The sequence below is a fragment of the Coccinella septempunctata genome, chromosome 6 (genome assembly GCF_907165205.1).
Source record: "Coccinella septempunctata chromosome 6, icCocSept1.1, whole genome shotgun sequence".
In the NCBI taxonomy this organism is placed as follows: domain Eukaryota; kingdom Metazoa; phylum Arthropoda; class Insecta; order Coleoptera; family Coccinellidae; genus Coccinella; species Coccinella septempunctata.
Genome location: NC_058194.1, coordinates 1,688,814 through 1,749,761, shown reverse-complemented (window position 1 = coordinate 1,749,761; position 60,948 = coordinate 1,688,814). Strand labels below are relative to the sequence as shown.

The 60,948-nt window shown below is 35.8% G+C and overlaps 5 protein-coding genes and 2 long non-coding RNA genes across 8 annotated transcripts in view; 3 read left to right on the top strand and 4 right to left on the bottom strand.

Annotated features, from left to right (window-relative positions):
* The first annotated feature begins 1,883 nt into the window (after positions 1-1,883).
* On the top strand, positions 1,884-2,650 carry LOC123315730. The gene has a single exon (XM_044901559.1). It carries the CDS (start codon positions 2,124-2,126, stop codon positions 2,616-2,618), a length of 495 nt encoding a protein of 164 aa, XP_044757494.1. The 5' UTR covers positions 1,884-2,123; the 3' UTR covers positions 2,619-2,650.
* Positions 2,651-15,906: 13,256 nt separating this feature from the next.
* On the bottom strand, positions 15,907-19,603 carry LOC123315702. Of its 2 annotated transcripts, none has more exons than XM_044901531.1 (2): positions 18,967-19,603; positions 15,907-18,933 (listed from the first exon to the last, which is right to left on the bottom strand). In XM_044901531.1, exon 2 carries the CDS (start codon positions 18,929-18,931, stop codon positions 16,547-16,549), a length of 2,385 nt encoding a protein of 794 aa, XP_044757466.1. In that variant the 5' UTR covers positions 18,932-18,933; positions 18,967-19,603; the 3' UTR covers positions 15,907-16,546. The 2 variants fall into 2 exon arrangements, with proteins under 2 accessions (XP_044757466.1, XP_044757464.1); XM_044901529.1 differs by having other exon boundaries at positions 15,907-19,011; positions 19,120-19,603.
* Positions 19,604-19,610: 7 nt separating this feature from the next.
* On the bottom strand, positions 19,611-20,239 carry LOC123315701. Its single transcript, XR_006537979.1, has 3 exons — positions 20,007-20,239; positions 19,749-19,924; positions 19,611-19,666 (listed from the first exon to the last, which is right to left on the bottom strand). It is a non-coding gene; the product is annotated as an uncharacterized LOC123315701 (long non-coding RNA).
* Positions 20,240-27,908: 7,669 nt separating this feature from the next.
* Positions 27,909-29,147, bottom strand: LOC123315482. The gene is made up of 2 exons (XM_044901183.1): positions 28,053-29,147; positions 27,909-27,990 (listed from the first exon to the last, which is right to left on the bottom strand). Exon 1 carries the CDS (start codon positions 29,144-29,146, stop codon positions 28,271-28,273), a length of 876 nt encoding a protein of 291 aa, XP_044757118.1. The 5' UTR covers position 29,147; the 3' UTR covers positions 27,909-27,990; positions 28,053-28,270.
* A 5,258-nt stretch (positions 29,148-34,405) lies between these two features.
* On the top strand, positions 34,406-35,863 carry LOC123315370. Its single transcript, XM_044901036.1, has one exon. The coding sequence runs from the start codon at positions 34,406-34,408 to the stop codon at positions 35,861-35,863; it is 1,458 nt and encodes a 485-aa protein (XP_044756971.1).
* A 1,301-nt stretch (positions 35,864-37,164) lies between these two features.
* Positions 37,165-37,499, top strand: LOC123316153. The gene is made up of 2 exons (XR_006538022.1): positions 37,165-37,355; positions 37,418-37,499. It is a non-coding gene; the product is annotated as an uncharacterized LOC123316153 (long non-coding RNA).
* Positions 37,500-60,752: 23,253 nt separating this feature from the next.
* The window catches only part of LOC123315369, a 1,884-nt gene continuing 1,688 nt past the window's right edge, over positions 60,753-60,948 (bottom strand). The window contains exon 1 of the mRNA XM_044901035.1: positions 60,753-60,948. This exon is cut by the window's right edge and continues 1,688 nt beyond it. Coding sequence (XP_044756970.1) covers positions 60,753-60,948 — 196 coding nt within the window.

Below are 60,948 nucleotides of genomic sequence, written 5' to 3'. Positions count from 1 at the left end.
TGTATGATGAGGGTAGCAACTACTCCAGAGCATCTCAGGTTGTTTTGAACGATATTTATGTCGATGACATTATCACAGGGGCGTTTGACTTGGACAAAGCAAAGGAATTGCGAGGTAAACTTCAGGAGTTGTTAAAGCAAGGATGCTTCTCATTGAAAAAGTGGTCTAGCAACCGCTCGGAGGTTTTAACGGGGTTGCCTGTCGACCATATTGAATCTCAGGTTAGTTTCAATGACGATTCCGTGGGAAACAAAATTTTAGGATTGGGGTGGACACCCAAAACTGACTCATTTTTCTTCAGTGTTGATAAATTTGGTGATACGTCCACCAAAAGATCGGTTCTGTCTTATATAGCCCGCATTTTTGATCCGGTTGGTTTTTTGGCTCCCGTTGTAGTTTCTATGAAACTTGTGATGCAAAAAATGTGGATGGAAAAACTAGGTTGGGATGAATCTATGTCCATTACTTGTAGTGGTGAGTGGTCGAGAATAGTGGATAGCATTCACTTATTGTCGAATCTAACAATTCCTCGTTGCATTATTTCCTCAGCTCATTGTAAAGTAGTTTTAGCTGGTTTTTGCCATGCATCAGAGAAAGCTTACGCAGCCACTGTGTATCTTTCAGTATTTATAGATGGTTGCATCTCATCACACTTATGGGCTGCTAAAACTAAGGTAGCTCCACTGAAAACGATGTCCGTTCCTCGCTTGGAATTGGCAAGTGCAGTTTTATTGTCGAAACTGGTCAAAAATATTTTGTTTCACAAATTTCCCGTCGAAATCACTGAGGTTCGGTTATTTTCCGATTCACGGGTTGTTCTTTCATGGATATCCACGCCTTCACATCAACTTAAAACTTTTGTCGCGAATCGTGTTGTCACGGTAAACGATTCTGTTCCTAATGCTTCCTGGTGCCATATTCCAACAAAGTCAAATCCTGCTGATTTACCTTCACGGGGTCTAACACCTCAACAATTTTCAGTCCGTGAAAGAATTTTGGATGAATGGTCCTGAATTCCTGAGTACCCCTCTTACTAATTGGCCTGCTTCCTTTTCTAATTTTAACAAAATTACGCCCCTACCCGAACTTAAATCTCATATTAACATTACAACAATAAAACAACAAACTAAAAATCCTTTATTGGAGTTAATAGAAGGTTTTTCCAGTTTGACCAAAATGAAACAAGTATTTGCTCATTTTCAGAGATTCATTTTCAATTGTCGTTCCAAATTTAAATCGCGGTTGCGTTTATCTGGTCCCATTTCACAGGATGAATTAACCAATGCTCTTCACGCAATCACACTAATCACTCAAAATCATTACTTTTCAGAGTTGCGCAAAAACTTGAAAAACCATGGCTCTATCGAAAAGGGTTTGAGAACTTTAAATCCTTTGTTGATAACCTAGGATTAATCAGGGTGGGCGGGAGACTACAGTTTTCTTCTTTGCCGCAATCAGCTAAGCATCCAATTTTACTGCCGAAAAAAGCTCATCTATCTCGATTAATTTGTAGTCACTTTCATTTGGTTGCACTTCATTCTGGGCCCAACACCACAATGAGTTTAATCCGGCAAAGCTTCTGGATACTTTCTCTCAGAAGTTTGGTTAGGGCAAATATTAGAAAATGTCTAACCTGTATCAGATTTAGAGGTAGAACATTTCAGCCTCTGATGGCGCCGATGCCTGCTTCCAGGGTGAATATTTCACGTCCTTTCAGTAAAGTAGGCGTGGACTTTGCAGGGCCATTTTTATATCGTTCCAATAACTCTCGGAAACCGACAATTTTGAAAGCATACCTTGCATTGTTCATTTGCCTGGCCACCAAAGCAGTACACTTGGAAGTAGTTTCCTCTCTTACCGTTCAGGCTTTTATATCAACCTTAGAACGCTTTATTTCTAGAAGAGGTCTGCCAAAGGAAATTTGGTCAGACAATGGCCGTAACTTTGTCGGTGCTGCACGATATCTCACTGAGGTTTCTCAATTTTTGGAGAAAAATAATCATGAAATCTACCAAACTTTATCGAACAAACTCATTACATGGAAATTTATTCCCCCATATTCACCACATTTCGGAGGCATATGGGAAGCAGGCGTTAAATCTGCTAAACGATTACTCAACAAAATGTTGTGCTCGACCGCTTGCACTTTCGAGGAGCTTTCCACTCTTTTTGCTCGAATTGAGGCAGTATTGAACAGCCGACCCATGTGCCCACTATCTTCAGATCCCTCTGAATCCGTGGACTGTCTAACACAAGGACATTTTTTGATAGGTGCACCTCTAATATCTATACCGGAAATTGTATATGGGGATGAGAAAACACATCTTAAACGGTGGGAGCATCATCGCAGAATGTTCCAACAATTTTGGACAAGGTGGTCCAGAGAATATTTACATACTCTCATGCAACGTGGAAAATGGCAAAATGACAAGCCATGTCCGACAGTGGGAGATGTAGTCTTAATAAAAGATTTGAATTCAAACCCTGCCACTTGGCCTATCGGGCGAATTGATAAATTATTTCCCGGACCTGATGGTATTGTTCGAGTTGCTTCCGTCAGGACTTCAACAGGTCAATATACCAGATCATTAACAAAGTTGGTGCCTCTCAACGATTAATATGATCAAATTTTAGATTTTAAGGTTTAGTCTTAAGCGTTTATAGTTAGATTTCCATAAAATTACATTAATTTTAGGTGGGCGGTTTTGTTCATGCCAAGTGAACACGAGAGAAATCTAAATTAAATTTCTACAATTTTTAGTCAATTATTTTAAAATCTCAAATTTATTTCAGTTGAATAGCAATCGAATAAATATTGGTAACAGCTGTGATACTTGTTACCCCCCTTGCCTCTCCTAATGAAGATTAAAACCGCACGCATGTTTTAATTTCGATATAAATCAGTATCAATCTTTGCGTAAAGAACGAAAGATATCTGTTTCCATTATCGATTACTTTTACGAAATCGTCAATTCCTCGACTTCGAAAAATTTGCTTTTTGCTTCCATTCGCAATTCCATTTCAAAGTGAAATTGAATTAGTCAAAGAACATTAGTTTAATTTGTTATTAAACATTGAACTTGAGTCAACCATTCTGTGGAGTTTTTTTTTTTTCGCCTTCGTCAGTGACGTGAAGGGTGAATACCACAAGGACAATTGAAGTTTCATTAACTAGTTGCAGCATCATTTCAACCGAAGGATCTTGCACCTCCGTTCAGTTTGTTGAGCTCGATAAATCTGCTTCTGGAGCGTGAGTACAGTTAAAGGTCCATTTCTTCAAGTTCATCCACCTAAAGGTGAGAAAATCATTATAGTTAATGATAATCTCATTTGTCCTTTATTCGTGAAATGTTGGGATTCTTTTGTTTCTTTTAAGTTTAGAATACAGTCCATTATTTCCACTAATTTGAAAGAAAATCGTAACAGTAGTTTTTCAATAAGGTTGAACCACTTCAGTTCTTCCAACTGAATTTTCCCCAACATAAATAATAAGATAGTGAAACATATTCCTCTGGGTTTCAAAGATTTAATGCGAGAGGTCGATGAATGGAAGGAAGTATGTAGTGCCAAAATATGATAGGTTGCGCCTTTTAAAAAGATACCACGATGAAATGGCGACAGGTGGCCACTTTGGAGTACAGAAAACCTACAATCGTCTAATTCGGAATTTTACCTGACCACGTATGAAAGCTGATGTATACTGTTATGTGAAGCGTTGTCCTGTATGTTGTGGTCAAAAAAACTCTACAGAAAACCCCAGCGTGAATGATGGGAAAACGGCCAGAAATCGAACAACCCTGGCAACTTATATATCATCAGATATTTTTGGACCATTAGCGTCCAGTAATGGCTACAAATATATTCTGGTAACAACTAATTATCACACGAAATTTAGTATATTCACTCCCCTTCGTAGAGCAACAGCGCAAAACGTCATTAAAAGCATAGAGCACCATGTATTTTTAGTATATGGCTTTCCTGAATATATAATTGTGGACAATGCGACACGGTTCGGTACTCGGTTCGGTAGAAGTCGTGAATTTTATCAGTTTTTAGAGAAGTATGGTGTAAGACCATTGTACAATAACAATGCAAATTATCACGCCCAGAATAACCCAACGGAAAGAGTAAATAGAGTTCTTAAAACTTTATTAAGTTCATATATCGATGAACATCAGTCAAACTGGAGCAATAATCTTCCACATTTAGCTTGCTCTTTAAGGACTGCAAACACGAAACAACAAAGTTTACACCATACTTCGCAAATTTTGGTCGTGAAATGATTTTGAATGGGTCACAATTCGAAACTATGAGACAAAAGCCCGGCGAGATATTAAAAATTGACGAAAACCAGAGGAGTAAAGCTTTGATCAAATAAAATAAACAAATAAAAGAAAATATTATATCAAAAAGGCATCAGATGAATCTGAACGTAGATATGAATTGCGAAGAAGGCCCATTTCGTTTAATATTGGAGATTATGTTTGGAAAAGAAACTTTGCCCTTTCAGATGCTCCGAGACATTTTTCGGCCAAGTTAGATAAGAAATTCACTGGACCCCACAGAATAAGGAAAAAATGTGGTTCCAATGTTTACGAATTAGAAGATATCAATGGTAAATCCATAGGGAATTACCACGTTAAGGATCTCAAACCGGACACAACATAATGTAAATAAATGAAACATCATAAGCTATAGGTAGGCAGGGAATGGGGCATTTCATTCTTCAATTGTGGGGTAAAACAAAACACAGAATAACAGTATTGACGGAAGTGAAGTTGAAGTTGAAAATGTCTATTAAGGGAATATTCCGAGAACGTTAGGTATATAAATTACTGAACCAATTTGAGGGTTACCAATAGAGAGAAATGTGGTGAGATAAGTTTAAATTGAAGATAGAAAATGAAGGTAGAGTAAACGAGGATCTAACAGTGCTGTTTCGTTATTTCGCAATGCTCACGACCAACTAGTTGCCAAAAAAAAAAAAATAGAATCTTATGATATAGAAGTTCCCATTATTTAAGTTCGGTTCGGTAATCTTATATCAACTATAATAAAAAAAATATTTTATGGGGTATTTATGATTCCTTTTTTGCGCTTCCAAGTCTTGAATTTGTATGCTCAATGTAAAATTTCGTGTATTGTAATTTTTTTTCTTTCTTAAATTGATTGTGGCTGAGAAGGGACGTGGAAAGGATTCAACCGTCGACGTCGAGCAGGCGATGAGAGGCACTATGCAGCCTTTCTGAAAATACCAGGTATTTTCAACTTTTGGAGGGATGGTGTGATGGTAATATTTTCCCGATTGTTTTATGGTCTATGCCTTATCACTTGTTGGACGTCGTCGTTATTTTAGATTTTAACGCAGGGACTCCGTTGGTGTCCGTGAAGATAGCACCCACTTTTTCGAAAATGAAAGAAATTTTGTTTGCATTCGTTAGTAATTCGGTAGTAACTTTTGTAACACCAAAAATTTTGTTTGTACCTCAAAGGTACTAGTAGAAAAACACCGCATTCCGCTGGGTGCTAACTTCACGGGCACCCACTGTTTCGCGAAAAATAATGTACAGTTGGAAAGTTCATCGTTAGTAACTATTTGTAACACAAAAATTTTTGTTTGTAACCTTATCTACGATGGAAAAATAACACCCCCAAAATGCGAAGTTAACACCCACTTTTTCGAAAATGAAGATAATTTTTTTTGCATTCGTGCGTAACTCGTTAGTAACTATTTGTAACACAAACATTTTCGTTAGTACCTCAAAGATAGTGCTAGAAAAACAACGCATTCCGCTGGATGCTGACTTCACGGGCACCCACTGTTCGATTTTTCGCGAAAAAATAGTACAGTTGAAAAGTCCAAGGTTAGTAACTATTCGTAACACAATTTTTTTTTCTTGCTACCTAACCTTTAATGGGAAAATGACACTCACACAAAGCAAAATCAGCACCCACACTTCTATTCTACATTTTCTTGCTATGCGAAGTGAGCACCGACTTTTTCGAAAATGAAGATTTTTTTTCTTTCCGTTAGTTACTCGGTAGTAGCTTTTGGTGAAACTAAAATTTTCGTTTGTATTCCAAAAGTAATGAAAGAAAATTGCAGTATTACGCTGGGTGCTAACTCACCGGGAACCCAAAAATGAATAAAATTCAGTTGTAGAGTCCATCGTTAGTAACTATTTGAACCACAAAAATTGTTGCTCGTAGCCTAACATATAATGGGAAAATGCCATCCCGAAAATGCTGAGATAACACACTCATCTTCAAAAATTCTATATTTTTTTTATTTACCAATAGAACTTCGTTACTAACTATTTGGAGACAAAATTTTTTTCCACCCAATCACTAATGGAAAAATTGTACCCTGAAATAGTGAAGGGTGTGACTAAGAACCAATATGTCGGAAACTTCTAGATTTCGCTTTTGCTTTCGATAGTACCCTGTTACTTAATGTTCGACACACAAAATTTTTCGTAAGTAACCAATTCTGCAATTGACAAAATAGCACCACATAAAGTGCAAAATTAGCATATATGTATAAACATTTTGAAGAATTCTGAATCAGTTTAGCTTCCGTGAAATAAGAACTCCATCTGTAACTACATATTTGTGACACGAATTTCTGTTTCGTTTCAAGTTTTTTTCCATGGAAGTTTTCGTCTGGGACCCGATGTTTGTGCTCGGAGTATCTTCGTATTTGTATCGACACATATTCCACATCCAATTTATATTGACTAAAGTACTTCGTTCAATATGGAAAATCCAGTATTTCCAAGATGAATTATATTTTATATTCGATTGATCTTCGATTTTGAGCTAGCACCCAGCGAAATGCTAACTGCTAACAAATAGTTACTAGAATAGAATAGAATAGAATACATTTATTGATCCTTCCAGACATTAATAAAAATGTATAAGACACGTCAGGACAATTTCTGAAAAAAATTAACATAGTAAAGAACAAAAACACAAGAAAAAGAAATTTTTGATCTTAACATAACTTATCTTCTAAAAATTCTTCAACACTATAATAGCACTTGTTGATCAAAAGTAATTTGATCTGACTTTTAAATTGCTTGTCAGTCATACTCTTAAATTTTTTATTTAAGTGATTATAGAGCTTGGTGCCAATGAACATTGGTGATGAAGTGAACTTTGTGGTTCTGTGCATTGGAATGCATAGTACATGATCATTTCTAGTATTATATGCATGAAAATCAGTATACCTGTTCAAAAGGTGGATACTTTGTCGGATATAAATCAAAGTATTCAAAATGAAAATAGATGGCAAAGTCAAAATCTTGTACTGTTTGAAAATCGGCTTACAGGAATCTTGGGGTTTCAATTTGAAAATCATTCGTAGGATTTTTTTCTGGGTGATAAACACACGACCACTGACCGTTGACGACCCCCACAAATCCACATTATAGCAAAGATGGCTATAAACCATACCATAGTAAATTCGAAGCAGGGCATCTGTCTGAAAAGTGTTCTTGAGTCGGGATATTGCATAATAGGACTTGTTAAGTTTTTTACAAAGATGGTCTATGTGATGTTCCCATCTCAGATTACTATCAGAAATTTAACACAGTCTGTAGACTGTAATTCCTTGATAGTTTAAGGTGAGTGGTACTTCATTATGGCGAATTTGGAATCTGATAATTTCAGTCTTAGCCATGTTGGGAATGAGTGTATTTTTACGACACCAATTCGTGAATGCTTGAACAATGTACTCGCAGATTTCACGAAGCTCGTCAGCACTGCAAGCCTTAACAGCAACGGAAATATCATCCGCAAATAAGATCAATATATAAGCAACAATATATTCTGGTAAATCATTAATGAATAGTAAAAAAAGAAGTGGTCCCAGGACTGAGCCCTGAGGGACGCCAAGATCAGTGACATATTCCCGTGACACGCAATCATCTATTCGTACAAAAATCCTACGTTTCGACAGGTAGGACCTTATCCAATCAAGGAACACACCCCTAAAACCCATTTGGTACATTTTATCAATTATGAATTGATGCTGGAGACAATCGAAAGCACGGGAAATATCGAAGAATATCCCAGCAACGAGGGTTCCATTGTCCAAGCACTTGTAAATAGACTCCACAAATTCGCAGCAGGCAGTCTGAGTGGACTTCCCGATTCTAAAACCATGGTGCTTGCTTGTCAGTATAGAAAACTTTACCAAGTAGTCATACATTCTATTGAATATAATCCTCTCGAATATCTTGGATAACGGACTTAGAATGGAGATGGGCCGGTAGTTTGCAATATCTGTAATATCATCCTTTTTATGAATGGGTGTAACCCTTGCTAATTTTAAGACAGAAGGAAAGTGTCCTAAGGAAACCGATTCGTTAATTAGATAAGCCATATGCTCAGCTATGTAAGGAGCAATGGATTTAAGTATTTTCGTTGAAATAATGTCAGGACCGGTGCCACAACTATTTTTTAAGGTGGTTATAGCTGATGTGATTTCATCCGGTAGCACGGAAAAAAGAAAAAAAATTATGATGCATTAATCGGTGTGTAGTACACTGAGTGGACAAGGAATTCCCATAGTGATCTTGCAATGTTAATTTGTTAATCTCCGCAAAATATCTACCGAAAGTCTCCGCGACCCTAAGTGGGCAAGAAACTAGAGCATCATCAATATTAAGTTGAATGTGTTTCAGGTTACAGACATTCATCCCTATTTCATTTCTAACCAATTTCCAAACTGTTTGATTGATATTGTTCGATTTTTGGAGGAGATAACTATTATAGCCTTTCTTGGACTTTCTGATTAATTGGTTGTAGGACTTTCTGGCATTTTTGTACTGATCAACCGCCTCTTGAGTTTTCAAGTTCTTTACCAGCCAGTGGAAATTTCTGAGGCGATCTCGAGCATCGACCACGGCCGAAGTAATCCACCGTGGTTGTTCAGTAGAACAAGGTTTCACAGCTCTAAGAGGACAGGTGCGGTCAACCGAGGAACTCAAAATTTCAATGAATATTTGAAACTTATCCTCTATTGAAGAGATAAGGTAGACCTGATCGAAACTGGTACCAGAAACATGTGAAGAAAGATTGGACAAATTATTTTGTGATAAATTTCTTTTATATCTTACATAAGGGATATCATTCACATCAGCATCGAGAAAGTGATACTCGTGAACCACTGTTCGAATACGGTAACTCCGAAGTCGGTCTTATTACAGTTAACTAACGAAGTGCTATTGGAAGCAAAAAATAAATGGAGATTTGCCAAAAAGGTGATTGCTGACTTCGCATTTTGAGGGTGTCATTTTTCCATTATAGGTTAGGTTACATGAAAATAATTTTGTTACAAATAGTTACTAACCTTGGACTTTCCAACTGTACTTTTTTTTCGCGAAAAATCGAAGAGTGGGTGAGCGTGAAGTTAGCGCCCAGCGGAATGCGGTGTTTTTCTAGCACTTTCTTTGAGGTACAAACGAAAATTTCTGTGTTACAAACAGTTACTAACGAGTTACGAACGAATGCAAAAAAAATTATCTTCTTTTCCGAAAATGTGGGTGCTAACTTCGCATTTTGGAGGTGTCATTTTCCCATCATAGGTAAGGTTAAAAAGGAAAATTCTTGTGTTACAAATAATTACCAACGAGTTACGAACGAGTGCAAAAAAAATTGTCTTCATTTCCGAAAATGTGGGTGCTAACTTCGCATTTTGAGGGTGTCATTTTTCCATTATAGGTTAGGTTACATGAAAATAATTTTGTTACAAATAGTTACTAACCTTGGACTTTCCAACTGTACTTTTTTTTCGCGAAAAATCGAAGAGTGGGTGAGCGTGAAGTTAGCGCCCAGCGGAATGCGGTGTTTTTCTAGCACTTTCTTTGAGGTACAAACGAAAATTTCTGTGTTACAAACAGTTACTAACGAGTTACGAACGAATGCAAAAAAAATTATCTTCTTTTCCGAAAATGTGGGTGCTAACTTCGCATTTTGGAGGTGTCATTTTCCCATCATAGGTAAGGTTAAAAAGGAAAATTCTTGTGTTACAAATAATTACCAACGAGTTACGAACGAGTGCAAAAAAAATTGTCTTCATTTCCGAAAATGTGGGTGCTAACTTCGCATTTTGAGGGTGTCATTTTCCCATTATAGGTCAGGTTACAAACAAAAATTTTTGTGTTACAAATAGTTAATAACGATGAACATTCCAACTGTACTTTATTCTTCGCGAAAAATCGAACAGTGGGTGCCAGTGAAGTTAGCACCCAGAGGAATGCGGTGTTTTTCTACTAAAACCTTTGAGGTACAAACGAAAATCTTGGTGTTACAAATAGTTTATAACGACTTACTAACGAATGCAAACAACATCTTTTTCATTTTCGAAAAAGTGGGTGATAACTTCACGGACACACCCTGTTGCGCATGTTGGAGAGCTGCACCTGTCCGATCGGATTTTGGATCAGATAGATTGATTGACTGTCACATTGAGACGAAGAAATTCTCGAGATTGTGGAAACCATTATATAAATATATCGTTGTCGGTAAACCCGGATAATTGTTGGTTTCGCAATCAGAATAAATTTGCTTCGATTGTTGTAATTCTTAATCGAAATAAGTCACTCTTTGTTGCGGATAAGTTAGAGATCGAAAGGTAAGATTTTTATCGTTTCACAATGGCGTCTGCTCTCTCCGATATGCCAACTAAATTTATTATTTATAGCTCAGGGAGTTGTGCTGATAGTATAATTTTGTGCTGGACATTCATCCCATCCCGAAATTTCCACGATTTGGAGCCCCTTCAAAGGACGTCGCCTCAACCACCACCGCCACTACAAGGGTGAAAACCTGCACTTTACTTGTACAGATAGATAGAAAATATCCAAGAAAAGGGTATTGTCGACAGAGGAAATTGTAATAAAGTTTTAATTAGTACCATCTTGATTTTCATTTAATGAATGCATCGAATAAGTACTGGTGAATCACAAGGAAAAAAAAAGAATCGAACAGTCGGACTGTTCGTAACATGGTTTAATAATTTATGTATTGTTTCAAGTAACGCACTACTTTTTTATTCCGTATAATCCTACTTCGCGCACTAATAAAAATGGTTTACTTATCCAAAGCTCTTTTTTCTCTTCTGAATCAACTTCTTCAGAAAATCTATCAACAAAATCGATGATCGTCCGTCATGGCGGGCGGTTCAACATCCGATGCTACTGACAAGAAGTGTCGATTCTGTTCTAAATTTACTGGTTCGAATGATATAAAGTGTAAAACTCAAGACTGCGAAGTTGTTGTGCATGATAAGTGCTTGAATGCTATTGGAAAAATAATTTATGTGGACAAAAACAATTTTCGCTGTCGAAGTTGTTCCGAGTTGTCGGATAATCGTGGCTCATGTGTGAATACGGAATGCATTGTTCTGCAGAAGGAGACTGAATGCTTGACCCGTGAGAAAATTCTATTAGAAAAGTATGTATCCGAACTAGAATTCACAAATAGTATTCTGAAAACTTCCAAAGGTATCCACGTTGAAAATATTTCAAGGTCACGCAGTGATCAGTTGCCCGTAAATCCATATGAGTCACAGCAATCGTCTTATGCATCAGCTGTTAAAAAGAATGATCGGGATTCCCATGTGTTATTGGTGAAAACAAATGATAAAAGTGTAAACAATGCTGCGATCGAATACGAAATAAAAACGAAAGTGAATCCATCCTCCGCTCAGGCCTTGGTTTTGGGGACTAAAAAAATTAAGGATGGAATGCTGATATCCTGTGGCGACAATAATTCGCTAGAGAAACTAAAATCCCTTATAAGTGAAGAAACGAAGGGTGTATACAATGTGACCACCCCGAAAAGGTTGAAACCTCGTATTATGGTTTATGGTGTCGATTCATATGCAGTAGGTGAACCAAATTTCCTGGAAAAATTGATTTGTAGTAACAATTTGAATTGCTCTGTTGATGATATCAAAGTTATCACTAAATTCAAGTTCAAAGACAGATTTAATGTCGTTCTTGAAGTGGCTCCATTCCTGTTAAATGACATCATTAAGGGGGAATTTCTTTATTTGGGTTGGTCTAAATGTTATGTTAAAGAGCATTTTAGCTTAATAAGGTGTTTCAAATGCTGGAAGTTCGGTCATTACCGGCGTGAATGTAAAAGCGACAGTGACGTATGTCCAAAATGCTCAGGTTCTCATGACATAAAAAGCTGCGAATCGAGTGATCTTTGCTGTGTAAATTGCAAGTTTCTTAATTCAAAGTTCAAAACAGCATACGATATAGGTCACAGCGCTAATAGCTCTGTTTGTAACTATTTTCTGTCGCAGTTAGGTAAACTTAAGTCTAGAATCGATTATGCAGAGTAGAACAAGTGCATATTTGAAATTGGCACATTTTAATGTTCGTTCCCTCTTCGCTAAATTCGATAAATTTTGTGATGTTATTGCTGCTGAAAATGTTGATGTGGTTTTTTTAACTGAAACCTGGCTGAGCCAAAGTATTCCCGATGAGAGCGTCATCATTTCTGGTTTTCACGTCTTGCGTGATGACCGTGTTGGACGGGTTGGGGGTGGAGTTGCTTTCTATGTCAGGGACACACTTTCATCGAGAAGGGTGTTGGTTGATTTTGTTCCGCCTGATGGGGTTGAGCATATTTGGATTGAGCTTAGGTTGGGTAGGGAGGCTCTTCTGCTGGGATCCGTTTATCGAACATCCGATTGTAATACATCAAATTTTATCCGCTATTTGGATGATTTTTTGTCGGTGGTTTCTTCCAGATATGGACATATAATTATCGCGGGGGACATAAACGAAGATCAGCTTGTTGAGACAAATTTTACTGATTGCGTGGTATCTTATGGTCTTGAACAGTTTATTAATGAGCCAACACGTATAACGGCCACATCTCAGACACTGCTGGATGTGATTTGTTCTAGCAGACCTGACCTGGTAATTGATTCTGGGGTCATTGATCATTCGATGTCTGACCACAGGGGAGTTTTCTGTAGGATCAACTTGAAAAGAAAAATTAATTCCCCAAAGATGATACGTTATCGTGATTTTCGTAGTTTTGACCTTCAGAACTTTTTGTCAGACCTTTCCAGTTCATCTATAGATGATGTTCTCTATGCAGATGATGTTGATACAAAGATATCCATTTTTTGTCGTTGTCTGACCGAAGTATTCGACAAACATGCACCTTACGTTGAATCTAGAGTTTCTAAACCGTTTGCCCCTTGGATAACTCCCACTGTGAGAGAAATGATGAGGTTGAGAGATAGGGCCCTGTCAAGATATAAGCTGACAAAGAACTTAGCGGATTATAGGTACTATACTAGTCTGCGCAACACTGTAACGTCGGCTGTGCGAAGTGAAAAATTTAGTTTCATGTCCCGGGCCCGATCCCAGGGTTCGAAGTTTTTTTGGAAATCTTTTAGATCATTGCACACTAATTCTGTGGTAACTGTGCCAGAATGTTTTGTTGACCCTCAGGAATTCAATGATTATTTTCGCTCAGTCTTCAGCTCTCCGAATGTTTGCCCTGATGCAACTAACTATTATGGTTCTTCTAGGTTTGATCCAGATACAGAATTTTCGTTCAGACTTGCGACTGTGGAGGAGATTCGATCTGTTGTGCTCAATCTTCGTTCGAACGCATTGGGTGTTGATGGTTTGTCTGCCAGAATGCTTAAATTGTCTCTCAGTATTACTTTGCCCTTCATAACGCATATCATCAATGTTTGCATTGAGTCTGGGTATTATCCGGATGTTTGGAAGTGCTCTATTGTGAATCCTCTGCCTAAGGTTGCTGATCCTAAGGATCTTTCCGATTTTCGTCCGATTAGTGTGTTGCCAGCTATGTCGAAGGTTCTCGAGAGGGTATTGTTTGTTCAGATTTATGACTATGTCACCCGTGGCAAAATTCTTACTGAGCATCAGTCTGGTTTTCGAAGGGGTTTCAGCACTACCACTCTTCTTTTAAATATTGCTGATGACATTCTGAGATCTCTGGATGGGGGGTATGCTTCAGTTCTGGCCCTGTTAGATTTCGCAAAAGCGTTTGATACCCTGGACCATGAGTTGCTCTGTGCTAAGTTGGGTTTCTATGGTTTTGATGAATCTGCTTTGAGATTTTTTAGGTCTTATCTTTTTGGTAGATATCAGTGCGTTAAGCTGCGTGATGCGTTTTCGGAGTTCTGCCCAATAACTTCAGGTGTGCCTCAGGGTTCCATTCTTGGCCCTCTGCTATTTCTAGTATACATAGCAGATATGTACAAAGTCGTAAAATTTGTTGTCATCTATTTTTATTGCGATGATACTCAGGTTCGTCTCTCCTTCCTTCCATCCTCTATTTCTGCAGCTGTTGAGCAGTTCAATGAAGATTTATCTGCAATGATGCAATATTGCAGGAGAAATGGCCTGAGGGTCAACGTGAAGAAATCTTTTTTTATACCTTTCTTTCCGAAAACGCTGAATGCGGAGTTTGACATTAAAATGGGTGATGATAAAATTCCATCCTCCACCTGCTGCAGAAACCTTGGGATCATTTTCGATTGCCGGCTGAGGTTCAGGGAGCATGTCTCGTTTCTGTTGAGGAGTTCTTTCCTGGCTCTTCGATATCTATATCATCAAAGACATTTTCTGGACCTCCAATCGAGAAAATATCTCTGCGAAACCTTAGTGCTGTCTAAGCTTAGTTATGGATTGACCGTTTTTTATCCATGCCTGGATTCCATTGAAAAGTATAGGTTGCAGAAATTGCAGAATTCATGCTGTCGCTATGTTCTTGGTCTGAGAAAGTATGATAGGGGTATTAGTAGGGGTATTAATAGGTTGGAATGGCTCAGGGTCGAGAATATTTTTAGGCTGCATATGGCGACTTTGATATATCGGGTTTTGGAGACGGGTGTTCCTCCCTATTTGAGACGAAAGCTTGTCTTCAGGCGGGATGTACATGATGTGGCTGTGAGACATGGGGGGAGGCTTATGTTGCCTCGATTTGGTTCGGCTAGGTTTCAGCGCTCTTTTACCTTCAATGCAGTAAAGCTGCACAATGAATTTTTAGTTGATTTTGAGAGAGTAACTATCGGGTCATTGAAGAGGGAACTGAGGTTGAAGCTGTTTGTGAATCAGTCCTTGCAATATAGTTAATATTTTTTTATTTTGTTTTTTTTTTCTACATACTCAATTTCAGTTCGCTCTATTTTTGTACACTTTTTTTTCTTTTTTGTGATATTTATCTTTCTTTTCATATAATTTTTCGTTTTCCTCTGTACTTTGTCGGGGGTTGAGTGGAGTAGCAGATGCTAGACTTCGCCTCAAATATGTTTTTTTCTGGTTTTTTTTTTTCTTTTTTGAATAAAGGCACTATTATTATTATTATTATTATAATTTCTTCCCAACATTTTTTCGAATACGATTGAAATATTCGGGTGCTTCCATATCCCACAACAGAATTCCCCTTTCAACTTCATCGATAAAAAGTTCAATATCGTTATCGAGTTCCATTTTGAAATTTCACTTAATCCGTCCTCACGCAGCAACCAACGCATGTGTACTGGACGCCACAGAACACTAATATCAAGAAGTGAAATGTCAGTAGTAATCGTCAAAAACACGAATGACATTTGGCCGACCGCCATTTCGGGTAGGGGCGTGGCCTCCGATAGCGGGAATTTCAAAACTGTGAACAAAGCTAATGCTAGTATCGGTTCTACTCTCAGTTCAATTCAATTCAAGCTCAAACTAGGTTCAAGCTTGAATTTCATTTGAACTGAGGCTGCACAAACGAGTTACCTTTAATGAATTTTTAATTTTATCCAGTTGTCTTTGATTAGACAGTTTTAATGAAGAGCTATTCAAACCTAAGATGAAATTATCGATTTTTTAATTTTAAGGAAATTAAGCACAGTTGAAAAAATTGATTTATTGAATATAAGTAATCTCAAAATATGAAGAACATACGAGTTATTGTTATACATATTCAGAATATCTCAATATTTTTCAGGTAATAACGAAAAAATAAATTAATATCATATAAAGAAAAACAGAACATTGATAAAAATTTTCTATTAAAAAATATATATATATATTTCTTGAACAAAAAACAAAAGCAAATATAATCCTCACAAAAAAATTGTCAATATATACAATTTATATACAGTCACAGTCAGGTACAGGTGTCTATGCTAATTAGAAGTAGTGAAAAAAAACTTAAATAATATTCTTAGAAACTGAACACAATTTCACTAATCAAAATAACATATCACAGTATTATATAATATTTTGGTTTGAATGGTGCAGAGAATAGCCTGCTGCAACACATTCGGAGTCACAATCGGTTAGGTTAGGTGTCAAAAATAGTGTCCATGATAATAATAAGAAAACGAAAGAAAATACAAATTGCACTAATCAATATCACATTAATATCACAGGTAGTGTCACAATTGGTAGTAAAGGTGTAAGACTAGGCTGCTGCATCACAGTTACTTTGGTTGGTCTCGATATGTTCCAATGCATGAAAAAAAAAAAAACGAGCAGTATCATCCTAATTATGGAACTCTACTTGAAGAAAAAATTTTAATTTTTTTGGAATGGCCAGAACTAATCAATTTGTTTTTGATATTCCTTTCTCTTAAATATTTATAAATTGTTAATTTAAAATTGATTTTAAGGATATCTCTCGAAATTTTGTGAACGCTACAAAAACTAAACTTTTCACATTCTTCACTGAATGATTCAAAAAATTTATTTTCTAAATTGTTACAAAAACCGTGCTGATCTAAAAACTTATATAATTTTGAATGAATATCGTCTAAAAATTGAATCAACCGCTCGCTTGCATAATTTAATCTCTGCTTTTCGTCATACTCTTTAAAACTAACGAATAAATGAACATTTAATGAAGGCTCTGAAAATAAGTTAGCCCTACATTCAGGACAATCTAATTTCAATTTCTTCAAGATGTAGCCTGCTACATTAGAAGTGGCGTAATTCTGCTCAGCAAAATTATCTAATTCATCGTCATCATCTGCATCATCTGTGATGATATTACTGGAAAGATCAATATCATCTTCACCTGCTACTTCGTTTCTAGTGAATTTTTTTATAAAATCTCCAAAATTACCCAACGCTTCACAGAAATCATCTTCGCAATTATAAGTCTTTGAAACAGGTGTGCTCAAATTATTAACAATAACCGTTTTAAGGGCTGCAACAAATTGTGAACATGTTGGGTTAGTGTTCGAACAACCATGTTGCCTTATTTGACCGAAAAGATTTTCTATGGGATCTTGATTAAGATTTCTAAGATTTAGAAATAGCAGCCCTTCCGCACGCAAATTTTGCCAAAGAGCCATCACCGACCTTATAGTTGTTTGCCAACCCTCAATGAATTTAAAATTATTTTTGTATATCCCATTTTCCAAAACTTTCCAGTTACTGATTTGTGGCAAAATTTCAGACCAAAACTTTAAATGAGGTGAATTTACAGATAATGCAGACCTAAACTTCTTTCCTTCAAAATTATTGAATTGAGAACTATTAAGAGAATCAAATAAATTATCAATAATGTGGCAAAATTCTGCAGTTCCCAATGCATCAGGCTTCAACTCCCCACACGCATGAAAAGTCTCAATGGCTGCTGCCATTGTGTGGCTTAGTTGTCGGGCAGCCACATTCACCTTCATTTTCATGTATGTATCGTTAAAATTGAAATGATTATCATTTAATTTATTCAATAATTTATACGTCCGGCTCATCTTGTCTGAAAGGAAAGCTTGCTTGATGTGTTCCATACTCGCAAACTTTCCTTGTCGAAATTCTATTTTGCACTTGATGAGTGCATTCCTAGTATTTTTTAAAAGATGGGGAACATCAAAAATTGTAAAGATAGTTTGCCCATTCACAACAAAATGATAGGGCGAAGGTTTCTTATTTGTGCAGTCTGCAACCAAGGAACTTAGGGCACCTCTATTGGTACTGCCTTGATCACAAACTGTGGCACAAATCTTTATCCCCACCATTTGCAATTTTTCTATTACTAATATTATCAAGTTCTTCAAATCTGTCGATTTTACAGTATCCTTGACAAAATAGTAAGCTACTGGTATTTTGAAATTTTTTTTGATTCCCCGTATCATGAAGACTAGAGCATGATTTGCTTGGTTTGATGTTCTACCTAACTGACCCAAATCTTCAAAACCAGAAATCCTCTGTTTATGGCTCTCATAAGAGAAGCCACTACTGAGAGATATTTCATCAAAGATTAGGGCGCAGTTACGTTCTAGCTCCGTCATTTCTTCAGTTTGAAGTTTTAAGTACTCTAAAACAGGAACCAAAACTCCACATTCAAAAGGAATATGCGACAGGAGGGTTTGAAGGGTACGAGGGGATGGTAACTGAAAAAAAGCGCGTAGGTATCTATATAGCCTGGGGCTTCTTTTGAATATCGAGAGAGCAAAAGCTTTACCCTTTACTGTCCACCTGCGACCAGTAGGGGGTATATTAACATTTTGGAGTTGACTGTTTAAGAAACTTTTGGTGAAATCATTCAAATTTTCCTCAATGAATTTAAATCTACCCTGATTATATAAATCTTTCAAAGAATTTAATTGAGCACGTTCATTTTTCAATAAATTTTGCAGGCGACATAATTTTGATTGAATATTTCTATGGCTTCTATAAAGACTATCCTGTTGAGGTGTTAATTCTGATCTACTCAGCCCAGACTTACTCAAAATTCCTGTTTTATTTTCCGTCAAAAATGAATATTTATCTGTGTAATCGGTAGCTGTTTCAGAATAACTAGAACTTCCTACTGAATCTGATACGGGGTTCTCCAAATCGGTACTTGGAAACACGTTAGGTTCTACAGTAGTGTCATATCCAGTAAAATCAGACAAAAGATGATTGACAGAAATGGAGGGGCATAACATAGATTCCATTGGGAAATCATTTGAATATTGGTCAGATGTAGGAATACTTGTAGGACAGTTGGAAGAAGCAATATCAGAAGGAACAACTTCATCCTGAAGTTTGTTGGCATAGCAGTGCTCATCATGAGTATCATATTGGTCAGATGTAGGAATACTTGTAAGACAGTTGGAAGAAGCAATATCAGAAGGAACAACTTCATCCTGAAGTTTGTTGGCATAGCAGTGCTCATCATGAGTATCAGCTACGCTGGTGACCGAGGAACAGCTTTCCAATTTAATCGGCGGGGATCTTTAGGGTTATTAAAATCAGACAATAAAAAATGATCTTCGCAGATCCGAAAATGCAAACAATTTATGCTTGGGCTTAATTTACAAATTTTTTTCCAGAGTTTCAATCTGCAGTTATCTTTGGGAAATCGAAAAAATTTTTTCTGGATATATCCTGCTGGCACATGGGAATAAAAAGCATTTCGACAAGATGGATATTTGCAGGAATATGTTCTATTTCCGGGATATGACACTACAGTAGTTCCCGACATGTTCAGATTGTCGACAATTGATGGAAGGAAAATAAAATAAGCTCTTTCTTACCCAAATACAATCTCCCTTGGGGCTCAAATCCTATCCTCGATAATTAAGCTACTCGCCTTTCATCAAATATATCCAGAGACTCCTCGGCTACCTGGAGCTTAAATCCAATTTTTTGTTTATTTCAGCCTTTCATCAAACAGGGACCTGACAAAATTAGGGAATTTTAATAATAATAAAACTACATATGTAGAACAATTATGCTCTTTCATGAGACATCAAAACTCACCTGAAAAAGCAATTCATCTAGGTAATAAAGTTTTAATTTCTAACATTCAAAACGAAATTTGTAATTTACCATGAATAAGCTCTGTTTCTTACTCAAATAAATTCTCCTCGGTTACCTGGGGCTTGAATCCTAAATCCAATTTTTTGTTTGTTTTCAGCCTTTCATCAAACAGGGACCTGACAAAATTAGGGAATTTTAATAATAATAAAACTACATATGTAGAACAATTATGCTCTGTCATGAGACATCAAAACTTACCTGAAAAAGCAATTCATCTAGGTAATAAAGTTTTAATTTCAAACATTCAAAACGAAATTTGTAATTTACCATCATAATTGTATTATCCGTCAAACACATACCACTAATGTCAAAATTGTCAAATTCGTTTTGGACTGAATCGGTTTTTACGGATCCATTCGGGTAATTTCGGCAGGCAGCCATATTGGGTAGGTCACGTGATCCCTACTCAAAATTCAAGGAAGTTTCATACCCCTGCTGGACGCTATCATTAGGACCCTAGTATCCCGACACGCGCGTAGAACGCGCGAGTCGAAATCCCTGCGATTGCTCGCGTCGAACTTGCGATTTTATTGCACGCGCGTGTGCATGTGGACGGGATCTACTGTGCTCTAGTATCTCGACACGCGCGTTTCGAAACGCGCGATCGGCTACGCTCGTAGTATTTCATGTTGCGTCCACATGTAGCGTTTGTGTACGCGTCAATACGCGAGTTTCCAGTGCAGTATTTAATATTATTATCTTCGGTGTTGCTGTTCATTCGACAAAATGAAGTGCAGCCAAGCGGTTGTGTTATGGCACGGCGTAAACAAAGAGAAAATAGACGATATAGAGTTCACCCAATCCTACTTGACACAATTGGCGAATCCAAAAATCTAAACGCCGCCTAGCGGCCAAATCACTAACCTAGAAAGTGAGTAATAACTTGAGTTTAACTTCTTTGGGTTAGATATTTTCATTACATATTCGGTTACCAGTGAACTATATTCACAAAATTTTTGGATGTCTGACTAGAAAAATAGGTATTAAAATAATTTAGTGAGTATTTATATCAGTGTCATTCAGTTGAGAAACCAATTTTCACTATAATTTTAGGTTAGGAGATATCTTTGTTCTAGATGAATTTTCTAGAGTTAAACGATTAAGAAAGGCAATGCGAATTTTCATTTCCATGATTTCAATAGTGCCGAGAAACCTGAGCAGAAGAAAGTATATGAGATTAAATTTCTGACATAACTGAAGTTGTACATGCATTACTGGACTTGCAATCTTCAAGAGATGATATGTTGGGAACATTTCAAATGAAAAGTAGTGATTTGACTTGGAATTTTGCAAGCAGTTGAAAGTGATCAATAATTAAACCGTTCGACAAGAATTTCAAATTTCGTTAATGAAATTACAACTGTAGAATTAATTTTCAGGCGGTCTTGTTGAGTTGGTTGTAATTGCTGGAAAATAATTTCTGTGTTGGCATTTTGAACTGCATAATATGTTTTCATCCAAATGAATTATCTCAAATATTTACATTCATTTATTTCCACAAATTACATAATTCATGTGAGTGTGATGATAGAATGAAATCTTCTGGATATAAGTTCTTGTAAAATCAAACGACACCACATGTTCAGGAAAGTTCTGGAGGAACCCGAGCACAATCAATAATCCCATAATTATTCACTACCTTTACAAATATCTCTATAATCGAATAAAATCTACGATAACATTGCTTTCAAAATAGAGTTTTCACGATGATTACTCATTTTCCGCCATGTTTGTTGACAAGTCGCAGCGCCCTCATCGGTAGTTGGATTCGCCAATGACTCAGAGTGTGTTTATGACATTATATCCGAATCTCACAGAGCACAATGAAAAGTTCTTCAATCTTTTGACGATTTTCTGGAATTTATAAAAGAAGATTTAAGTCCAAGTCAAAATTATGTTGTACGAGATGTTGTTTCCGCAGAAGAAAAGCTGGTGATCACTCTTAGGTAAGTAATATTTTTTTTTAGAATTTTCTATTTTTCCAATATAAATATAATTTTTCCATTCCGGCAGTAGGTAGGTAAATCATATGGAACTGATAACTTCACCAATAGATAATTTATATTCAACAAAACATATACAATTCCAAAACAAAACTGAACAATTATCCAATAAAACTAGAACGTGATTAATAATGGAAAAAAAATCATACGTGATAATCAAACTAACAATACATTCTAAATCTCGTTTTGAAATAGCTCCATAGATGGAGATTCTTGCATCTCTATGGAATATACTGGAGATGAAGTTATTGGTGTCAACGTTTCATTTTCGTTATGCCTCATTCTCCCAGAATTAATAATTTTTGAAAATGACGACATTGGAGGGGATGGAGATCCATACTGGGAACAAGGAGGAATAAACCTTGTTTGAGAATATTCCCCCTGTTCCCGATGTGTGGTTTTGCCCGGTCGTTGGGAATATGAATGTTAGTACGATATTGGCTGCTGAGCAATATTCGTTGTACCTACGTGTAAATGACATTTGATGAGGTGACACTATTGGAACCTGCTGTCCGAGCTGCTGACCTCTAGTCTAGTCTAGTCTATTGACTTCAGGCACCTTCAATAGCTCTTTATGTAATGACAAACAGAAAAGTTTGTCATCATCTTGCTCCGTCATGCTGGGATGCTGGATAGTTTGATGTTCATTTAAATTTTTTCGGATTATGTCCAAAAATTCTGCATCAGTAGCACTCATTTTTTTTTCTTTTTCTTGTATGACTTTTCATTGATGGTCTGGCTATATCTTCGCAGTCCCCTGAACCGTCTTGGTCATAATCGGTAGATGTTTGTGAATTATTGAAGTTACTTTCGGTAAACTTATCACGTACAGATCTTTCTAAGAACATCAATCTTTGGAAGTAAATATAGGATGTAGGATATAGGATGCTCCGGAACTTGATGGCGCATTCTTCTTTCTCTTCATTTCTCTCACAAAACTGTCGCGTAGCCCTTTCCATTTTTTTTTGAAGTGAAATTCCTGGAACCATTAACATATACAGGGTGTCTCGTAAAGACCACGTCAAACGAAAACGGAAAGTAGATCAGAATGTGCCTCTACCTGATGTGAAAAAATCGTTCATATGAAAGTCTCACACTTTTCGAGATATTTGATGTTTTATGAAAATGTTGAATTTTTTCACTTAAAATGCTTTCTCTCTTGCGGAAGCTACAATTAAATACTTTTCGAATCAGTTTTTTTCCGTAAATTTGGTTGAATGATTACTCCAATTCGTGCAATGAAAAATACCACAGAATATTATACAGGGATTCTGAAAAAAAAATTAAAATTCATGTTCTGAAGGAAGTGTTTTTTTGTGCTGAATTATATCGGATGTGGTATAAAAAAAAGACACTAGACCTTTTCTGCATATTACGTTGACAAGTTGCCCATTTTGTGAGGATTCCGAAAAGGTAAAATACAGGTGATATCCTTCTTCACGAAAAGAGATATTTGAATGTTTATCGAAAATGGAGCATTTCTGTGAAAAACTGATTTTGTCACCTTTTCCACAAATTCTTTCATTTTGCAGATTCTGCTGTAACATATTGAATAATTCTCTTGAAAAATGTCAGTTAGTCTTTAAATTACTTATAAAATGAAATTATTGATTAATTGCAATGATATAATGTAATAACGCACAGGACCTTCAACATCAACAAATCTATTGTGGAGAAACTTTATAAAAATATCAATAATAAAAATTCAGGATTCTTATCAGAGCAAATGCTCAAAATGACCACCCCCTTCGCTAATACATGCCCTGCATCTATTGAGAAATGACCTTTTCAAACCATACAAACTTCTCCCCGCCATTTTGGCTGCTGAAATACGAATGCGATCCCTAAGTTGTACTTCATCTCTTATAGGATTCGAATAAATTTCATTTTTTAAAAAACCCCAGTAAAAAACTCCAGAGGATTTAAGTCTGGTGAATCATTGAATCGCATCACATCATATTGATGTTCGAGAGTTCTTTAGGCAAAGAAAAATAAATAAAAAAACTCAGTCAGTGAATTAGCATCTTAATAACATTTTATCGATTTGTTGATTGATTATTTTCAGCAGGAAGTGCAAAATGAAAGTATTTATGGAAAAGGTGACAAAATCAGTTTTTCACAGAAATGCTCCATTTTCGATAACATTCAAATATCTTCTTTCGTGAAGAAGGTTATCACCTGTATTTTACCTTTTCGGAATCCTCACAAAATGGGCAACTTTTCAACGTAATATGCAGAAAAGGTCTAGTGTCTTTTTTTTATACCACGTCAGATATAATTCAGCACAAAAAAACACTTCCTTCAGAACATGAATTTCAATTTTTTTTTTCAGAATCCCTGTATAATATTTTGTGGTATTTTTCATTGCATGAATTGAAGTAATCATTCAACAAAATTTACGGAAAAAACCGATTCGAAAAGTATTTAATTGTAGCTTCCGCAAGAGAGAAAGCATTTGAAGTGAAAAAATTCAACATTTTCATAAAACATCAGATATCTCGAAAACTGTGAGACTTTCATATGAAAGAGTTTTTCACATCAGGTAGAGCACATTCTGATCTACTTTCCGTTTTCGTTTGACGTGGTCTTTACGGGACACCCTGTATAAAGTATTTGTAACGACTGAAAATTACTTTAATCTGTTTTTTAGAAGAATTAATTACGATTTATTTTTCGTTCCAGATATTTGGCTACCGGATGTTATTTTGCAGACCTTCATTATGCCTATAGATTGGGAAAAACGACAATAATCGGAATCGTACAGAAAACGTGTGTTGTCATTTGGAAGAAATTGAAGAATATAGTGATAGAACCCACAGAAAAAAAATGGAAAGAAATTGCAGAAGGGTTTAAAAAATTCACCAATTTTCCGAATTGTATCGGCGTCATAGATGGAAAGCATATCAGAATTATAAAACCTGTCGAATCTGGCTCACTTTTCTACAACTATAAAAATTTTCATTCGACTGTATTATTGGCTATATGCGATGCAAACTATTGTTTCATCTCAGTAGATATTGGAGCATATGGAAAGAGTAATGACTGCAGCATTTTCAAAAACTCCAGGTTCTATGAAAGTTTTATGAATAATGAACTGAGCATTCCTCCAGATCCAAAACCGCTATCGGAAAGAGATCAGACTCCTTTACCTCATGTCATTATAGGAGATGAGGCCTTTGCTCTAATGAAAAATGTTATGCGGCCTCTTATTGTGGTAAATCGCTAACACATAAAAAAAGAATATTTAACTACCGATTATCAAGAGACGACGTTATATCGAATGCTGTTTCGGTATCTTGGTGAACAAATGGAGAATATTTCACAGACCACTCAACGTGAATATAGAATTTGCAGAAGACATAATCAAAGCCTGCTGTGTTCTCCATAACTATGTCAGATTAAGGGATGGTTATAGATTCGATCACATATTATACAATACATCATTGAATAGTGTGCAAGGTGATACCGCGATCCAATTGTAAGTTCACGTCAGAAAATACAAATTTTTCAAATTTCATTTTGGAAAAATTCTTCCAGAGAGTAGGTATATGGTATTTTTGAGTAGCATATTTTTCAAATTGTTTTTGAATTTCTTTCCGTTAAGCTGCTTTATGGCATCAGGTTGTTTATTGTAAATGTTTGGGCCCCAGTAATCGACTCCTTGTTGGACGAATTTTCTCTGATGATAAGGGATGGTAAGTTTATCTCTACTCCTTGCGTCAAACCGATGGAACAAACCATTGGCAGGAAAGTTGTCCAAATTCTTGTGAACATATGTGGCGCATTCCAAAATATATATTGCTGGTATGGTAAGTATTTTGAGGATTTTGAAAGGTTCTCTACAGCTGTCTGTATGTTTTAGGTTCAAGATTGTTCTTACTGCCCTTTTCTGGAGGATCAGGAGATCCCTCCCATGAACTGATGTACCCCACAGGAGAATTCCAATTGAATGGAAATTGGCGATGTAGGTAATGAGAGCTGCCTGTTCATAAGAAAATCTACTCATTATTGCAATGGAGTATAGGGCTACTGTGAGTTTCTTCCTAATTTCAACAATATGTGTTTCCCAAGAAAGAGCTCCGTCCACCATCAATCCGAGTAATCGTATTGAATTGTTTTTATGGCTTTTGATTTGGAGAAATTGATCATGGATTCATTGATGGAGAGGGAGTTACACCGGAACCAGTTTTCAAAGGTCAGTAGCACATTTTCAGTTGTCAGCTGTAGATTTGCCTCCTCTGAGGCTTTCATGACAAAGGAGGTGTCATCAGCAAATAAAAGAGTTCTGACAAATCTCTCGACACCATCAGACTACAAATCCAGGTCATTCATAAAAATTACGAACAGCAATAGACCCAACTTCGAACCCTGAGGAACTCCAGACCCCACGCTTCCCTCCTTCGACATCGCACCATTCCAGTGAACACACTGTGATCTGTTTGAAAGAAACGAGCAGATCAAATTCAAGGCTGGACCCCTCAGTCCATAATATGTGAGCTTATCTATAAGAATATCATGGTTCACTGTGTCGAAAGCCTTCGACAAATCTCGTGAAGCAATCTTCGCTATCCACTTTGAATCAAGTATGCTGACTATGTCTTTCAGCAGCGCCAACAGCAACGTTGTTGTCGATTTCGTGTTTCTGAATCCATGCTTATGGCTGCCAAGAATGCCGTTGTCTTCAAAATGCGCTGAGAGTCTTATTCTGATTATTTCTTCGAGATTTTTCGACAAAGTCGGTAAAATCGAAATCGGACGGTAATTCGACGGATCACTATCATCACCCTTCTTGTAAATAGGCAATACTCTAGCAGTCTTAAGTGCTTCTGGAAAGTGACCTTCAGAAAGACACTTATTGAAAATTATGGCTAGTGGTTCTGCAATTTCGATACAGATGGATTTTATGAATGTGGTTGTCATACCATATATATCCGGTGTTTCCTTGCCTTTGATTTCCTTTATAATACTTATTATCTCTAATTCTGTTATTTTCAAACATTTCAAACAGTATGCGAAATATTTGAATGACTTGAATTATTGCCCTACTGAGTATCAGGTTGGTAACTGTTCCAATTTGAATAATATAGTTAATGTTCTTTCTTAATATAGATATAGATTATGATGACATGGTTTGATAGAACTTGACTATCAAGTTCCCAAGTTGTAATCTATAACTAACAGAAATGATTCCAAATTACTATAATGCTATCAATGAAAGCTTTCATGGCAAAAGTCCATAATAATAAAAATAATAATGTTATCTAGGCTTGTTGGCCCAGATAACTAAAGAAATATGTTATTAAAAATACTTGTCTTTATTAGTTTCAGATCATAATTTATGTAGGTTTTTTTTTCAAAATTGTTGATTTCAGAATAATGATTTGATTATCGATGAAAGAAGCATAGCAAGTTGCTCAACCATCTCAGAGGAACCATTTTCTGATACTTCAGACATCATTTTAAAACCTGATGAAGAGACACAAAAACTCATTGAATCATTCAATGAAAATGAAACGTTCATTAAAACTCCAAGTCCAGAAACACAAATAGTACATAAGAGAACAAAACTCGATAGTGTTTTTCCATCTGGAATTTTTTCTCAGCTTTTTAAAAGTGAAAGAAACATTTAGTTCTCATAACTCTACCTCATTTTTGAAAAGTTTTGATTACTTTCAGAATTAACTGATGCGTGTTCAGAATACCTTCAATCCATCCATATATCGAATAAATAAAATAAATACTTTCAATTAAATAAAATTAAAGCTACTACTACTACTACTATTTTTCATACAATTTCATATTTTGGGTTTTCATAACAAATACTTTGAATCTAAGGAAAAATTATTTCTAGGGAATTGAATTGAGAAAATACACTGATGGTCAAATTGCTCTGGCAAATTCTTTCAAACTTTCCAATGACAGTAGACAGAAAATTGTTAAGGTCATAATCAACGAGTTCATAGCACTATATATGGTTTCGAGTATAAACATATAGATGATGTTTTTTTTATTCCTAAAGTATTGTTGATCTCAGAATTAAGGCCAGCACTTTCTTGAGAGTTTCTGAAGAAATAGAGCAATCAGTAAAACTACTATCAGGTATTTGGATCATCTATTTCATCACTCCCTATTCAATCATTACACCGACGTTTCGGTCGCCAATCGGACCTTTTTCAAGGCTAAAAAATTTAAAATTTAAAAAGACATCAATAGACATGAAACAAAACTTCGATACACTTACATAAATGATCTCAAAGAAGTTGAGTCAAAAATAATAAAAACTGCACACAAGGTTTCATTAAAAGCGACTTTGAACTCCAGTGAAATTTTCTCAAAATTTTCTTTGAAACAAGTCAATAATTTGTAGGAAAACAGAATAATCTAGGTTAGATATTAGAATCATAGAGCATAATTTTCGAAATAGAACCATTGAAGTTGGTAGGAAAAGAAGAAACTTGATCATTTTCTCAAAGGTATCAATAGACTATTATAAATTGTACTGAGTCCACTGACGTCTTCCCTATAATTCACCGTTTTGTTTAGTGTTATGTGAATCATTTCGCTTATGTTTCTACGGTAACTGTTGTTTTCATGGTCGAGTACTGTTGTTCCCTCGAAATGAAACTTGTGTCCTTCCCTGTGTGTATGTGAAGTGAGAGCAGTTTTATCCCTATGTGTGATGTTGTTGGAGTCTGCTCTGTGTTGTCTAATTCTGTCCTTCAATGGTTGTTTCGTCTGTCCGATGTAGGTCTTCTCGCAATTAGAGCATGGAATCTTATATACCACTGACGATTGTGACATTGTCGGTACACAATCTTTTAATTTCGTGAAGTATTTTCCCGTTGTGATCTTGTTGTAAAATGCACCAGTGCAACCAATCCTCTTGAAAATTCTTGAAATCTTCTGTGAGAGGCCGGGTATGAAAGGGAATCTGTAATATTGTGTTGGTTCTTTGTTCCTTTGTTGGGTGTTGTCCAATTTTTCCTTGGTCTTATTCACAACTCGTCGAATGACATATTTGGGGTAGTTGTTTTCTCTCAAAATGTCACAAACTCTCTGTGTACTCTCATCTCTGAATTTGCTGTCACTTAAAGATAATGCTCTATACATCAGACTAATTGCCGTGTTTACTTTTTGGGTGTTACTATGATTGCTGTAGTAGTTGATTATTCTATTGGAACTTATAGCTTTTGTGTACCAACTGGTTGTTAAATTGTCGTCCTCTCTTGTTATTGAAAGATCCAAGAATGTAATTTTGTTTTCATTTTCATCCTCTACAGTGAACTTTATATTGGGATGGTATGAGTTGAACAGATCAATAATAGTTTGTCTCATTACTGCAGGGATAAACATCAAAGTGTCATCTACATATAGCAACATCATAAGGATGTGGAAACCTAATTTCTCGTATACGAAGTCGAACAAGTCATTCATCACTAAATTTGCAAAGCTGGTACTTGCAGGGGCTCCTAATGCAGTGCCCATTAGTTGTTGGTAAAATTTATTGTTGAAGCTGAAGTATCCACCTTCAAAACATAACAGATATCAGCAGACGACCTGCATGTTTGTTATCGCGCTGGTAAAAAAAATAGTCAACCAGGGAAATCCCTTCCTGTCACAATTCAATTCATCATCATCAAAACATATCAGATATCAGCAGACGACCTGCATGTTTGTTATCGCGCTGGTGGTAAAAAAAATAGTCAACCAGGGAAATCCCTTCCTGTCACAATTCAATTCATCCATCGATGGAAACGTGACATTGTTTACAAACATAAACGAAATCTCAAGGGTTCTGGTGTTGTGGTTGGTGAGAGACTTGTTTCAAGTAAGCTTATTTTGTTCAGGAAAGTGCGTGCTAAATTTAATACTTCCCCTTGCTGGACTTCTAGAGGTAACATTTTCCTCTCATATAAGAATAAAGTGAGAAAGATTATGTCTGAAAATGATCTAAATCAATTGAAATAATTAGAATTTAATTCGATGATAAATTTTCCGTGGTGCGGAGCTGCTCTTGAATTATTGGATTTTTGCATTTTTTTTTGTAGTGAATCTGCTGTTTTATTTCGTCATACTATAAGGTTCTTGTTCAATTTTATTCAGACTTTTCTTTTGTTGCTAAATTTATATACATAATCATATTTCTGCTCATAATTAGATTCGCTCTTTCGCCTGAAACGTAATTGATATATGTAATGTTAGAATTCTTGCATTTCTGATTAATAACCTAGGAGTCTCAATTCCTGTTTTCATTATCCGGTGATTCCTTTTTTTTTCTCGTAGGAGATGCTTTTATTTGTATAAGTTATGAATCACGGAGGAAGGGCTCTGCTGAGTATCGCTCATTCAAATGTACGCTCTCTGTTTCCTCATTTTGATGATGTTAAAGATCTCCTTATATCTAATGATTTCGATATTTTCGGCTTAACTGAAACCTGGTTGACTGATCTAATTTCAGACGACCTTCTTGCTATAGATGGTTTCAATTTTGTACGTACTGACAGAGGAAGTCGCGGGGGAGGAGTCGGCATCTACATTAAAAATACCTTAAGTTTTAAGATTTTAAAATTTGATATTGAGAGTGAGCAGTTGGGGTTGTTTTTCAAGATCGGGAGTTCGAGAGTGGCTGTCATCATTGTTTATAGGCCATCTTCTTTTGATTATAAACTTTTCATTGACGAATTTGAGTCAGTTATTTCGGAGATGGTAACATGTGCTGATTATGTACTCTGCCTAGGTGATTTCAACATGGATTTTTTCGATAAAAAAAGTGTTGAAATTAAGTGCCTGATTCAGGTCTTGGATGGTGTTGGCCTCCATCAAGTGGTAACTGAGGCTACTAGAACTACTCGGACCTCTTCAACGTTAATTGACTACATAATAACTTCTGCACCCGATCTGGTTGTGAAAACTTCTGTCCTGCCAGTCCCTCAGGTTAGCGATCATGATCTCGTACACTGTATTTTCAATTTGGCCTCCCAGAAGCCAGGGCCAATTTTCAAGACATCGAGAGATTTTAAGAATATTGACTACGATCAATTTAAATGTGATCTCATGTCTATTCCCTGGAACAATATTTACGACATAGAAACGGTTGATGGAAAAGTTGATTTTCTCACCTCTAATATAATAACTCTATTAGATCTACATGCTACATTCAAAACATTCAAAATTTCTAAAAATTATTCACCTTGGCTAACCGATACTTTGCGGGATATGATCAAGACCAGAAACCAGTTACTATCTAAATTTAAGAGATCGGGAGAGATTTCCGACTGGAATATGTACAAACAACTGAGAAATATTATCACTGCGGCTGTCAAAAAAGAAAAAAAGGCTTATTATAGCAAGTACATTAATTACAGCGGAAATCCCAAAACTACTTGGACACATCTGAAGAAAATGGGTATTGTTCAGCAGAAAAATAAAGCGCTCAGCGCTTCTCTTGCCGATGTTGACCGTATTAATGAACATTTCATTAACTCTGTTCCTGACCTGTCCCCCGATGACGATCTATTGTCTTTTTATGCTGACCGAGATAACTGTTCTGCTTCTTGCTTATTCGGATTCCGTACTGTTGATGAGATTGAAGTTTTGGAATCCATCAAATCAATCAAGAGTAAAGCTGTTGGTTATGATGGCATAAATATACTTACCCTCCACTTGTGTGTACCTCATATACTTCCACATATCACTCATATCCTGAATTATTGTCTGAAAAAATCCGTCTTTCCCAGCCAGTGGAAAAGAGCAGTTGTTCTACCTGTGCCAAAGGTGTCTAATCCAAGGAACTTGAACAATTTACGACCTATAAGCATTTTGCCAACATTGTCCAAAATTTTAGAGAAGATCATGTGCAAACAACTCTGGTCACATTTGAATTCTAATAAGATTATTCCTCCCACCCAGTCTGGTTTTCGAAAAAATCACAGCTGTACCACGGCTTTGCTGAACATCACCGATGACATAGTTAGGGCAACTGATAAGGGTAAACTCACTATTCTCGCACTTTTAGACTACTCTAAGGCATTTGACAGTCTCGATCACAAACTGTTAGCAGCAATATTGACACATGTTGGATTTTGTGATGCTTCGGTTCTCCTTCTTGTTTCTTATCTCGCTGAACGTTATCAAGTAGTTTCTTACAATGGCAATTTATCATTTCCTCTCAAAATTCAGAGGGGTGTACCACAGGGGTCGATTCTTGGACCGATATTGTTCCTTATCTACATTTCACAGTTTGAAAAGTTCATTCAATTTTGTTTCATTCATAATTATGCCGATGATACTCAGCTGTATATATCCTTCTTTTTAAATGAATCTTCTCAGGCAATTTCAGCTCTGAACTACGAATTAAATGTTATCAGGGAATTGTCTCATCGGCACTGCCTGCAGCTCAATGTGAATAAGACCGTTGCCATGTTGTTTGGGAGAAAAGGTGACAGGATCAGATTTTTGGATGAGGGTTATTCGATAATGGTTGGTTCAGATATCGTCAATTTATGCGACAAGGCTAAAGATTTGGGAGTCTGGATTGATGTAGATATGCGATTTACGGACCATGTGTCTGCTTGTTTGCAAAAGGCATATGGTAACTTGAGAGTTATTTATAGAAATAGGTCAACTTTGACCCAAAATATTAGAATTCTGCTATGTGAGTCCCTGGTTCTTTCTCACCTTAATTTTGCTGACAGTGTTTATGGTCCCTGTTTGAGCTTCTCTGACAAGCAGAGGATACAGAAACTCCAGAACTCCTGTCTGCGTCTCATATTCGGAATACGAAAATTTGACAGAATTAGCCATACTCTACGTTTTGTCAACTGGCTCAATATGGAGAACAGACGATGTCTTCATGCTACATTATTGTTCATGAAGATATTAATTGGCCGAACTCCCCCGTACCTCTACAATAAGATTACTTTCCGCTCTGATGTTCACAACTTGAATATACGTTTTAAAGGAACCCTTACACCGCCTATATTTAGAACACAATCATTTCGTAGATGTTATTCATACTATGTTACGCGGTGCGTCAATAATTTATCTACTGAAGTCAGGGCGGTTAGTAATCTGAGTCGTCTACGAGCCTTGGTACTCAGCAAGCTTTTGGTTCAACAAAACGCTGTTTTCACGGATTGATGTGTGTAGGAATCGTTTCACTTAAAATTGTTTTTTTTTTACGTTTGGGTGGTTTCACTACTTGCTTTTATTCCTAATAATTGTTATGAGCTATATGTTGTTGCACTTTTTTTTTCCTCAACTGGAAGCAATGAATCGAGGGGTTAGATCGAACAGTGCGCTGGATGAAGCGTACTGGATCTCGCCTTTTCAATTTCTTTTTACCTCATATTGTATTTGATTGATTATTTCTAATTCATGAAATTGAATAAAGACCTTTATTATTATTATTATTATTATTATTAACTCTATCAGTGATATGAAAGTAGATTTGTCTAGATTAGTAAAATTCTTGATGTAGTGCCATCTCTTATGTGTAACTTTGATTACTAGTTCTTTGGAAATGTTTGTGAATAGGGAAACTACATCAAGTGATATAAGTATATAACCTTTTGGTACCACAATATTCCTGATGATCTCTTTGACTGGAATGGAATTTTTAGCATTGTATGGTGATGTTGATAAAACCTTGGATAGGATGTCATGCATAAGTTTTCCCAGGTTGTAGGTGGGTGCATTAATGTTGCTTACTATTGGTCTTAAACTCAATGTCTCTTTGTGAATTTTTCTTAGGCAGTATAATTTAGGTATAACACTGTTATGTCTGATCAACTTTCTATATTCGGTCTCATTGATAACACAGATATTTTCTTTACAAACTGAAACTCACCCCTACAATAGAATGGTGGACAGAACCTTACTCAAATTTAGAAAATCAATACTAAACATTGAAATAAAAATAACAATTTGGAGGTTGCGAGAAACGAATAAGAATATCCAAAGACTGACTAACCTCTTACAACATCGACTGGAAAACAACGACTTTAGTGAAATAACAAATTTTGCAAACAGAATAATGAACAACCGTGTAAAAGAGATCAGGACGGAGAACTTGAAACAACTACTGGAACTTGAAAGAGAACAGAAGACTATTATACCTTTAGATTGTAATAATAAATACATAAAGAACTACACGAATATTGACATACCCTGTGAAGTGAAGTCAGTGATAGGGTTAGGCCCAAAACACGGAATAGTGCCTCATAGACTCCCAATAGTGGACATTGTTAAAGACATGGAGAGTTGCATATCAAGTGCCCCTATAACAGAGGAAGAAAAAAACTTATGTAGAGTTGAATGTGCCGGTGTTGTGAATAATTGTTTGAGAAGACACGACGAACTAGATAAATTTAGATTTCCATACAAAAAATACCTCAAATGTACTGATGAATTTGTGAAAGACAATCCAGAGATCATAATTACACAATCTGACAAAGGCAACTGCACTGTAGTTATGTACAAGGAGGAGTACATTGAAGGTGTCACAAAACTCTTGAAAATAGGGGAACATATAGACCTTTGAACACAGACCCCACAAAGAAGATACAGGACAAAGTTAACAACAAGTTAAAACAAATGAGGGCAGCTGGATTAATCAATGAGACCGAATATAGAAAGTTGATCAGACATAACAGTGTTATACCTAAATTATACTGCCTAAGAAAAATTCACAAAGGAACATTGAGTTTAAGACCAATAGTAAGCAACATTAATGCACCCACCTACAACCTGGGAAAACTTATGCATGACATCCTATCCAAGGTTTTATCAACATCACCATACAATGTTAAAAATTCCATTCAAGTCAAAGAGATCATCAGGAATATTGTGGTACCAAAAGGTTATATACTTATATCACTTGATGTAGTTTCCCTATTCACAAACATTTCCAAAGAACTAGTAATCATAGTTACACATAAGAGATGGCACTACATCAAGAATTTCACTAATCTAGACAAATCTACTTTCATATCACTGATAGAGTTATGTTTTGAAGGTGGATACTTCAGCTTCAACAATAAATTTTACCAACAACTAATGGGCACTGCAATGGGAGCCCCTGCAAGTACCAGCTTTGCAAATTTAGTGATGAATGACTTGTTCGACTTCGTATACGAGAAATTAGGTTTCCACATACTTATGATGTTGCTATATGTAGATGACACTTTGATGTTGATCCCTGCAGTAATGAGACAAACTATTATTGATCTGTTCAACTCATACCATCCCAATATAAAGTTCACTGTAGAGGATGAAAATGAAAACAAAATTACATTCTTGGATCTTTCAATAACAAGAGAGGACGACAATTTAACAACCAGTTGGTACACAAAAGCTATAAGTTCCAATAGAATAATCAACTACTACAGCAATCATAGTAACACCCAAAAAGTAAACACGGCAATTAGTTTGATGTATAGAGCATTATCTTTAAGTGACAGCAAATTCAGAGATGAGAGTACACAGAGAGTTTGTGACATTTTGAGAGAAAACAACTACCCCAAATATGTCATTCGACGAGTTGTGAATAAGACCAAGGAAAAATTGGACAACACCCAACAAAGGAACAAAGAACCAACACAATATTACAGATTCCCTTTCATACCCGGCCTCTCACAGAAGATTTCAAGAATTTTCAAGAGGATTGGTTGCACTGGTGCATTTTACAACAAGATCACAACGGGAAAATACTTCACGAAATTAAAAGATTGTGTACCGACAATGTCACAATCGTCAGTGGTATATAAGATTCCATGCTCTAATTGCGAGAAGACCTACATCGGACAGACGAAACAACCATTGAAGGACAGAATTAGACAACACAGAGCAGACTCCAACAACATCACACATAGGGATAAAACTGCTCTCACTTCACATACACACAGGGAAGGACACAAGTTTCATTTCGAGGGAACAACAGTACTCGACCATGAAAACAACAGTTACCGTAGAAACATAAGCGAAATGATTCACATAACACTAAACAAAACGGTGAATTATAGGGAAGACGTCAGTGGACTCAGTACAATTTAACGTGCGTTCAAAAAAATTCGTCGTCAAGTAGGCTATGAAATTTTGAAGGCTGATGTTCGGTGGCTGAACGTATGTCTTTCCTTGAATTACTTCATCTTCCCAAAATGTAAACAATGATGACATTAACCTATATATCGTAATTTTGTACGGAAAGGCACTTTTCAGAAAAGGTTACCTGTAAATTTCACCCAACGTTCGAAAAGCATTTCTTTCATTGAGTAAGATGACAAGAATCCAAACAATCTGAGGCGGTTAGAAAAGTTCTTCGTAAAAATTTAAACCGTCCACTATTTTCATAAGTAAGAGACATGAATCTTGAATTGATCGTGTTTTTTTGTAAGAAGGTTCTAGTTACTTCAGTCATATGAATAGATCACAGTAAGATTCTCAATAATATGTTTAAATTCTCTATAAATATTGAATTGATTCAGTCAATACTGAAAATCCATGACTAAACTAAAAGAACTGAATTACATGAAAATAGCTATTGGACAATTTATTAAAATTCAATTCAGCTATAAAAAGGCATGATGCTTTCTCCTTCATAACGTTCTGCTATTGAAGTTCCATAAAAGAAAGTAGGTGCACATTTTGCCTTTGACTGATGCATACTGTCAGTATGCATCAGTTCAGTATGATACTGAACTCCAATTTTTCTCGGATGCTACAAGGTTAGGTAATCACAACCTTTTCAGTTTTCTGATAACATGTCAATCTTTATGGAAACAAATGGATATCTTTTTTTCAAAATCGGGTGGCATATGCCAACGGATACTCCATCCACTTGAGATAAAATCTGAAGAGAGGTTTGTCGAGCTTCTGTCACCATGTTTTCATTATTACTGAACTCTAGAGTTTTCTTTTTTGGTATACCACTTCCTTTTTTGTTTGAACATACCTGTTTCGTCAACACATCGCAAAACAGTACAATGGAAAAATTCATTCTTAATAATCTACAGCAACATAGGCTTCAATGAAGTCGCCGGAACAGAATATTTCCATTTTCTTTAAATTTTCTTTCCAATTTGGAAGTAGAATTCAATAGTAAAAGTCTTTCACACGTCCGTAAAAATCATCTTTATAATTTGCTGATAATTTTAATTCAACAACAACCCAAAATGCTAAAACGACAGTTCACCTGGAAAATAGTAAAGCACGAGCTAAGAATTACGTTTAGACACGAAATATCGACGTTCAAAATTCCATAGCCTACTTGACGACGAATTTTTTTGAACGCACGTTATAATAGTCTATTGATACCTTTGAGAAAATGATCAAGTTTCTTCTTTTCCTACCAACTTCAATGGTTCTATTTCGAAAATTATGCTCTATGATTCTAATATCTAACCTAGATTATTCTGTTTTCCTACAAATTATTGACTTGTTTCAAAGAAAATTTTGAGAAAATTTCACTGGAGTTCAAAGTCGCTTTTAATGAAACCTTGTGTGCAGTTTTTATTATTTTTGACTCAACTTCTTTGAGATCATTTATGTAAGTGTATCGAAGTTTTGTTTCATGTCTATTGATGTCTTTTTAAATTTTAAATTTTTTAGCCTTGAAAAAGGTCCGATTGGCGACCGAAACGTCGGTGTAATGATTGAATAGGGAGTGATGAAATAGATGATCCAAATACCTGATAGTAGTTTTACTGATTCGATAACATGGATGACAATATGAACCCAAAGAAATAGAGCAATGTTTCAAAAATGAAAAGGCATACACTTCTTATATTCCGTATGTGCCTGGTACCAAAAATAATAAAGGTTATGGACCCAAAGGAAAACTGTGGTCTCGATATGTAAATGTTAGAACTGCCCTTCGGAATGCAAATCAGAGCACCCCAAAAAACAAAACTGTTGAGGTAATGGTCAGTCCAGAAATATCTCACCAGGAGGAAGAATACATTGACTTTTTAAAAGGTGCTATTGAGCCATTTGATAAAATCATTGAAGCGTGGACTAGGACTTCAAAAATCAGGAGAAAGAAATATATTAATCAAGATCTTGAGTCAATCTTTACCGGATTCCCTTGCATGAAATTGAATACAGGCTTACAATTGGTGAGTTGAAATCTTCACTACTTTCTGCTTGTTTATGCATATCTGATTTATCAAGATCGAAATAGATTTTGATGTCAGATTCCCCGAACAAAGTAAAATTGTTTTTCAAAACTGACCAAAAATTTGTGCTGCTATTGTCAAAGAAGTAAAGGAAAGAAATATTAACATTGGAACAACCACTTTTAAAGGTATTGTTTTTTTTTCTTCAATTTAAGTTTATCTGTTTATATAAGTAGTTGAGAGGCACAATAATTATATAGTATTTTGATTCATAATTTCAGATTCGATTATACACGCACTTATAACTTTGTAATATTTATTTTCACCAACCACAATCAAAAGGACGAGAAAAGGTGATATCTGGAGACCGACCAGAAGTGAGGTCCAGGAAAGCTTCTTCCTTCATGTAACGGTGAGTAAAACAGTTTCTTTCAACTTCTGCAAATTTGACACGATTTCTGAAGATGATATTGAGCGATAACTTTTCTCATTTCAGGTTTACAACACATTGATTGAACGACTTTCTGCTAGGAAATCTAAACTAGCAGAATATGGAATTTCAATTCAACCGCTAGCATGTGTTCTAGGATCTCTAGAAAATCCGACGGCTTACTACATTGTTGTCAACGAACATACATTCAAGGTAGTGTCAAGTATTCAAGCGCTCGATTTATTATATAAAGTCTTCCATGCGTTGGATTTAGAATACCCTCCTGAAAGTGAGGCAGTTTGGCTTTTTATTCAAGAGTTGTTGTAATTCAGTATGCCTAATGTCAAAAAAAACTCTTCAACCACAGCAGTTATCAGTGATATTAAATATCATCCTATCCTATCATCCTGTCTGGTGCTCCGAAGAACTAAGAGGCTTCATTATGATCAATATCTACTTAAATCGGAAAATAAAAATAAAGCGGTTTGGAATATAGTCAAACATGAAACGGGCCATAAACGTTCAACTAATTCTGATATTTCTTTAAATATAAGGAATACCATCTGCTCAGAGTCTTCGATGGTAGCTGAAGCTTTCGGAGAGTATTTTTCTAGTCTTGCTAGCTGTCGACTCGAACTTCATTATGGTATTGAACTCTCAAACAACTGTACAACTAGTTCTATGTCTTTACATACATTTTATTTCTATCCTGTTATTGATGTTGAAGTTTATGATGCAATAAGAAGCTTAAAAAATAAAAAAAGTGCTGGAACTGACTATATATCCAGTCGGCTTATAAAGGCATCAGGAGAGTTTATATCCGGTCACCTAGCATATCTCATAAATTTATCTGTCACTAGTGGTGTATTTCCGAATCTTCTTAAGACTGCAATAGATATTCCGGTTCCAAAAAATAATAATGACATTCAAAACATTTCTAACTACCGTCCTGTATCTGTGCTGAGTGTTATTTCAAAGGTGATTGAAAGTATTGTTCTAAAGAGAATCACACAGTTTCTGGATAAATACAGTATAATTTCTGACTCTCAGCATGGGTTTAGGTCTGGTCGTTCTACTGAGACAGCAGCATATAAGTTCATTGAATGTGTTCATAAGGGTCTGGATGAGGGCCGATTTGTAGCAGGGTTATTTTTCGACTTGTCCTGTGCATTTGATGTTATATCGTTCGAGTTCATAAAGGAGAAATTGTACAGTTTGGGATTTAGAGGTGTGTTCCTTGACTGGTTGTACAGTTTCATCACTGGTTGAAACATGAAAGTGAAGGTTAACAACGTTTTCAGTAAGAAATACGTCACTACGTCTGGAGTGCCCCAAGGTTCAGTCTTGGGTCCACTTTTATTCATAATTTTCATCAATGATTTACCTGATTACCCGAGATCAGTGTTAGTGCTCATTTTTGCAGATGATTTTTCTGTTGCCGTTACAGCCTCTAGTGTTACTGAACTTGTGGATGCTTGTAAAAATATTATTCAAAGTCTTATGGATTGGTGCCAAAGGAATGCACTACTGTTAAATGTCGAGAAAACTAAATGTATTTACTGTGGTCTGGAAAACATTAACCATGACATTTTGAATATCAGCTATTCTAATACTTCAATAAAATCTGAAGAATATATAAAGTTTTCAGGTATATACATTGACCAATATCTTCGGTGGACTAATCACATAGACATTCTGAGTAAAAAGTTGAATTCATCATATTATGCAATTAACCGAGTAAAAGATTATTTTTCACTTGAATGTTTGCTTGATTTATACTATTGTTTGGTTTACAGCCACATTTCATATAATATTTTACTTTGGGGAAATTCCACTGGTGTAGATAGAGTTTTTGTTGCTCAGAAGAGGGTCCTGCGCTTGATCTTTGGTATAGACTCGAGGTCCTCCTGCAGGCCACTCTTTGTGGAGAATAAAATTTTGACTGTACCTTGTATATATATTTATAAGTCATTGCTCTTGATCAAGCAAAATTTAAGAACCCTAGAAAGATTGTCCAGTCATCACTCTTATACAACGCGAAATGACAAAATCCTGTCTTTGCCTAAGCACCGTACGACGAAGTTCGAACATTCACCTACTTACCAAGGTATTAAAATTTACAATAAATTACCAGAATGTTTTAAAAATATGAATTTGGCATATTTCAAGAGGGAGACTAAATCCATGTTACTTAAAAAAGGTTATTATAGTCTAAATGAATATATGAGTGATCATTTGTAATTTGATATCAAGGATTAAGCTCTGTTGGAGCCCTTTCCAGGTTTTGGGCTCGTGGTGGTGGTCGGGTCCGGGTCGCTCCTCGGCTCCCTGCTGTAGGTTGGATTCCTGCTCCACCCGCACTTCCTGTCGGAGCAGACGGTGTTCCTCTGCATTCCCCATGTACTTGCGTACAGTACGGCGGTACTCGCCGTTCAGAGCGGTACCGCCTTCTACATGACTTTATAAATATCTTTCAGCTTCCACTGTCTCCTGGTTTGTTCCTCGAGATCTCTGTACTTTGAAATTTTTTCAGTGTGCCTATCTAGAAGATTGTTATTATTTGGAATCGCCACATCGATGAATAGTGCTCTGTCCTCATCCTTATTGAGCAATATGAGGTCTGGTCTATTGTGGGTTATTTTCCGGTCTGTGAGAACCGTGCGATCCCGGTATAGCTTGTGATGTTCATTTTTCTCTTGCATATTAGGGTAGTAAAATCTAAAACATGGTTTAAGTAACAGTTCCTGAAAATTTCATCTTTTTGGCGTGAAGGGAAAAGAAATAGCTGACAATTCAAGACGAAAAACAGTTTTTTGTGAATAACTCAGAGAATATCCACTTCAGGGCAAGGGTGTGATCCATACACTCACATTATTTTTCAACGTAGATTCTATATCTGCCATAAAAAATGGGTTTCTCATTTGAAAAAATAGATTTTTCACGATTTTGTCATCCTTAACTTTGAAAGCGATTTTTTCACCCCCTGTATCATGAATCGCGATTTCGATTTTTAAAGTGGATACATCAATCTTACATCTTGAAAAATCCCAAAAATGAAAATTTTCCATCCAAAAACCTCGAAGTTATTCTTGTTTCAGCGGAGCTCTATTTTCGATTTTTTTTTCGAATTTTCCCGCTCAGAGAATTTTCCAACCAAAACTGAAAAATGTTACATCAAAATAACTTGAAATTTTCTAAGGAATCTATTTCTGCAATGAAAAAATGGTGTTCTAATTTGAAAAACGGAAGTTGACGTCATTTCCGGAAAAACCGGAGGTGCTCATGCCTTGAAAATATTTTAGATTTCATCAGCATCGTGAAGTACTTTTAAGTGCTGAATTTCATGAAAATACGTTCAGTAGTTTCCCGTATAAATATGGGTGAGGTTCCTCGTGAAAGACCCTGTATATGTCCTCAAATGAAGTAGAGAAGGCTGTAGTGGCAAGATTCAGAAGATTCTCTTCGGAAAGAATCCGAAATGTGCGATAATCACAAGTAGTGGTGATCTTCCTTGTGTTTGTAATAAAAGAGACAATTATTGCTTTGTGATCACCAATATCAGTATCAACAACCTTAGCAGTCAGAAGATCTTTATCAACGTTAGTTAAAATATAATCAATTTTGGAAGTTGACGTCTTGCCATGAATATTGGTGGAAATTCTTGTGGCGTCTGAAGAAGTTGTACTAAGGCCAAACTCTAACAGAAGGCAATCCAAATAACCATGGGATTTGAAGTGATTAATATTAAGATCTCCACAAACGAAAATTGACCCCGATCCTGAGCAACAAAAATTTAGAGCACAAGTGAACATTTTGCTGAACAATTCAAAGTCACCTGAAGAAGGCCTGTAGAAACTTAACACACAAATGCTATAAGACATATGTTTCAAATTTATTGCACAAAATTCGCAGTGCATTTCTAGTGAGAATTTCTGAATCTGAGAAATATTCTTGAATTGATGCGTATTCTTAACGTAAATTGCTTTCCCCCCGTGTAGTCTTGTTAGACGGCAATATGAGGCGGCTAAGACATAATTTTCGAGGTTCATGAAAGTAATCTCCATTTCAGTGCACCAATGTTCGGCGATAGACAAAATATCAGGCTTCTCAAGATCAGAGAAGACCTCGAGTTGGTTAATTTTATTCGAAATGCTTTGAGTATTCAATTGTACGATTGTCAACTTATCGAAAGAAGTAGAACTGTCATGAACCCTAACATTATTCAATCTATCATCTAAGGGATCACGCTTGGTTGACGACGTTTCATAAAAAATTTATTTACAGCCCCACCCTCTGGCCAGAAGTTAGGATCCAAGACATCTTGTAGAGATTCAGCTGGTATAGTGACCTTGAACGACGAGTAAATGTCAGGTTTTTTTTTTATGGTAGTTTCTCACAATTGACATCGGGTATGAGCTGACCAACGAAATCCCTTAATACCTCCATAGTGGTGGAAGGACTCAGATGCGAAATATGTAAATGCGTAAGATGTTTTTTTGGGACGACTTGAAGGGTGCCAGATTTTGATGTGCCCACTATTGGCCTCGAGAGTCTTTTGGAGGGCCCAACATCAACAGGCATAAGATGTTGTTTACGGAATTTTTGTTTTCTAGATGTCACCACATTCCATCCTGTAGTGACATCTCCTTCCATTAGACGTCTCTCATCCGGATCCGCCATTGCAAACCCCTTGTTGATATTTTCTCTATTACTATGATAAATAACCATATTAGATTGAAACGTATTCGACCCAGATGTGACCACAACGGAATTCCCAAGATGTGGGATCTCGGAATCACCCATAACAGCTGTTTCTGTGATAACGTTTTTGTTCATAGATAGAACGCATATTTCTTTTTTTAGGTCCTGTATTTGTTTAGTTTGACATTCCAGCATAGTTTTCAAGGAATCAATTTCCCTTAGAAAAACAGAGGATAGTTCACTCACGATTTCCAACCTCATAGCGGATAAGTCTTCTTTAGTTACGACCAACTCATTTCGTCCCACCTCTGGAACATCGGGTTGAGGACAGGTCCCACAAATCCATTTATTTGCGGAATTTTTACGAATCTTGTTGAAATTTTCCACAGATAACTTGACACATTTAATATGAAAAGTTTTTTTACAACTATTGCAACAAACGGAATCATCGTATCTGTCTATTTTAATAGAACATTGAGAGCAACCGATACCTCGACTGCGCGACATGATGTCGGAATGCTCGGAAATTAATACCTAAGTTGAAAGAATTATTTTTATAATCAATTATCGAAATATTTCTAAGCAAATTTCATTTCTAATTTTCTCTATATGAAAAAATCGAAAAAAATCGTACGCGCTTAGCGCTAAGGCGTTCTAAGGAACGTTTTCTTGCCCATACTAGCTCCATCTCATGTTGGCCGCACTCGTGGCTATTGAAACTCACTGGAAGGGCGCGTCCATGTGTTTTATAGGTCTATGCTGCAGAGAAACGTTGACTCATTTAATTTTGAAATTATCGGATGACAGCTCCTTCTTTAGTAAATTGATCCAAATATGATCTATTCCTACCGAACAATTTGCCAAATTATTATCTTTATCTAATAGAATACACGTAGACTCTTCAATCTTTCGTTTATAATGGTCTGATTCCGTCATTGAAATTTTAGTGTTGTTCCAATCCATCATGTGGTCTCCCGTATTAGAACAAATATGATCTGCGAGATGTGACCGATTAATTTCTCTATTTTTAATATTATTTTTATATTCGCGTTTTCTTATTTCTAGAGGTCTGGACGTTTCACCTGTATAAGTTTTACCACAAATACAGGGTATGTTGTAAATACAATTTTTTGATTTTTGTTTTTCGTTCAAAGGTTTAGTTTTTGTTAATATAGATCTCAAATCATTTTGCGTTTTAAAAACAGTTCGTATGTTGAATTTTGAACCGATTCTTCTTATTTTTTCTGAAAGGCCATTAACATAAGGAATTACATACAATAAATTTGGTTGTTCTCGATGGTTTGTTGGTTGTTCCTGATCATTATTACGATTTTGGTTAGTCATTTTTCTCTCTGAATTTGATATTGTTTTTTCAATAAAATTTTTCGGGTATTGATTATCCCTAAGAAAATGTTTAATGAAGTCAACTTCATTATTTCTAATTTCGGGTGTAGATGAAATTAAATAAGCTCTATCATAAAGTTTTTTAATAAAACCTCTTTCGACACTTACTTGGTGATTGGAATAAAAATTCAAATATCTATTACTATGTTTTTTTTCATGTATACGCTGGTTTCAAAATAATTCGAAAACTTTTTTATTGAAACATCTAGGAATGAAATTTTGTTATCCTGCTCTAATTCCATTCTAACTTTTATTGTAGGTTCTTTGTTATTAATATGATCAAAAAAATTCTTTAGTTCATCTCTACCATGTTGCCAAATCACAAAAATATCATCTACATATCGCCACCAAGTCTTTGGTTTTAGTGGATATGTGTCTATATATTTTTGTTCGAAAGATTCCATGAATATGTTACTCATTACTGGTAAAGGAGAACCCATAGCCATACCAAATTTTTGTTTATAGAAAACATCATCTAATTGAAAATATGTGGAATTCAGGCAAACTTCTAAGATCTCCATTATATCATCAATAGTCAATTTCGAATTTTCATAAATTGTTCTATCATTAATCAATTTTGTTCTCACTATTTCAAGAGTTTTATCAACTGGAACATTTGGAAAAAAATTTACTACATCAAAACTTACTAAGATGTCTGTTGCATTTAAATTAGAATTTCTTAATTTTTCAAGAAAGTGTTGAGTATTTTTCAAAAAACTAGTTGATTTTCCTGTTAATGGGTTCAAAAATTGACTATTGATGATATAATGGAGATCTTAGAAGTTTGACTGAATTCCACATATTTTCAATTAGATTATGTTTTCTATAAACAAAAATTTGGTATGGCTATGGGTTCTCCTTTATCACCAGTAATGAGTAACATATTCATGGAATCTTTCGAACTATTTGCCTTTATTTAGTCATCCCCTTGAATGAGTCAATTTAAATTATTGAAATAATGTTAACAAATACTAGCCTTATTCAGATAATCCCTACAACGCACGAATCTTTATATTGAATGAAGAGAAATATTAAGGTACACACGGAATATATATCTACTTACGTTAAAAAATAAAAAAAAATTCTTGATTATAATTAATGTGCGAATTTTTTCACAGATGATGATTTCGCGGATACGTTTGGAGATGACACTTATGAAGATAGTGAGTGCCTAGGTTTGCTATCTGATTCATCTTCTTCGAGTTCTGAATTTGAGAAGAACTCTTCTACACCTCACCGTTAAGAGAATTCTACAAATGTTAGAACAACTCCCAAAGATTGGAAATATCGTTGACGGCCAATGAATATGGAAAATCGTCAAAGGATGATAATGATATGTTCGTTCGTACTAGTAAAGCTACAAGAAATCCTAAAAATAAAAAGCTCTATTGTATGTTTTGCGGAAAATTCCAAAGTAAATTCGCTAGGCATATTCGAATGAGACAGAGGTTCAAAAATTTATAAAATTGAAGAAAGGTTGTACTGAGAGGAGAAATATCATCGAGACCATAAGAAAACGGTCTCAATTTTTCTACAATACAAACCACAACATCAACTATGGTGAACTGATAGGTCGAAGGCCTGGTGAGAAATTGAACAAGACAGCATCAGACTATATTTCATGTCAGAATTGTAAGGGTTTCTACACGAAGAAAGACATCATGCAAAAAAGTGTTTCAACTATGATGGCTCCAGAGGCCGAACAGTTATGGTGATGGGGCGAAAGGTAATAGGAAGAATCCATTCCGATGCATCCGATATCTTGCGAAAAGCTATATTTCCTATCCTAAGAGAGGATGATGTTATCAAGTCTATCCGATATGATAGACTTATAATTCTGTATGGAAATAAAATGTGCTGCAAATATCGCTTGCAACACCAACACAATATGATAAGGGCTCAATTGAGACTCTTAGGAAGATTCCTAATAAGCTTGAAGTCCATTAATAGAGACATATTGGAACTTGAGGATTTATACGTTCCCAATCATTTTGATGATGCTATTTCGGCCATAAATATTGTAGCCGGTTTGGACCCGAACACCCTTATGTATAGGGCACCATCAACGGCGTATACTCCTGGCCTTTTAATTAAAAAATGTGGAAACATTCACGTAAGTGAATGCATAAAAAAAAGAAAATTGAGAAGAAAAAAATGCGGAAGATTTCCTTAAACTACTGGCCGAGGATATTGGAGTGACGGTGAATAAAACTGTAGAGGAAACACAGACAAGAAATGCGAGGAGGAAAGTCTTAGAAATGCCTTCAACGGAAGACATTAAAACTTTTAATACTTATTTGAAAGAAAGGAGGCAACTCGCTCTCAATGAATTACAGACAAAATTCAGCGAGGACTCTTGGTTGGCACTGGCAGAATCAACTTTAACTTCGGTTCATGTGTTCAACCGCCGAAGAGCAGGTGAAATAGAACGCATATTTATAGAAGATTTCAGGAGTTATGCTCAAATAATTCCTTATGAGTTGAAGAGTTTGCCTTCTGATGCTCGAAAGTTCGCTTAAATTTATGTTCGGTTCGTAATTCGCGGCAAACTCAACCGAACAGTGCCTGTACTCTTATCTCGCGAATTAGTGAATTGCATCGAAAGTATAATCGAGATGAGAGATGAGATGGGGGTCCATCGAGAAAGCAGGTACGTTTTTGGTATCCCTGGTTTCGAGAGAAGTAGACATAAGTATTTACGTGCTTGTGTTCTGCGGAAATTCGCAGAGGCTTCTGGGACATGTTTTCCAAGTAGTTTGCGAGGAACGAAACTGAGGAAACACATTGCCACCAACTGCATCAATCTCGACCTCTCTGAAACTGAAGTCACAGATGTGGCTAATTTCATAAAGAGCACTATCGTCAACCTATAGCTAGTAGGGAGATATTGAGAATATCTAGAATATTAGAATTGGCACAAGGTGGCAACGACTCTGAATCAGATAAGGAAGACTGGAATGATGAAGAAAGGGGCAACCGAGAAGGTGAGATAATGAATTCAATTATTTCCATAATTTGAATCAAAGCAAACTGGATGCTATAGAACTGGTGCGAATGAACACTTCTTCAGATGATTTTAGTGGAATACACAGGATGTCCCGGGAAGAATGTGAAAAATGGATACCATGAATTAATGTCATCAGGCTGGACTCGTATCAAGAGGTTTTAATCGCCTGAGTGCCTTCGTTTGGGATATACAGGGTGATGTTCCTCTTATCAGATAAATTTCACTGATCTTTTGAACTAATCGATCGAATGATTTCAAATTTTGAAGTTTTGTCGCCCTTTACCATCGCCTTTTTTCGATATTTCTGAAATCGAATGAATCAGATCAGTACTGGAAAAATTTTAGACTTTTCCTATGTTCGTGAATATTGGATCACCCTATCGTATTCGGTCCTGATTTAATAATTTCGCAAGCATCAACAATTCTTTGTAGCAGTTTCTCCCTACTGTTTATATGTACTTCATAGACCTCTTGTTTAAGCGCTCTCCATGAAGAATAATTCAACGGTGTCAGATCAAGGGATCGAGGAGGCCAAGCCACATGTCCACCTTTGCCTTTCCATCTGATTTCGAAAGTGTTAGTCAAATATTCGCGCATTTCTCTTGAATAGTGCGCAGGAGCTTTATCATGTTGAAACCACAATGTTTCCATTCGAATGTTTTCTAACAAACCAGGCAAAGCTTGTTCCAAAAAATTCTTATAAATTTTTCCTGTCAACCTATTTTCAAAAATATGAGCGCCAATCAAACGATTGTTGTAGATACCGCACCAAACATTTAGCGAGAATCTAATTTTTTTTTTTAATTATTGATCTTGGATTATTCTGATCCCAGTGAAAACTACGGGAATTGTTTATTCCATCCCTGGTGAATTATGATCCTTGGAATTTCATCACCTTGTTCTAATTTTTGCACAATTTGTTGATGACAGGGATGCATTTGTTTTCTCAATTTGAGGAAAATTTCAAGGAGTGCAGTGGTAAAGGGTGTCAAAACTGCAAAATTCGAAATTATTTTACCGATTAGTTCAAGATTTATTGAACTATGAAATTTCACCCATAAGAGAATTTTTATTGTTCACCCTGTATGACGGTGCCAAGCAGAGATTTAGAATTTTTATTTTGAATTAATTCTTTGAGGTTATGAAAACGAGAAGAAATAATAATGTCCACGTACAGGTGATCCAATATTCATGAAAAGAGAAAAAGTCTAAAATTTTTCCAGTACGGAACTGATTTATTCGATTTTAGAAATATTGAAGAAAGGCGATAGTGAAGGGTGACAAAACTTCAAAATATGAAATCATTCGATCGATTAGTTCAAGAGTTATTGAACTGTGAAATTTTACTCATAAAATGAATATCACCCTGTATATCCCAAACGAAGGCACTCAGGCGATCAAAAAGTCTTGATACGAGTCCAGCCTGATGACAATAACTCATGGTATCCGTTTGTCTTCCCTGGACACCCTGTATATCAATAGATATGGCAAATATTCAGTTTTTTTTTTTTAGTTTCTGATGAAATATTGGCTATGATTAATAAGCCATCGTCGACATTTTCTTCAGAATCGAGTGGGATTGCCGAATCTGAGAAATCTTGCAGAAATGCTGAAAGGAAAATATTACGTGCGTATCTTCGAGAAATATTCAAACTTTATTTTGAAGTTTTTAATCATGAATATTGTGATAACCATACCTAATATTAAGTTTTCTTCTAGTTTCTGATGAATTATCGCCGACACAGCCATCGACGTCTTTTTCAGGCCAGATTGTGGGACTGTAGGAATGCCAAAAAGAAAAGATCAAATATGTATTTTCGTGAAAGATGAGGGAATATGAGCGTTAAGATTCATTTTTGAGATTGTGTCGAAGAATTTCGCAATATGAATATCGTCTGTTGGAAACAATCAATGAATGATGTACTTATGAAAATACTTATACCAAATCTTATCTTATTTAATTCTCAGCATCTCCCTTCGGCCTCGTGAAAAAAAAGGAGAGATGGACTGAAGAAGAAACGAGAGTGGCAAATATGCTGTTTGAAGATGCTATCAGAACGGAGATATATCCATCGCTGAAAGCAATTGAAGCAACGATATCCATGCCTGAAAGATAGGAATGCGAATGTAATCAAAACGTAGATATCAATCAAGATCAAGATCAAAAGAGCAAGGCAATCCAATTGAAAAAGGAAATGTGAAGAGGAAGTTTGAATATCTGATTCAATCATATTATTTTATGAGAATGTTTTCATTTAATGCAATTGTCATTTCATTTTCATATTAGAGTTTAATTCAGTTTTCTGAAAGATTTATTATTCGATTTTGTAGTTCTTATTTTATTTGAATATTTGCTACTTCACTTATATGATAGATAAACTTACTCGCCCTTCAGGCTCGTGGGTAAAACTTTCTTCTCATGAATAAACATTCAGTTAACTCACTTGTGTATAAATCCATTAGTCCTACATACTAATCTACGGATAATAAAGATATTTGCAATCAGATTGTCGAAGTACGTAAGTAAGTATTTATTTTGCCATAAAAAACTACAAAAGTAGCATTGACACGTCATAAAAATACCAATTGTTGTATAAGAACATCTCACAATACAATAAAACATCCTTAATGCTATCTTTAAAAAACATAAATTGTTGGAGTCATATTAAAATTCCCCATCCCATGTCGGCCCAAGGAGTCGGAACAAGCAAGTCATCCACCGGAGCTCCCCTCCTTACAGTATTGAATAAAATCGGCGATCGAGTAGAAAGCATTTTCACACAATATAGATCTTAATTTACTCTTGAACACTCTCAGCTCCACAGTAATCTTCAATAACTTTGGTAGTGAATTATAAATAGATACGCCAGCATAATAAGGTGATTTCTTAAATTTTTCTCGATTTTGTTTCACCAGATCTAAGTTATGCTTATTTCTTGTCTCATAACTATGAATATCCGATCTTTTTTGGAATTTATTCTTTTCATTATGAACACGGGAACACAACTTATAGATATAAATGCATGGAACAGTGAGAATCCGATTATCCTTGAAAGTTTTCCTGCAACTCTGTCTATAGCTCAAGCCATAGATTATTCTCAATGCTCGCTTCTGTCCAACAAATATGCGATGAGCATGACTCGAATTTCCCCATACGCAAATTGCGTAACCAAGAATTGAATATACATAAGCATAATATATGTCGATCAGCGTGTTGGGAGTGAAGGACCTTTTCAGAATACTCAATGCATAGCATGCTTTTTTGAGTTTTTGTGCCAAAATCTCGACGTGGGGTTCCCAATTCAAAGAATCATCGAGAGTTACGCCCAAGAACATAGCACTTTTGCTTAGTTTCAAGAACTTATTTTCAACATTGATCGAGGACATTTTACCTGCCTGAGACATATCAAGAAGAACTGTCTTTTCCATATTTATCAAAAGGTGATTTTTCCTACACCAGTCCTGAAAACTCCTAATCACCAATCTCACCCTTTCTGCTAGATGATTTTTACATTTATCACGTATCACTATTCCTGTATCGTCAGCATATATGAAAACCTCACCATCATTTATAAACTCATGGAGGTCATTTATATAAAGTATAAAGATAAGCGGGCCCAGCACACTTCCCTATATCTCTATATGTATTTATTTCGAATTTGACAATGCTGACTTTTCATACCTGCAAAAAGAGGGCGAAGTAAGTTTATTTCTTTGTAGTGGAGTAACGTTAGACTGTAAAATGATAAAATGTAGGAACCTACGGAACATGCATCGATTTCGAAAGAAACTTTTTTATCAGATTCTTCATATTCCTTATGAAAATGTTTACCCATCAGAAATTGTTGCTTTTTTCGAAATACGTCAATTTTTTCAAAAATATAGAGCGTATTACAAAAGTATCGGAATTCTTAGAATAACTTGGCGGGAGAGCATTTTGGAGAAAAAGTTTTCGAACGAAAGTTGTAAGGTTTTTCTCTGGCTATCAGATGGTGACTATGGTTTCGACCATGACCTTGATATTCAAGATCAATTCAAGGTCAATTGCGTTTTTTTCGTGGAACACCTCGTAGAGTGGACACCCAAAATGAAAATAGCGAGACATTTCGAAATATGACCTTAATTTATGCCTTCCTTCTGGCCTTGAAGCCCCCGCAACTTGGAACAAGCAAAAGTAATGGATCGGCACAAAAAATACAGAACATTTCTATAGAAAATATAGCCCAAAAAAGATTCAAGGTTTTTCTCTACTATGCCATGATGAATTCGGCCGTGGCACTGACCTTGAAAGCCTTTTATTCAACGAGATCTCATGATTTTGGAAATCGAATATTCGTTACTTTTATTTTTGGGGTCTGAAGAAATATGTCCCTTTTAGAAGAGCGCTTTTGACCTTGCAGTGACCTTGATGATCGCGGAATTGTATAAAACCACATATTAGTGTAACGCTAAGGGAACGAAGCTTTGATGCGAATGAAGGCAACCACTAGATGGCAGCTTCGCATGTGGAGGCTCACTTATAGATCGATACGGATCTTTTATACGTCCGTTGTAGCGGTTTATCATCTATTTCGAAATAAACCGATCTTTCTGCTTGAAAGAGATATTTGGATCTGACGGAACGAATTTTATATTGTTTTTATCCTTTTGAAAGTCATTTCGAGTGATCCATACATTAAATAGGTATCATAAAGTGAGAAATTTTGAATTTATTAATAATGCGCTTCTTCTGAATACTCCTATCTTCATCTACCTGCACAGGTATAGAAAATTACCAAGAATGTTCAACCGAGCGTCTCAGAAAAATTGTACCTATTTCGTTAATCGTTATCTTTTTATGATACCTCCATATAATGTCAATGGTCGTTCGAACATTGTGAATAGACCAATTTACATAGGTCAACCCAATAACGTCAACTCTTCTATATTGTTTGAAAAGACCTTTCATATTATCCGACTGTAAATAAAGATAGTTTCTGCCCTTTGGAGGAATATCAGGTATAATTATTATTCACGTTTTTGGTACTCAAATAGGATTCTCTGAAAATATGAACGTTTTTCCTGGAATTAAAGGTTAATAATACCAGGAATATATTTCGCTTTTTCTTCTGGTTCATACGTATATAAGGTAGAAAGATCTAGTACAAGTTAGTCTTATTCGAGAAATGTTATGTGTTTAGTTCAGCTCTTAAGTTCAACGTGAACCGTGCTACATAAACGATAATTTCTAAAACAAAGAAAACTTCAGTGATTTCTTGAGTTTCAGTTGTACCATATTAGTTTAGCTAGCCAGTCAGCAGATTTCGGTAGATCGACGGCTCGCTCGGCGTGACCCAGTTTTGTGAATAATTCAGATGGAATTTTCCATATTATTGAACTTGATTATTTTTAGAATAATGTTCGAATTTCGAACATTACTCCCAAGGCCGAAATGCTGCAGGCTATGATGTTGGAGCTCCAGTGTTGGCAATCTGTTTTTTCTTGGGCCCTTTCCATTTCCTTTTTGAATAAATCCAATTTTATTTGAATTTGAAGGATGGAAGGGTGGTGGTAGCTGACTTCTTCTGACATCGGAGTGGACTTCTGCCATGTATTGATATAGTTCTTGATTTCTTGGTAGCATTTGGATATCTGACCATGTAAATCTTGTTTGAAGTAGGAATGCTCTTCATCAAGGGATTTCCGGAGTTCCTTATGATTTTCTTGGAATTTGTTCAGTAGATCTGCGGCCATCATGGAATTTTTCTTGAAGTATTCCTCTGTTTTGCGTGCAGACCCGTCTTTCTTGAGTGAAGATAATATTTTGCTCAGGTCCTGACCAATAGTCATTTGTTCTCCCAATTTTTCTTCCATGTTTGTTGAAGGTTTCATGAAATCTCTGCTTTGAAGATTTTTATTTTTTTGTTGATTTTCCGGAAGGCTAGTTCACGGGCTCGTAGTTGGCGCTGGAAGGCTTCTTCGCGGATGCGGGTGTTGGCTCTGGAGGGCTTCTGCTGTCGCTGGATTTGGCTCTGGAAGACTTCCCCACAGGCGTTGATGATTTAATTGAGATTAGGGTCGTAAATCCTTAGCTCTTATTTTTTCCAGTGGACTCGGTGTGTTCCCTGGCTTTTTTGAATTTTTGATCCGGAAGGCTTGTTCACGGGCTCGGATTTGGCGCTGGATGGCTTCTTCACGGATGCTGTTGTTGGCTCTGGAGGGCTTCTGCTGGCGCTGGATTTGGCTCTGGAAGACTTCCCCACAGGCGTTGATGATTCGATCGAGATTAGGGTCGTAAATCCTTTCTCTCGATCCGGCTCGAAGGACCAAAAAATGTTGTTTCTTTGGTTGAAACAACACTTGCTTGAAGTTTAGGGCAACTGAACGACCAGACTCAGAACGTTCAAGGGAATGTCTTAACTCCACAGTTGCCCAAGAGGTATGTTGATCAAACTGAAGATGAATGATTATTTTATTAATTACAATCTAAGCTTATATACTAAATCGAACAATGACGATAGAAATAACATTGACATATTTGGTATTACTGCACTGACGGAGTCCCCGGTTGCATCAATTGTTTCTAGCCAGTCAGCAGATTTCGGTAGATCGACGGCTCGCTCGGCATGACCCAGTTTTGTGAATAATTCAGATGGAATTTTCCATATTATTGAACTTGATCATTTTTAGAATAATGTTCGAATTTCGAACACACTTCGTGAAATTTGTTGCTGTTGCACTGAATTGAATTGTTGGCGATTTCTGTAATCGGACAATCTTTCTTTTCGCTTGGTTTAGCTGAGTCTTCACAGAATTATGTTTTTCCTTAAAGATCTCAGTTGTTCCTTGGAGATCTCATTTTTTTTATTGTTTCTTCGGGGGAAACAAATTTGTTTCTTCGTTTTTGTTCGAATGACAAATTTAGCAATTCCTGGGGAAATTCACTTTCTGAACTACTTTCACTTTCTCTATTGATGTCCTGAAATAATCTCTTCCTTGCTGGACCATAAGATCTTGAGGTGGAAGCTACTTGCAGTGATGGACTATTCTCAAGGTTCGAATCTTCAACATATTTATTAGGAATAGCGTTTGGAGCTAATTTCCTTCGTGACGATTGTTCGACAGGGAAATGCTTGCTGCACAAATATTTTTTCTTAGTGATTGGGGGCTCAAGTCAGTCAACTTACCATTCCCTGAAATCGTTTTTGTTATTATTATTATCAATGAATGCATCTCAGTTTACGATGATTACGTATGAGAATCAAAGTTTCAGGAGAAAAACAATAACTCATAAATGAATTGTTGAAACTGAATAGCAGTCTAGGGCCAAACATTATTAGCATTCTTAGTGGTTGGTCGGAAAATTAAGTATGAATGAAAAGTGCATTAATATCAATGAAGGGGATTCGAAGTATCAAAACAGGCGTAGGTAATAATTTTTAGGGGTGGAAAATGATTTCCGGCTAAACTTCACCACGTATCGAAAAGTTGCGTAGGAACATGAAAAAATTATGTATATCTTCCAATGAAATTCGAAATAAATATTTTCAAACTGACACAAAATTATTAATGGGAAAATAGGAACATAACCTCATCTACTTTGTTCCAATGAATCATAATTTTTTTGTTTGTTTTGTCAACGAATTGCATTGTAATTTTTACAAATTTGAAAAGGGGCACAGCCCAAATCGTTATATATACATATATATAAATCGATTTGATTGTTTTTTGTCGACCCTTCAAAATCAAATAAATATATACAAAGTAAACAAGAAAGGGCAAATGCATTCACTTGATGAAAAAAAAAGATTTAAATAATCACCTGAATGTAGGATCCATAGCTTACATCTTTCTTCATCTTTCACTTGAAATCTGAACATTCTTATAGTTTTATCCAATCCGGCAGATAACCCGCAGTCGAAGTATTCGCACTTATTTCCAGACATCTAAAAATATTTACGTGAACAATTTATATTAGCAGAAAAATCGAAACTTAATTGAAAAAGATTTAATCGTTTTTAAGTATGTTAGCTTACCCTCTAAACCAGTGGTTCTTAACCTTTTAGTGATCAGGGACCATTTGACAAAATTGTTGTCTTGTCACGGACCACCAACTGTTCGGAGGCAATATTGAGACCCGTTTGCATCAAACGCACTTAGTGTTAAGTGTCCCTTAAAATGAACCCTTAACTTAAATAACGTTGCACCAACTGTAAAGTGACGTTTAAATGGCTAAAGCTAGGCTTAAATTTAAGCGCTCCTGTAATGACCACTTAGGTATTTAAGGGCGGGATTCTAACCTAAAATAATTTGTTGAACTCATAAACTGGCTGCAGAACTGCTGTGGTTTTTCTAATAACGTCAAGTACCTTTTATTTGACAATCCATTTCATTATCAATCATAATGCTAATTCAGCAACAAAAAGTTGTCACTCTTTGATGATAATACAGGGTGGCCATTTGAAAACGAAACAGACGAGATTACAGACGAAATAAATTTTTTCGATAGAAATGCTCGGACAGGTCGATTTCTGTTTCGAGGGAGACAACTTAAGATGTAGGTTACGGACGCATAGCGCTTCAACCCTTGCTACTACAACCCTCACCCCCAATTTTTGAATAGGGAAGATGGGGTGAGTGATACCTCATTTGAAAGGTATTTTTATACTGAATTCAGCACAGTAATTGTTTTTTCATTTTATGCATTAGTTCTCGAAATATTCTCAACTAAGTATTTGAAAATGAAGTGGTGTTTTCATGGCACTTGTGTTTTTTTGTGGAAAATCGACATTTTGAGCTTCAAAACAACCATGACTGTGGCTTCCTTCCTCCAATCCACTGACATAGAAATCTTTAATCAAGATGTCGAACAAACAAAGCGTATTGCGAAGGAGCTCAATCTTGCTGAAACTCAATCTAAATTATCTTCGATATAGTTTGCAGTATTTCCAATAACATGCGGTAACACTTGATCGATAGAAATCTCCAAGAAGTCCAAATACGTACATATCTCTAATCAGATTACCAGGTAAGAAAATCAAATCATTAATGATGCCACAGAAATATTCAAGTCCCAATTCGTGAAACGATTTCCGACTTAATTATGAAGTGTTTTCTCAGTTGGCTTCAATAATGTTTTCATTTTGTTGATTATTGAATCTGTGGCATCATTAATGATTTGATTTTCTTACCTGGTGTAATAGTTTACTTGACACTGACTGACAGGATAATAAAGTTAAGTTAATGAAATGATAACGATCATCGGCAACCGGTCAACCAATGAAAAGGCTTTATTAGACTAGAATGAAGTTGCACCAAAATAAAAAAACGGAAATATCACTAGATATGAAAACTTAAGGGTCCCTTACTTAAGATTCTGTTAAGCCGCAATCGTGCAACTGACAATAAAATTAAGCGTTCATTAACTTTAAACTACGCTAAGTTAAGTACTGATTTTAAGGGGGATTGGTGCAAACGGGCCTAAGTACGTAGATGTCTATTTTTGTAAATGAATAAACAAGGTTGTTGTAGTTATAAATTTGAATGAACGAAACACGCCAACAATCATTCAGAGCCAACAGTATTTTATATTTGCATTTTTAAGCAGATAAATAAACAGAAACTTTATTATTTCAATGCGCTTTTTTTCACTGCATACTCTTCACCTATTTATAAATACTTGGTTCAGTGCTAGGTACTTAATGCCAAACTGGCATGTCGGCACTGGCATAAAACCGATTTCGATGCTTGTTTTTAATTATCAGTAGAATCGAAAACCCCTGCTCGCATAAATATGTCCTTGAAAAGAGGGATCATTGGGGTCTAGTCTCCCTATTTTTTCTATTGAAGAAACCCAGTTCAATATGAAAGCCGTCATATTTTCGTTTTGGTGGCATTTTTCTAGAAAACTAATATAAAATAATTAAAATCAATAAGTGCTCTTCAGTCTGGTTCAACCCTATGTCCTGTCGGATGGCTTCGCGGACCACTTCGGATGCTTCCAGGGACCACCAGTGGTCCGCGGACCACCGGTTAAGAACCAGTGGGCTAGAAACAATTGATGCAACCGGGGACTCCGTCAGTGCAGTAATACCAAATATGGCAATGTTATTTCTATCGTCATTGTTCGATTTAGTATATAAGCTTAGATTGTAATTAATGGAATCATCATTCATCTTCAGTTTGATCAACATACCTCTTGGGCAACTGTGGAGTTAAGACATTCCCTTGAACGTTCTGAGTCTGGTCGTTCAGTTGCCCTAAACTTCAAGTGTTGTTTCAACCAAAGAAACAACAAAGTGCCTTTGCAGAATGCAATTGAAAAAACGCGTTCGGTCTCCTTGGACTTCACTCGAGAAAAAAACAGCAGTTTCATTTTATTATAAAAGCCCTTCTGCTTTTGTTTTCTCTTTATTTCAGATAAATGTTTCTGGTATCTTGGAGAAGACTTTCTGGATTTTCCTTTTTGTTGGAGAAAGAATCAATTTTTGCAGTGCGAGATGCCCTTCAATATGGATTATTTCAGCTTATTTCGTGAACAATTACAATCCACTACACTCACGGGGAGGAAGGGTTTTTTTACTGAGGTTTTTCCCTAAGCTCTTGTATCATACACCAATTTGTATGGTACCCCGTTACGCTAACCTCTGCTAAAACTGTATCTCATACACATGCTATAATTATTGTTTGCTGTTCAAGATTGTAATGCTCTTTATCAAAAGAATATATATATATATATATATATATATATATATATATATATATATATATATATATATAGGTAAAAATGAATACAAATATATATATATATATATATATATATATATATATATATATATAGCAAGCTCTAAGCCTCACCCTGCAAAGGTGATTAAGAAAAAAAAAACAATATATATATATATATATATATATATATATATATATATATATATATATATATATATATATATATATATATATATATATATATATATATATATATATATATATATATATATATATATATATATATATATATATATATATAATTTGTGAATAAGGGTATAACGACTACTTTTGTAGGGAGAATTTAAGAAAAACTCTTCATTCTTTGCCAAGCTTTCGAATTTAATTTAATTCTTCTTCAGGGCTTTGAATCTGAGGTTATTTAAAGAAGTTCCGCAAGGCTTTAAACATTTCTCGTCAATAAATTTAAAATAAAGTTTTTGGGACATCACATTTCATTCGACTACAATGTTCAAACAATTTACAAAATTTTTTTGTTTATTACAACAATAATCTTAAAGACTATTAAATATTGAAACTTCTATATATATATATATATATATATATATAGAATCAGCGCTACAAGATGTACTGGGATGCGACGCTTGTGACGGACAGAGGAGTGGCGCATAACAGACTTGACATTGCGCTATTCGACAACGTTCGAATTTTTTTTTTTTTGTCCTTCTTTTTGTAGATTTATTCCCGGTAACGGGATACAGCAATGATGAATGATGATGATTCGACAACGAAAAAGAGACTTGTTTCCTGCTGGACTTCACAATACCAGCGGATGATAATCTTGCGAGGGCATATTCGGAGAAGGTAACGAAGTATGCCGACCTGGCTTTCCAGCTTCGTGAGCTGCATAATTTAAAATCCATCAGCGTGCTCCCTTTGATCATATCGGTGAATGGATTGGTTGAGAAACACCTACCTGAGAATACCTCAAAATTATGCCTGGACCATGCTGTTATTTCAAGCTCTCAGAAACAGGTGCTGTTGAGTACTGCGAGAATTGTAAGGAGGTTCCTGTAGGGTCTGTGAAGCTGCGACACCTGCCTTGACAGCTGTCCGGCAGGTGCAAAGAGTATTCCCGCTTACTGCGGTGGTTGTAAAATATATATATATATATATATAAAAAAGATATATATATATATATATATATTTTTTTTTTTTTTTTTCACCGCCTACACGGGTTGGTAAGTGAGAGTGCCGATATATATATATATATATATTAACGTGTTTGACTTTATTTGTTGGGTGTCTAGGTTATAGTTGAAAAACGTGAAATAATTTATTCGTACAAACGTTTCGGCGCATCCGCCTTCTTCAGTGTAAAATACATCATAATGGACTTAAAACATCTAAAAATTATGTATATTAATTAAATAAAATAAAAGTTTTATGTAAACATCTCACTTATTGTCATCTTGGTTGATTAGGTGTTGTTGAGCCCGAATTGTCAATTTCATGTCACTGTGTGTTCTTTATGATTGTTGTTATTCTTCTTTAATTTTGTGGTCGCTTCAGTAGGGGCATATAAATACGACTGAGATTTTTTGTGTCTAACTTGTCGTTTACTGTATTTTCGTTCCTCATTTGGATGTGTATCATCTCCAATATTTCTCTACTTTTCTGTTGATGTTCAACTGCTAAGATTTTTGTGTCCCCATAATTAAAGTCGTGTTTTTTCGTTTTCTTATGTTTGTTCAGTGCTGTGGTTGCATTTTTGGTGTATTTATGTGCATTTAATCGTTCTTGGAGTCTCTGTGAAGTCTGACCTATATATTCTTTGTCACAATCTTTGCATGGAACACTGTACACCACATGTGACTTTTTCATTTTTGGTGTTGGAGCCTTTATTTTGCTGAAAATTTTTCCTATCTGATTTTGTGGCTTGTGAAAAACTTCTCGGTTGTATGGTTTTACTATATTATTAATTTTTTGTGACAGACCTTGAATGAAGGGTAGGGGTATACGTTTGGTGTTGTCCGTGTTTGCCTTCGTAACCCGTTGTGTGTTGTAAAGTCTGTGTGTCCTTTGTTTTATGAGTCGGTAAACCATGTTTTCAGGGTAATTACAGTACAATCGCGTTAATATGAACACAAAAAATTCCGGCTTGTTCATATTACAGGAACTGTTCATATTTCTGAAGGTCAAGAAAAATAATTTTTTACAGGTTCTCTAGGTTTTTTTCTTACTGAGTACAAAAATATCGATGATAATTATACATAAAAAGTCTACTGAAAAAGAGTTAATTATAATGACTTATCTTTTGTGGAGAAAAATGATGTTACTTTAGACTAAGTCTTCTTCGCGAAAAATTTCGATAAAACCGCTTTTTCATGTATGTTTTTCAGGGTAAGTATCTCAATCAAACTAACGATAAATCGTGAAAACAAATTCATTCCTTGGAATAAAATAGACAAGTTACAACAAGTTCATACTAGTGAGATTCTACTTTGTTCATATTACAAGGTAGTCCATACAAAAAATTTTGTGTTCATATTACGGAGTGGTTCATATGACCGCGTGTTCATATTAACGCGATTGTACTGTATTACTGAACAAAAGTTCCCTCACATCTGTTAATATCTGCTCACGTAGTGTCGGTGACGTTAGTTCTAATGCTCTGTCGATAAATCCGATGGCAGTGCTCTTCTTTTGGGACTGGTGGTGATTAGAGTGGAAGTCTAAAATGTGAATGGAATTTTGTTCTTTTCTGTACCACTGCGTT

What these genes read in the sequence shown, in the direction of transcription:
- LOC123315730 (XM_044901559.1), top strand. Translation starts at nt 2,124, where the DNA reads ATGTTGTGCTCGACCGCTTGCACTTTCGAGGAGCTTTCCACTCTTTTT.
- LOC123315702 (XM_044901529.1), bottom strand. Translation starts at nt 18,940, where the DNA reads ATGGAATCTATGTTATGCCCCTCCATTTCTGTCAATCATCTTTTGTCT.
- LOC123315482 (XM_044901183.1), bottom strand. Translation starts at nt 29,146, where the DNA reads ATGAGACAAACTATTATTGATCTGTTCAACTCATACCATCCCAATATA.
- LOC123315370 (XM_044901036.1), top strand. Translation starts at nt 34,406, where the DNA reads ATGAGGGCAGCTGGATTAATCAATGAGACCGAATATAGAAAGTTGATC.